At 41.8% G+C, this 62,244-nt stretch overlaps 1 protein-coding gene across 1 annotated transcript; it reads left to right on the top strand.

Annotated features, from left to right (window-relative positions):
- Nucleotides 1-4,789: 4,789 nt before the first annotated feature.
- Nucleotides 4,790-44,168, top strand: LOC128644712 (uncharacterized; the record flags this gene model as incomplete). The annotated part of the gene is made up of 2 exons (XM_053697228.1): nt 4,790-4,895; nt 40,599-44,168. Coding segments are annotated over 2 exons (3,676 nt in total), but the record flags the coding sequence as incomplete, so codon positions are not given.
- Between the last annotated feature and the right edge of the window lie 18,076 nt (nt 44,169-62,244).

Here is a 62,244-nt window from a genome sequence, read left to right as displayed (position 1 = left end):
AGGTCTGGGCTCTGATTGGGCCATTCCAAAACTTTAATCTTCTTCTGGTGAAGCCATTCCTTTGTTGATTTGGATGTATGCTTTGGGGCGTTGTCATGCTGAAAGACGAAGTTCCTCTTCATGTTCAGCTTTCTAGCAGATGCCTGAAGGTTTTGTGCCAATATTGTCATTTATTTGGAACTGTTCATAATTCCCTCTACCTTGACTAAGGCCCCAGTTCCAGCTGAAGAAAAACAGATCCAAAGCATGATGCTGCCACCAAAATGCTTCACTGTGGGTATGGTGTTCTTTTGGTTATATGCAGTGTTGTTTTTGCGCCGAACATATCTTTTGGAATTATGGCCAATAAGTTTAATCTTGGTTTCATCAAACCAGAACACCTTTTGCAACATGCTTTTTGGAGACTTCAGATGTGTTTTTGCAAAATTTAGCTGGGCTTGGATGTTCTTTTTTCGCAAGCAAAGGCTTCCGTCTTGCCACTCTACCCCATAGCCCAGACATATGAAGAATACAGGCGATTGTTGTCACATGTACCACACAGCCAGTACTTGCCAGATATTCCTGCAGCTCCTTTAATGGTGCTGTAGGCCTCTTGGTAGCCTCCCAGACCAGTTTTCTTCTCGTCTTTTCATCAATTTTGGAGGGACGTCCAGTTCTTGGTAATGTCACTGTTGCGCTATATTTTCTTCACTTGATGATGACTGTCTTCACTGTGTTCCATGGTATATCTAATGCCTTGGAAATTCCTTTGTACCCTTCTCCTGACTGATACCTTTTAACAATGAGATCCCTCTGATATTTTGGAAGCTCTCTGCGAACCATGGCTTTTGCTGTAGTATGCGACTAACAAAATGTCAGGAAAGACCGACTAGAACAGCTTGAACTTTATTTGGGGTTAATCAGAGGCACTTTAAATGATGGCAGGTGTGTACTGACTCCTATTTAGCATAATTTTGAATGTGATTGCTCAATTCTAAACACAGCTACATCCCCAGTTATATTATCAGGGATATTTGTGATACTGATGTAATACCACAAATCCCCTATAGGAGGCGCTAATAACTACGGGCAGAGTATAGTACTAGAATGGTAATACAATCAATAAGCCCCTGGTAATACCATATATATGAATAGAATTATAAATCTAAAAATTATAAAGGGCAATAATAATTAAAAAATAATAATAATAATAAAAAATATATATTAAAAAATGGTTAAAATATATATATATACAGACGTATCAAATGGTCAAATGGAAAAGTTCAAATGGAGTCCAAATGAGTCCAGAAATAGATGGATAAGGCAGCTCTCGGTCTTCACCCAAACGATGGTGTATCTTCAAAAAATGGTTAACTGCAAGGAAAACAGAAACAGAGGCGCCACATGTGTAGATCAATCAAAACTGACAAAATCCAAGCAAGATGAGATACAGGATACTCACAAACGTGAAGGCACTCTCTTGTGCCTGTAGGGGCAGGCTGGTATTTTAACAGCAAACCTTGGCTGTACCAAGGGATCCCCGTCAGGATATCCTACAGTTGTGGTGGATCTCACAACAGCAACCCTTAACTAGGTTACTTCCAGCAAAAAAGGAAAATGTGTCCAGAGGGGAGGAAGGCTAAACAGCCTTATGGTTACTGGCAAGGGAAATGCCACACGAACACCAGATTTGTTAAAAAAGTTTCAAGTATTTTATTTTTCAAAAGATAAAAAATACCATCAGTAACAAATTACAGCTGGGTGTGTTATATGGCAAGTCTCCTTGTATATGCAGAGATAATAGCGACGCGTTTCTCAGGGAAGACCCTGTTTCATCAGGCTTGTATACTCTAAAACAGTTTAAATCCCCTTTATATAGGGATCAGTAACCATATGTTTGCAATAAACCCTCCCCTTCCTTAACATCAACCAATAAAACCTTTCCTTTCCAAAAACTCCCACTTGTTGCCTTAATTAGAAGTTTATTATAATGTTTTCTTATGTACTATGTTCACTTGATAAGGAATCCATGAGCAATAACCCTAATGTGGTTGTCTGTGAAATTAAATCTAAATAATGATGTTTCGATTATGAGATCGTTATAAGTGTGTAAATGTAAACAAACTCCGTAGGTAATCGTTCCTTGACCAATTGTAAGCCATCTTAAGGGGGCTTGTGTAATTTGAGGCATCTAATTGGTTTATGTGCTCCTAGTCTGATGACTGCAAGTACCATCATGCCTCTGTGCCGGAACTACAAGGAAAATGTGTCTGCATGATTGCATGTTATTCTCTAACCGGCTAATCTAAATGACTACAAGTACCATCATGCTTCTACATTCTATACCGGAAGTACCCGGATAATGTGTCCGCGTGACTGTTACTTTGTAGTCCTTTTGTTCCTGGAGGGGGCTTGTACTTATTGATCCATTTAATTGGTTAGTGTCACGTTACAATGAACTGTAGCTGCCATCTTGCTCTGATTAACTACAATTACCATCATGCTTCTGTGTGTCATATCAAAAACGCTCTCTGATTGTCTATTGGACATTCACTTAAAGTTTCCCCACGAAAGCGCATTGGGTCAACTTATAATACTTTTGCAGATGAACATATTGCGCTCCCCAATATGATAGTGGGGGCACCAAAAAAGATAATAAATTGTATATATAAACAAAAAAATAGTTACTGTAAAACTCAATATTCTCTCATGTTAATGTGGTGACAAAAAAATAAATAAATGTAAAGTGCTATAGATAACTAAACTATACTATACTCACCCTATATGATTGTAACTAAAAACTCTCACAGATTTATGACATGAATATATAATGTCAGTGCGCATTGATTTGTAATAAGTCACTTCTATTACAAATCAATGCGCACTGACATTATATATTCATGTCATAAATCTGTGAGAGTTTTTAGTTACAATCATATAGGGTGAGTATAGTATAGTTTAGTTATCTATAGCACTTTACATTTATTTATTTTTTTGTCACCACATTAACATGAGAGAATATTGAGTTTTACAGTAACTATTTTTTTGTTTATATATACAATTTATTATCTTTTTTGGTGCCCCCACTATCATATTGGGGAGCGCAATATGTTCATCTGCAAAAGTATTATAAGTTGACCCAATGCGCTTTCGTGGGGAAACTTTAAGTGAATGTCCAATAGACAATCAGAGAGCGTTTTTGATATGACACACAGAAGCATGATGGTAATTGTAGTTAATCAGAGCAAGATGGCAGCTACAGTTCATTGTAACGTGACACTAACCAATTAAATGGATCAATAAGTACAAGCCCCCTCCAGGAACAAAAGGACTACAAAGTAACAGTCACGCGGACACATTATCTGGGTACTTCTGGTATAGAATGTAGAAGCATGATGGTACTTGTAGTCATTTAGATTAGCCGGTTAGAGAATAACATGCAATCATGCAGACACATTTTCCTTGTAGTTCCGGCACAGAGGCATGATGGTACTTGCAGTCATCAGACTAGGAGCACATAAACCAATTAGATGCCTCAAATTACACAAGCCCCCTTAAGATGGCTTACAATTGGTCAAGGAACGATTACCTACGGAGTTTGTTTACATTTACACACTTATAACGATCTCATAATCGACACATCATTATTTAGATTTAATTTCACAGACAACCACATTAGGGTTATTGCTCATGGATTCCTTATCAAGTGAACATAGTACATAAGAAAAAATTATAATAAACTTCTAATTAAGGCAACAAGTGGGAGTTTTTGGAAAGGAAAGGTTTTATTGGTTGATGTTAAGGAAGGGGAGGGTTTATTGCAAACATATGGTTACTGATCCCTATATAAAGGGGATTTAAACTGTTTTAGAGTATACAAGCCTGATGAAACAGGGTCTTCCCTGAGAAACGCGTCGCTATTATCTCTGCATATACAAGGAGACTTGCCATATAACACACCCAGCTGTAATTTGTTACTGATGGTATTTTTTATCTTTTGAAAAATAAAATACTTGAAACTTTTTTAACAAATCTGGTGTTCGTGTGGCATTTCCCTTGCCAGTAACCATAAGGCTGTTTAGCCTTCCTCCCCTCTGGACACATTTTCCTTTTTTGCTGGAAGTAACCTAGTTAAGGGTTGCTGTTGTGAGATCCACCACAACTGTAGGATATCCTGACGGGGATCCCTTGGTACAGCCAGCTGGTTTGCTGTTAAAATACCAGCCTGCCCCTACAGGCACAAGAGAGTGCCTTCACGTTTGTGAGTATCCTGTATCTCATCTTACATCCCCAGTTATAAAAGGGTGTGCACACTTATGCAACCATATTATTTTATTTTATTTTTATTTCCCTTTACCTAGAAGTTTCAGTTTGTTTTTCAATTGAGTTGTACAGTTTATAGATCACATTAAAGGTGGAAAAAGTTCAGAAATTATTTATCTTTGTCTCATTTTTTTACATCACAGAAACCTGACATTTGGGTGTGTAGACTTTTTATATATACTGTACATAAATACATAAACACACATATACAAACACACATACACATACAGTATATATATATATATATATATATACACAGATACACATATTCCCATTCTGTGCACACACACAAAGATACGTACATACACATACATAAATAAATGAGCACACAAACACATGCAAATATGCATGCATATCTACACATGCACAAATGCCAATATAAACACACAAATAACCACAGCCTCTCATTCATATATGTGCCCATTGTTTTTGCTCACTCCTGTAACTCTGTATTGTAAGTTTTTTTTATTTCTGACTATTGTTACAGATCATGGATCTCTCAGCAAGCAAGACGACAATAGAAATGCCGGCACTAGGGCTCCCATTCTCCCTAGGGATGCTGTATGACTGCCGGGATGAAGAACTTATACCAGGTAATAGGTTGATAGGAAATAATAGATTAGTACAATGCACGCACATCCCAGGCCTATAACATCTCTTAATGACAATGATCTATACACGCACCTCTCAGGCCTATAACATCTCTTAATGACAATGATCTATGCACGCACCTCCCAGGTCTATAACATCTGTTAATGACAATGATCTATGCACGCACCTCCAAGGCCTATAACATCTCTTAATGACAATGATCTATGCACGCACCTCCCAGGTCTATAACATCTGTTAATGACAATGATCTATGCACGCACCTCCCAGGTCTATAACATCTGTTAATGACAATGATCTATGCACGCACCTCCAAGGCCTATAACATCTCTTAATGACAATGATCTATGCACGCACCTCCCAGGTCTATAACATCTGTTAATGACAATGATCTATGCACGCACCTCCCAGGCCTATAACATCTCTTAATGACAATGATCTAAGCACACACCTCTCAGGCCTATAACATCTCTTAATGACAATGATCTATGCACGCACCTCCCAGGTCTATAACATCTCTTAATGACAATGATCTATGCACCCACCTCTCAGGCCTATAACATCTCTTAATGACAATGATCTATGCACGCACCTCCCAGGTCTATAACATCTCTTAATGACAATGATCTATGCACACACCTCTCAGGCCTATAACATCTCTTAATGACAATGATCTATGCACGCACCTCCCAGGTCTATAACATCTGTTAATGACAATGATCTATGCACGCACCTCCCAGGTCTATAACATCTCTTAATGACAATGATCTATGCACGCACCTCCCAGGCCTATAACATCTCTTAATGACAATGATCTATGCACACACCTCTCAGGCCTATAACATCTCTTAATGACAATGATCTATGCACGCACCTCCCAGGCCTATAACATCTCTTAATGACAATGATCTATGCACGCACCTCTCAGGCCTATAACATCTCTTAATGACAATGATCTATGCACGCACCTCCCAGGCCTATAAAATATCTTAATGACAATGATTTATGCACGCAATTCTCAGGCCTCTAACATCTCTTAATGACAATGATCTATACACGCACATCTCAGGCCTATAACATCTCTTAATGACAATGATGTATGCACGCACCTCCCAGGTCTATATATGACAATGATCTATGCACGCACCTCCCAGGCCTATAACATCTCTTAATGACAATGATCTATGCACATACCTCCCAGACCTACAACATCTCTTAATGACAATGATCTATGCACGCACCTCCCAGGCCTATAACATCTCTTAATGACAATGATCTATGCACGCACCTCTCAGACCTACAACATCTCTTAATGACAATGATCTATGCACGCACCTCCCAGGCCTATAACATCTCTTAATGACAATGATCTATGCACGCACCTCCCAGGCCTATAACATCTCTTAATGACAATGATCTATGCACGCACCTCCCAGGTCTATAACATCTCTTAATGACAATGATCTATGCACGCACCTCCCAGACCTATAGCATCTCTTAATGACAATGATCTATGCACGCACCTCCCAGACCTATAACATCTCTTAATGACAATGATCTATGGACGCACCTCCCAGGCCTATAACATCTCTTAATGACAATGATCTATGCACGCACCTCCCAGGTCTATAACATCTCTTAAGGACAATGATCTATGCACGCACCTCCCAGGCCTATAACATCTCTTAATGACAATGATCTATGCACGCACCTCCCAGGCCTATAACATCTCTTAATGACAATGATCTATGCATGCACCTCCCAGGTCTATAACATCTCTTAATGACAATGATGTATGCACGCACCTCCTAGGTCTATATATGACAATGATCTATGCACGCACCTCCCAGGCCTATAGCATCTCTTAATGACAATGATCTATGCACACACCTCCCAGTTCTATAGCATCTCTTAATAACAATGATCTATGCATGCACCTCCCAGGCCTATAGCATCTCTTAATGACAATGATCTATGCACGCACCTCCCAGGCCTATAACATCTCTTAATGACAATGATCTATGCACGCACCTCCCAGACCTACAACATCTCTTAATGACAATGATCTATGCACGCATCTCCCAGGCCTATAACATCTCTTAATGACAATGATCTATGCACACACCTCCCAGGCCTATAACATCTCTTAATGACAATGATCAATGCACGCACCTCCCAGGTCTATAACATCTCTTAATGACAATGATCTATGCACGCACCTCCCAGGTCTATAACATCTCTTAATGACAATGATCTATGCAAGCACCTCCCAGGCCTATAACATCTCTTAATGACAATGATCTATGCACGCACCTCCCAGGCCTATAACATCTCTTAATGACAATGATCTATGCATGCACCTCCCAGGTCTATAACATCTCTTAATGACAATGATCTATGCACCCACCTCCCAGGCCTATAACATCTCTTAATGACAATGATCTATGCACGTACCTCCCAGGCCTATAACATCTCTTAATGACAACGATCTATGCATGCACCTCCCAGGCTTATAACATCTCTTAATGACAATAACCTATGCACGCACCTCCCAGGACTATAACATCTATTAATGACAATGATCTATACACGCACCTCCCAGGTCTATAACATCTCTTAATGACAATGATCTATGCACGCACCTCCCAGGCCTATAACACCTCTTAATGACAATGATCTATGCACGCACCTCTCAGGCCTATAGCATCTCTTAATGACAATGATCTATGCACACACCTCTCAGGCCTATAACATCTCTTAATGACAATGATCTATGCACGAACCTCCCAGGTCTAAAACATCTCTTAATGACAATGATCTATGCACGCACCTCCCAGGCCTATAACATCTCTTAATGACAATGATCTGTGTACGCACCTCCCAGGCCTCAAACATATCTTAATGACAATGATCTATGCATGCACCTCCCAGGCCTATAACATCTCTTAATGCCCAATGATCTATGCACTCACCTCCCAGGCCAATAACATCTCTAAATGACAATGATCTATGCACTCACCTCCCAGGCCTATAACATCTATTAATGAGAATGATCTATGCACGCACCTCCCAGGCCTATAACATCTCTTAATGCCCAATGATCTAAGCATGCAACTCCCAGGCCTATAACATCTCTTAATGAGAATGATCTATGCACGCACCTCCCAGGCCTATAACATCTTTTAATGACAATGATCTATGCATGCACCTCCCAGGCCTATAACATCTCTTAATGACAACGATCTATGCACGCACCTCCCAGGCCTATAACATCTCTTAATGACAATGATCTATGCACGCACCTCACAGGCCTATAACATCTATTAATGACAATGATCTATGCACGTACCTCCCAGGCCTATAACATCTCTTAATGACAACGATCTATGCACGCACCTCCCTGGCCTATAACATCTCTTAATGACAACGATCTATGCACACACCTCCCAGGCCTACAACATCTCTTAATGACAATGATCTATGCACGCACCTCCCAGGTCTATAACATCTCTTAATGACAATGATCTATGTACGCACCTCCCAGGTCTATAACATCTCTAAATGACAATGATCTATGCACGCATCTCCCAGGCCTATAACATTTCTTAATGACAATAATCTTTACACGCACCTCCCAGGTCTATAACATCTCTTAATGACAATGATCTATGCACGCACCTCCCAGGTCTATAACATCTCTTAATGACAATGATCTATGCACGCATCTCCCAGGCCTATAACATCTCTTAATGACAATGATCTATGCACGCACCTCCCAGACCTACAACATCTCTTAATGACAATGATCTATGCATGCACCTCCCAGGCCTATAACATCTCTTAATGACAACGATCTATGCACGTACCTCCCAGGCCTATAACATCTCTTAATGACAACGATCTATGCACGCACCTCCCTGGCCTATAACATCTCTTAATGACAACGATCTATGCACACACCTCCCAGGCCTATAACATCTCTAAATGACAATGATCTATGCACGCATCTCCCAGGCCTATAACATTTCTTAATGACAATGATCTTTACACGCACCTCCCAGGTCTATAACATCTCTTAATGACAATGATCTATGCACGCACCTCCCAGGTCTATAACATCTCTTAATGACAATGATCTATGCACGCATCTCCCAGGCCTATAACATTTCTTAATGACAATGATCTTTACACGCACCTCCCAGGTCTATAACATCTCTTAATGACAATGATCTATGCACGCACCTCCCAGGTATATAACATCTCTTAATGACAATGATCTATGCACGCATCTCCCAGGCCTATAACATCTCTTAATGACAATTATCTATGCACGCACCTCCCAGATCTACAACATCTCTTAATGACAATGATCTCTGCACGCACCTCCCATGCCTATAACATCTCTTAATGACAATTATCTATGCATGCACCTCCCAGGCCTATAACATCTCTTAATGACAACTATCTCTGCACGTACCTCCCAGGCCTATAACATCTCTTAATGACAACGATCTATGCACGCACCTCCCAGGCCTATAACATCTATTAATGACAACGATCTATGCACGCACCTCCCAGGCCTATAACTTCTCTTAATGACAACGATCTATGCACGCACCTCCCAGGCCTATAACATCTCTTAATGACAATGATTTGTACACGCACCTCCCAGGTCTATAGCATCTCTTAATGACAATGATCTATGCACGAACCTCCCAGGCCTATAACATCTCTTAATAACAATGATCTATACACGCACCTCCCAGGTCTATAACATCTCTTAATGACAATGATCTATACACGCACCTCCCAGGCCTATAACATATCTTAATGACAATGATCTATGCACGCACCTCCCAGGCCTATAACATCTCTTAATGACAATGATCTATGCACGCACCTCCCAGGCCTATAACATCTCTTAATGACAACGATCTATGCATGCACCTCCCAGGCCTATAACATCTCTTAATGACAATAACCTATGCACGCACCTCCCAGGCCTATAACATCTATTAATGACAATGATCTATGCACTCACCTCTCAGGTCTAAAACATATCTTAATGACAATGATCTATGCATGCACCTCCCAGGCCTATAACATCTCTTAATGACAATGATCCATGCACACACCTCCCAGGCCTTTAACATATCTTAATCACAATGATCTATGCACGCACCTCCCAGGTCTATAACATCTTTTAATGACAATGATCTATGCACGCACCTCCCAGGCCTATAACATCTCTTAATGACAATGATCTATGCATGCACCTCCCAGGCCTATAACATCTCTTAATGACAACGATCTATGCATGCACCTCCCAGGCCTATAACATCTCTTAATGACAATAACCTATGCACGCACCTCCCAGGCCTATAACATCTCTTAATGACAATGATCTATGCACGCACCTCCCAGGTCTATAACATCTCTTAATGACAATGATCTATGCACGCACCTCCCAGATCTATAACATCTCTTAATGACAATAACCTATGCACGCACCTCCGAGACCTATAACATCTCTTAACGACAATGATCTATGCACGCACCTCCCAGGTCTATAGCATCTCTTAATGACAACGATCTATGCACGCACCTCCCAGGTCTATAACATCTCTTAATGACAACAATCTATGCACGGACCTCCCAGGTCTATAACATCTCTTAATGACAATGATCTATGCACGCACCTCCCAGGCCTATAACATCTCTTAATGACAATGATCTATGCACGCACCTCCCAGGCCTATAACACCTCTTAATGACAATGATCTATACACGCACCTCCCAGGTCTATAACATTTCTTAATGACAATGATCTATGCACGCACCTCCCAGGCCTATAACATCTCTTAATGACAATGATCTATGCACACACCTCCCAGGCCTATAACATCTCTTAATGCCCAATGATCTATAGCTCTCTAGGCTTGTTACAGTCTGTAAGAAATCTTGTTAGTACTATAAAGCCCTTTAATTAAATATAAGCAGTTGTTACCTTGAGAACAGTTTTTGTCGTATAGGGGTGTTTGCTGCGTACCTGAAGGCGATGCATACATTACAATAAGGTAGAGTAAAAAATGTGTAAAGAGCACCAAAAGATGTGATGTGTTAAAAAAGGGAATTTTAATAATAAAAACTAATGGTAATAGGTAACTATAAAACCCTAGTTAAGGGAATGGGTACAATAAAAAGCATATATATGAGTAGGTACAATATACAATAAGATAAGTATAAAACAAATGAAAAGTCCACTAAAATATTCAGAACTCTATAAGGTGCACCTCAAGAGCAAAAATAATCGTCTATGGTCCCGTTCAAAAAGTATGAAGTGTACCAGTGGTGAAGTAATCCAAAAGGGGTGGTGATAACAGTCCGAATATAAAAAATATATATAAAATGCAGAAATCCTCCAAAAGTGTAAAAGAGATATTGGAAAACAGAAAAAATATATGCAAAATATAAAAAAATATAAAAAAATATATAAAAATATAAAAATAGTGAAGTGAAAAAATCCCCAAAAACACAAAAATGTCAAAGATGAAAAAATAAAAAAATAGAAAAAGTGAATCAATGGGGAGTTGGGCGATGTCAGAAATAAAGTATTTGTGAGTGTTTTATCCTTAAATAAATCCCTCTGTGAGATAGTGAATTCTTCTTAGGTGGTGAATCGTGCTATCTTGCTAGTGACCTGTAAAACATATAGCAAAATAGTGCAATATAGCTAAAAAACAATAGTCAAAAAATGAAATAAGGCTTACCAAGACTGTTGACGCGTTTCGGCCCTTAATATTGGGCCTTTATCAAGACTGAAGTATTGGTAATGCCTTGTGGCCTTATATAGTGTCTGTGATGATGTATTGAATCTTTACTTCCTGTAGTGTTTAGGCGCCAAAATTTACACCTTCCTGTGTAACGTTAATCTAGTCCCCCTCCTATGGGTTTGTGTTGACTACCGGAAGTGACGTCGTATATCGGCATCGCTTCCATGTATACGTGACAAATTAACAAACCGTTTGGTTTATATATAACTAATGAATGTATAGCTGCTGTTAAATATATTAGATGGTCATTCTCAGAGGAGTACTTCTTCTTTAATTCCTTTTGTTTATACGGAGTATATGGCCCAAGTCCACGTTAATGTTGGAGCAAACTGGAAGTGATTTTTATCTCAACGTCACTTCCGTGTAGATATATCTAATATCGCTGTGCCATAAATAAATCTGTTTCTGCGCAATATTGGTAAATCCAAAATTCAATAAGGCTTTGTGTGTATTAAATATATTGGAGGGTCATTCTCAGAAAAGTACTTCTTTAATTCCGTTTTGTTTATACGGAGTATATGACCCAAATCCACATTAATGTTGGAGCAAACCGGAAGTGATGTTTATCTCAACGTCACTTCCGTGTAGATACATCTAATATCGCTGTGCCATAAATAAATCTGTTTCTGCGCAATATTGGTAAATCCAAAATTCAATAAGGCTTTGTGTATATTAAATATTGTGCTATTTTGTATGTCAGATGGACTTTCCTATTTTGTACGTCCATTTCGTTTATTATTATGTTGCCATAGAAACATGACACACAGTTCTTCATTCGGTTTATGTATGTGTTGCCAGTGATTGAATACCACTATTAACATCTTAAACTCATAAAGGATATAAAAAGAACATATGAATATTCAGTGGTACCTGCTATATATATTGTCACATTTGGTGAAATGGACAAATATAAAGGCTAATATTAAACAACATTTTGAGCTTGTTGGTATCGTTTTGTATTATTCCAATTTTTTAAATTTTAGTTTGCCCCGGGGATATTGGATTTCTCTGGCATATATTTCTTTATTTGCGTACATCATCAAGGGTATGTGTGGTACATAGCATTAAGAACATTAATAACCAAGATTACCATATGTAGATAAGTCTACAACTTATAATATTATCCAAGTCAATAAGTAATATAACTTATTTCTATATAGAATGCACCTGATAATACTTATGGAATCTAGTAGAATTAGTGTGAACACACATATAAAACTAGATATATAGATATAACCATATAGAAAGATGGATATATATGTAGATGAATAAAAGTAAAGACATTAAGATCACATATGATGTTAGTGATGGTTTATCAATAGTGACACCTTCTATAACGCATATTATTTCCTTGGCATGTGCATATCCGAAATTATATAGATTACCTAACTAAAATTACATAATTCATTCCTAAATGAGTGAAGTTTAGGTTATGAATATGTAGTGGTGGAACCTCAAAGAGTTTTATTATATTTCATATGTATATATTATATATACTTGGTCATACAGCTTCGGAGGACTATTTGATTCGATCGATAACTTCCCACATCTTAGAAAATATGTTGTTAGTCTAACACCTTTATTTGGTCGCTGCATGGATTGTCCAGAATTGACGTGTGAAGAGCAAGAAGAGAGATATAGAGAGATATAGACGTTATGTGGTTCAGGTATATGATCTTAGTGGAAACATACATCAAGCCTCAAACAGTGTTATGTTTGTCACTCACTAGTGAGCAGGCGATATGTAAATATAGTGTTTACACTATTGAGGAGGTACAGTGCAAATAGATCTAAAAATAGATCTACCAAAAAGCATGTCTGTCTATGTGTATAGCATTATATACACTTTTAGAATTATGGTTTGCCGTTAATGGTCTTAGTCAGATGTTGATATTTAGAAGGTGTGCTAGATCTTCCTTATGATTTAGACCTTTAGGATAAAGACAGTCTAGATTAAATATCCATTTTGGTTCAGCAACAAGGAGTCTTTTTTCGTGCTCACCTCATCTCCAGTTATTTTTTATTTTCTGTATTCCTAAATACTTGAGACTTTTCACATTGCCTTGGTGTTTAAGTGTGAAGTGCTTATAAAGTGGTGTTTTTACATTGTTTTGTCAATTAGAAGTAGGTTTTTGCCTCAATGTTTGCCCAATGTATTTGTCAGGGTTTTTTCCCTGTTGTGTTTGCCATGTGCTGCTGGCAGCCATTTTACTCACCTCTCTTCCTGACTATGGTGCAGTGTGGGGGATGCTGCTCAATTCCTGCACTTTTATGGCCAGACTGGTGTGCATCATCCATGTGAGACAGGATGCAGTCTCAGAATTGTGATGTCATCACTTATTATTTAAAGGGCCTCTGTTCAGTATGCTTTGCCTTTGCACTGTCTCAGACCTGTTTGTGAGAGCTCCTGTGTATTACCTGGCTGCCTGACATCCTTCCTGGTTCCTGATCCCTGGCTTGTTCCTGACTCTGCTGTTTTCCTTGTTCCTGATTCGGCTCGTCTGACTACCAGCTCTTGTTTTGACTCCTGGCTTGTTATTTGACTTGTGGACTTTTTATTATTTTTTGCTATTAATAAAGGTGTGATTATTTTTGCACTTCTCGTCCCAGTCTGATTCCTGGCACCCTGACATTACGCAAAGGCCATGAATCCTGATGGTGCTAATAATCCACCTTTACCTGCCATCATTTCCAGGATGGATGAACAGGATCCCCACTTGGATCAATTTGCACTAGCCCTGCAAACCCTGCTGACTCGCACTGCACATTTGGACCAAAGTGTTCCGCAAGTTATGGCTGCTCCTGTTTCCGCTGCTGCACCTATGCCTACCAGGAGCATGTCCGGTTCTGCACCTCTACCTCAGCGATATGGAGGCAATCCTATTCAGTGAAGAGGGTTTTTGAACCAGGTGGGCATTTACTTAGAGATGTTACCTCAGGCGTTTCCCTCTGACAGAGCTAAGGTGGGATTTCTAATCTCGTTACTCTCTGACACAGCTCTTGCCTGGGCTAATCCCTTGTGGGAGACTAATAAACCTGTGATTTCAAATTACCCTGAATTTGTGGCCTCCTTTCGAAGGTTATTTGATGTTCCTGCTCGCTCCTCCTCTGCTGCTAAACGACTCGTGTCGTTTCAGCAAGGTACAAGATCTGTTGCTCAGTATGCTATTGAGTTCCGTACACTTGCCGCAGAGGTAGGTTGGAACAATGAAGCCCTTGTTGCCGCCTTCGTTCATGGGCTCTCTGATGCGATTAAAGACGAAGTTGCTGCCAGAGATTTACCAGAGGATCTCGAGGCATTGGTGTCTTTTTTGATCCTAATTGACATCAGACTCAGAGAGAGGCCCTCTTTCAAGGAGCGCTTGCGTAAGCCTCCTGTTACGTTGTCTCCTACGTGTTCGTTCCCACCCATGCCTCCCTCTCCTCCCATGCCTCCTGGTCCCGAGTCACCAGGTACTGCTGAGCCGATGCAGCTGGGATTCACGCGTCTCTCCACGGCGGTGAGGGCCTTTAGGAGGAGTAAGGGGCTCTGCCTCTATTGTGGGTTACAGGGTCACCTTTTGAAGTCTTGTCCTACACGGCCAGGAAACGCTCACACCTAAGGTCCTGTTGGGGGCAGACCTTGGGTGGTTTATCCTCATCCCCGGAACCACTTAAGGAGAAACCTTTGGTCACGGTTGTCCTTTCCTGGGTGGACTCCTCCATAGTTACTCAGGCTCTTGTTGACTCCGGTGCTGCGGGCTATTTCATTGACAGTGCTTTTGTATCAAAGCACTCCATTACTGTTTTGCCTCGGTCCATACCGCTTGCTATTGAGGCCATTGATGGCAGGCCCCTTCAGCCCGCACTCGTTACTCACGAAACTGCTCCATTGTCCATTGCTGTTGGGGCTCTCCATTTTGAATCTCTCCAGTTCCAGGTGATAAACTCTCCGCATTTTCCAGTTGTTCTGGGTTATCCCTGGCTCCAAAAGCACAATCCCAGTCTCGACTGGCGCAGGTCCGAAATGTTGTCGTGGTCCCCGCAATGTATTTCCACTTGTCTTCGGAAACCAGTTAAAGTCTTGTGCACTTCTTCGGTATCTCAATTGCCAGAGGAGTACCGAAAATTCCTAGACGTGTTTGACAAGGTGTGTGCCAGTACGTTGCCTCCTCACCGGTCTTACGATTGTGCCATAGACCTGCAACTCAGAGCCATTCCTCCTCGGGGCCGGGTGCACCCTCTGTCTGTTGCAGAGAATTGTGCTATGGAGGAGTATGTTGCCGATGCTCTGTCGCGGGGGATCATCCACAAATCCTGCTTTCCTGCAGGGGCTGGCTTCTTCTTTGTGAAGAAAAAGGGTGTTAAGACCATGTATCGATTATAGAAGTCTTTATCGTCTTACCATTAAGAATGCTTACCCTATTCCGCTTATTACGGAACTCTTTGACCGCCTCAAGGGAGCTACGGTCTTTACTAAACTTGATTTGAGAGGAGCGTACAATCTCGTTAGGATTAAGGAGGGCCACAAATGGAAAACAGCATTTAACACCAGGAGCGGGCATTATGATTATCTTGTAAGGCCCTTTGGCCTATGTAATGCTCCTGCTGTTTTTCCGGAATTTATTAAATGATGTCCTACGCGATATGTTGCAACAGTGTGTTGTGGTGTACTTAGACGACATCCTCATACACTCACCCACACTTGAGGCTCATCGTTCTGATGTTACACGGGTTCTTCAGAGACTATGTGAGAATGGTCTGTTTTGTAAACTCGAGAAATGTGAGTTCCACCAGACTCAAGTAACCTTCCTAGGTTATGTTATCTACGTTGCAGGGTTCTCCATGGATCCTCCTGACAAGTTATCTGCAGTTCTGCAGTGGCCTCGCCCAGTTGGTCTTCGGTCTATTCAACGTTTTTTGGGGTTCGCCAATTACTATAGTAAGTTTATTAAAAACTTTTCTTCCTTGGTCAAACCTATTACAGACATGACCCGTAAAGAGAATGATCCACTCCATTGGTCATCTACTGCCATTAAGGCCTTTGATAGTCTTAAGACTGCCTTTGCTGCCGCTCCAGTTCTGGCTCATCCTAACCCTGTCCTGCCTTTCATTCTTGTCTCAACGTCCCACGCCTGACAGTTCCTTGCATCCGTGTGGTTTCTTCTCTAAGAAATTGTCTCCAGAGGAGTGCAATTATGAAATTGGCGACAGGGAATTACTGGCCATAATTTTGGCACTTAAGGAATGGAGGCATCTTCTCGAGGGTACTAGCGTGCCAGTGCTCATTCTTACTGACCACAAGAATTTAACTTATCTATCTGAAGCAAAACGTTTGTCGCCCCGACAGGCCAGATGGGCGCTATATTTGTCTCGGTTTAATTTTGTGGTCTCCTACCTGCCTGGTAGTAAGAATGTTAGGGCTGATGCCCTCTCTCGACAATTTTCGCCTCTGTCCAAGGAGGAGTCTGTACCTACTCCTGTTATACCTCCTGACCATATTTTGACTACCATACGTACTAATTTGACTTCTCCCTTGGGGGAGGAGATCCTGGCTGCACAAAACAATGCACCTCCTGAGAAACCTAGTGGTAAGTGTTTTGTTCCTGAGAATCTTCGAACTAAACTTTGCACACTTACCACTATCCTAAAGCCGCAGGTCACCCAGGCAAGAACCAAATGATTTGGTCTGTCACTCGACAATTCTGGTGGCCAGGTCTTCGTTCTGATGTTGCTGCGTATGTTGCCTCCTGCTCAGTTTGTGCACAGAATAAGACTCCTCGACGTCTTCCAGTGGGTCTTCTTCAACATATTGTTAATGGTGAGCGTCCTTGGACACATCTTTCCATGGACTTTATTGTCGAACTCCATGTTTCCAGTGGCAATACTTTTATCCTTATGGTGGTTGACCATTTTTCTAAAATGTCACATTGCATTCCCTTGATGAAGCTGCCTACCGCTCAGGAGCTTGCTTCAATTTTTGCCCGGGAGGTCTTCCGTTTACATAGATTACCCAAGGAGATAGTGTCAGACCGGGGTAGCCAGTTTGTCTCCAGATTTTGGCATTCCTTTTGTGCTCCAATGGGGATCCAGCTTTTCTTCTCCTCAGCATATCACCCTCAATCCAATGGGGCTGTGGAACGGTCTGATCAAACTCTGGAACAGTTCCTCCATTGCTATGTCTCAGATCACCACAATAATTGGTCTGAACTGTTACCTTGGGCAGAGTTTGCTCATAATAGTGCTATTAATGCTTCCTCCAAGTTATCCCCGTTCATGGCGAATTATGGGTTTCAACCATCCTTGTACCCGATTCATTCGTCTCCGGGTATTCCGGCTTTGGAGGAGCATCTCCGGCAACTCCGTTCCACGTGGGTGCAGATTCAGGATTGCCTTCATCGTTCTATGCAGCGACAAAAGTTCCAGGCTGATAGTAGGCGTCTGCCCGCACCTTCCTACCAGGTTGGTGAGAGAGTTTGGCTGTCCTCCCGCAACTTGAACTTCATGTGCCTTCCAATAAATTGGCTCCCTGTTATGTTGGTCCTTTTCGAATACTCCGACGGGTTAATCCTGTGGCCTACGCTCTTGACTTACCTCCTGCTATGAGCATCTCAAATGTTTTTCATGTCTCCCTCTTGAAACCATTGGTTTGTAATCGGTTTACCACTGTGTTGCCTCGTCCCCATTTTATCTTTGTTGACAACCATGAGGTCAGCAGCATTATTGACTCTCGTATGTCCAGGGGCCATGTACAGTATTTGGTTCACTGGACGGGCTACGGTCCGGTGGAGCGTTCTTGGGTTCCCTCCTCTGATGTTCATGCTCCCGCCCTCCTCCGTGCCTTCCATGCCCATTTCCCCAATAAGCCTTTTGTCCTCCCGCGGGGGGGGGGGGGTCGTTGAGGGGAGGGTACTGTCAGGGTTTTTTCCCTGTTGTGTTTGCCATGTGCTGCTGGCAGCCATTTTACTCACCTCTCTTCCTGAATATGGTGCATTGTGGGGGATGCTGCTCACTTCCTGCACTTCCCTTTTATGGCCAGACTGGTATGCATCATCCATGTGAGACAGGATGCAGTCTCAGAATTGTGATGTCATCACTTATTATTTAAAGGGCCTCTGTTCAGTATGCTTTGCCTTTGCGTTGTCTCAGACCTGTTTGTGAGAGTTCCTGTGTATTACCTGGCTGCCTGACATCCTTCCTGGTTCCTGATCCCTGGCTTGTTGCTGACTCTGCTGTTTTCCTTGTTCCTGATTCCGGCTCGTCTGACTATTCGCTTTGGCTCCTGACTCGGCTCGTCTGACTACCAGCTCTGGTTTTGACTCCTGGCTTGTTATTTGACTTGTGGACTTTTTATTATTTTTTGCTATTAATAAAGGTGTGATTATTTTTGCACTTCTCGTCTCAGTCTGATTCCTGGCACCCTGACAGTATTGTAGCTCACATAGGCATTGTATAAGGTATATTACCCCCTTATCTTGACACCTAATAAGATCTTTGATTGCAAATTTAACCTTTGTGTTACTAGAAATAAAGTGACTGACTTTTGTCCCGCACCTACAAGCTTTACAGCTTGGGCACATTTACACATTTTTTACTCGATTATTTCTATTTAAGGTGAGCTAGGACACCTGTGTTTTAGAGCGACATAAGTATTTTCCCTAAGTGCTTCATCTCACAAAATATAAATCACTGCATACATTACAATAAGGCTCACAAAAATCATAATGTACAAATCATAGAAAATGATTAAATGTGATACTAAAATAAAAAAATGTGCAGTAAAAATGCGTATTGCTTAGTCATATTTACCGCTATAGTGAAAATGTTATTTTATGGAAACATTCAAATTTCTATTGAAATAATGCAGAAAAAAACAAAAAATACAAGAAAGTGCACAGGAAGTACACTGCACATCCAAAAAATGATGTGAAATTTGTATTTGTAAAATGTGAAGCGTATTGTCTCCTTTATTGTAAAATGAGTTTCCCTTCTTCTGCAAATGGGCATGAACAAGGACGCTCTATGGAAGTAGCTTAACTCTCTCAACAACATCTGGCGCAATCTTTAAGCGTTTTTCTCTTGCACTTCTCTCTATTTTTCTCAGAAACTAAAAGGAGGAAAAATTCTGTCAAAATGCTTAAAACACTTATTACTTTCATAGAAATGCACATGCATCAATAAATAGAAGTGATTTAACATACATAGCGCTAGATTACAAGTGGCGAATTTGTGCAACCTAAACGGATTTTATCAATTTAACGGCATAGCACCTCATAAAGGGACAAATTAATCACCAGGATACCAAGTATAAAAGGCAATGCCACTTTTAATAGCTGATTTACCAGTGTTGTACAATAACATCAGTAATGTTTAAAGTAAATGTCTAGAGTTTCAAAATCTTTTACTATCAAGCTGCAATACACGGGCAAACTCGACTGCTCTAGTCTTTTACTTTCAAGCTGCAATACACGGGCAAACTCGACTGCTCTAGTCTTTTACTTTCAAGCTGCAATACACGGGCAAACTCGACTGCTCTAGTCTTTTACTTTCCAGCTGCAATACACGGGCAAACTCGACTGCTCTAGTCTATTACTTTCAATCTGCAATACACAGGCAAACTCGACTGCTCTAGTCTTTTACTTTCAATCTGCAATACATGGGCAAACTCGACTGCTCTAGTCTTTTACTTTCAATCTGCAATACACGGGCAAACTCGACTGCTCTAGTCTTTTACTTTCAATCTGCAATACACGGGCAAACTCGACTGCTCTAGTCTTTTACTTTCAAGCTGCAATACACGGGCAAACTCGACTGCTCTAGTCTTTTACTCTCAAGCTGCAATACACGGGCAAACTCGACTGCTCTAGTCTTTTACTCTCAAGCTGCAATACACGGGCAAACTCGACTGCTCTAGTCTTTTACTTTCCAGTTGCAATACACGGGCAAACTCGACTGCTCTAGTCTTTTACTTTCAAGCTGCCATACACGGGCAAACTCGACTGCTCTAGTCTTTTACTTTCCAGTTGCAATACACGGGCAAACTCGACTGCTCTACTCTTTTACTCTCAAGCTGCAATACACGGGCAAACTCGACTGCTCTAGTCTTTTACTCTCAAGCTGCAATACACGGGCAAACTCGACTGCTCTTGTCTTTTACTCTCAAGCTGCAATACACGGGCAAACTCGACTGCTCTAGTCTTCTACTCTCAAGCTGCAATACACGGGCTAACTCGACTGCTCTAGTCTTCTACTTTCCAGCTGCAATACACGGGCAAACTCGACTGCTCTAGTCTTTAACTCTCAAGCTGCAATACACGGGTAAACTCGACTGATCTAGTCTTTTACTTTCCAGCTGCAATACACGGGCAAACTCGACTGCTCTAGTCTTTTACTTTCCAGCTGCAATACACGGGCAAACTCGACTGCTCTAGTCTTTTACTCTCAAGCTGCAATACACGGGCAAACTCGACTGCTCTAGTCTTTTACTTTCAAGCTGCAATACACAGGCAAACTCGACTGCTCTAGTCTTTTACTCTCAAGCTGCAATACACAGGCAAACTCGACTGCTCTAGTCTTTTACTTTCCAGCTGCTATACAAGGGCAAACTTGACTGCTCTAGTCTTTTACTCTCAAGCTGCAATACACGGGCAAACTCGACTGCTCTAGTGTTTTACTCTCAAGCTGCAATACACGGGCAAACTCGACTGCTCTAGTCTTTTACTTTCCAGCTGCAATACACAGGCAAACTCGACTGCTCTAGTCTTTTACTTTTAAGCTGCAATACACGGGCAAACTCGACTGCTCTAGTCTTTTACTTTCCAGCTGCTATATACGGGCAAACTCGACTGCTCTAGTCTTTTACTTTCCAGCTGCTATACACGGGCAAACTCGACTGCTCTAGTCTTTTACTTTCCAGCTGCTATACACGGGCAAACTCGACTGCTCTAGTCTTTTACTTTCCAGCTGCTATACACGTGCAAACTCGACTGCTCTAGTCTTTTACTTTCCAGCTGCTATACACGAGCAAACTCGACTGCTCTAGTCTTTTACTTTCCAGCTGCTATACACGGGCAAACTCGACTGCTCTAGTCTTTTACTCTCAAGCTGCAATACACGGGCAAACTCGACTGCTCTAGTCTTTTACTTTCCAGCAGCAATACACGGGCAAACTCGACTGCTCTAGTCTTTTACTTTCCAGCTGCTATATACGGGCAAACTCGACTGCTCTAGTCTTTTACTTTCCAGCTGCTATATACGGGCAAACTCGACTGCTCTTGTCTTTTACTTTCCAGCTGCTATACACGGGCAAACTCGACTGCTCTAGTCTTTTACTTTCCAGCTGCTATACACGAGCAAACTCGACTGCTCTAGTCTTTTACTTTCCAGCTGCTATACACGGGCAAACTCGACTGCTCTAGTCTTTAACTCTCAAGCTGCAATACACGGGCACACTCACTGCTCTAGTCTTTTACTTTCCAGCTGCAATACACGGGCAAACTCACTGCTCTAGTCTTTAACTTTCCAGCTGCAATACACGGGCAAACTCGACTGCTCTAGTCTTTTACTTTCCAGCTGCAATACACGGGCAAACTCGACTGCTCTAGTCTTTTACTTTCAAGCTGCAATACACGGGCAAACTCAACTGCTCTAGTCTTTTACTTTCAAGCTGCTATACACGGCAAACTCGACTGCTCTAGTCTTTTACTTTCCAGTTGCAATACACGGGCAAACTCGACTGCTCTAGTCTTTTACTTTCCAGCTGCTATACACGAGCAAACTCGACTGCTCTAGTCTTTTACTTTCCAGCTGCTATACACGGGCAAACTCGACTGCTCTAGTCTTTTACTCTCAAGCTGCAATACACGGGCAAACTCGACTGCTCTAGTCTTTTACTTTCCAGCTGCTATATACGGGCAAACTCGACTGCTCTAGTCTTTTACTTTCCAGCTGCTATACACGGGCAAACTCGACTGCTCTAGTCTTTTACTTTCCAGCTGCTATACACGGGCAAACTCGACTGCTCTAGTCTTTTACTTTCCAGCTGCTATACACGGGCAAACTCGACTGCTCTAGTCTTTTACTTTCCAGCTGCTATATACGGGCAAACTCGACTGCTCTAGTCTTTTACTTTCCAGCTGCTATACACGGGCAAACTCGACTGCTCTAGTCTTTTACTTTCCAGCTGCTATACACGGGCAAACTCGACTGCTCTAGTCTTTTACTTTCCAGCTGCTATACACGGACAAACTCGACTGCTCTAGTCTTTTACTCTCAAGCTGCAATACACGGGCACACTCACTGCTCTAGTCTTTTACTTTCCAGCTGCAATACACGGGCAAACTCACTGCTCTAGTCTTTAACTTTCCAGCTGCAATACACGGGCAAACTCACTGCTCTAGTCTTTAACTTTCCAGCTGCAATACACGGGCAAACTCAACTGCTCTAGTCTTTTACTTTCAAGCTGCTATACACGGCAAACTCGACTGCTCTAGTCTTTTACTTTCCAGTTGCAATACACGGGCAAACTTGACTGCTCTAGTCTTTTACTTTCCAGTTGCAATACACGGGCAAACTCGACTGCTCTAGTCTTTTACTTTCAAGCTGCAATACATGGGCAAACTCGACTGCTCTAGTCTTTTACTTTCAAGCTGCAATACACAGGCAAACTCGACTGCTCTAGTCCTTTACTTTCAAGCAGCTATACACGGGCAAACTCGACTGCTCTAGTCTTTTACTTTCCAGCTGCTATACACGGGCAAACTCGACTGCTCTAGTCTTTTACTCTCAAGCTGCAATACACGGCAAACTCGACTGCTCTAGTCTTTTACTTTCAAGCTGCAATACACAGGCAAACTCGACTGCTCTAGTCTTTTACTTTAAAGCTGCAATACACGGGCAAACTCGACTGCTCTAGTCTTTTATTTTCAAGCTGCAATAAACGGGCAAACTCGACTGCTCTAGTCTTTTACTTTCAAGCTGCAATACACGGGCAAACTCGACTGCTCTAATCTTTTATTTTCAAGCTGCAATAAACGGGCAAACTCGAATGCTCTAGTCTTTTACTTTCAAGCTGCAATACACGGGCAAACTCATCTGCTCTAGTCTTTTACTTTCAAGCTGCTATACACGGCAAACTCGACTGCTCTAGTCTTTTACTTTCCAGTTGCAATACACGGGCAAACTTGACTGCTCTAGTCTTTTACTTTCCAGTTGCAATACACGGGCAAACTCGACTGCTCTAGTCTTTTACTTTCAAGCTGCAATACATGGGCAAACTCGACTGCTCTAGTCTTTTACTTTCAAGCTGCAATACACGGGCAAACTCGAATGCTCTAGTCCTTTACTTTCAAGCAGCTATACACGGGCAAACTCGACTGCTCTAGTCTTTTACTTTCCAGCTGCTATACACGGGCAAACTCGACTGCTCTAGTCTTTTACTCTCAAGCTGCAATACACGGCAAACTCGACTGCTCTAGTCTTTTACTTTCAAGCTGCAATACACAGGCAAACTCGACTGCTCTAGTCTTTTACTTTCAAGCTGCAATACACAGGCAAACTCGACTGCTCTAGTCTTTTATTTTCAAGCTGCAATAAACGGGCAAACTCGACTGCTCTAGTCTTTTACTTTCAAGCTGCAATACACGGGCAAACTCGACTGCTCTAATCTTTTATTTTCAAGCTGCAATAAACGGGCAAACTCGAATGCTCTAGTCTTTTACTCTCAAGCTGCAATACACGGGCAAACTCGACTGCTCTAGTCTTTTACTTTCAATCTGCAATACACGGGCAAACTCGACTGCTCTAATCATTTACTTTCAATCTGCAATGCACGGGCAAACTTGCCTGCTCTAGTTTTTTACTTTCAAGCTGCAATACACGGACAAACTCGACTGCTCTAGTCTTTTACTATCAAGCTGCAATAGACGGGCAAACTCGACTGCTCTAATCTTTTACTTTCAAGCTGCAATAAACGGGCAAACTCGACTGCTCTAGTCTTTTACTCTCAAGCTGCAATACACGGGCACACTCACTGCTCTAGTCTTTTACTTTCCAGCTGCAATACACGGGCAAACTCACTGCTCTAGTCTTTAACTTTCCAGCTGCAATACACGGGCAAACTCGACTGCTCTAGTCTTTTACTTTCCAGCTGCAATACACGGGCAAACTCGACTGCTCTAGTCTTTTACTTTCAAGCTGCAATACACGGGCAAACTCAACTGCTCTAGTCTTTTACTTTCAAGCTGCTATACACGGCAAACTCGACTGCTCTAGTCTTTTACTTTCCAGTTGCAATACACAGGCAAACTCGACTGCTCTAGTCTTTTACTTTCCAGTTGCAATACACGGGCAAACTCGACTGCTCTAGTCTTTTACTTTCAAGCTGCAATACATGGGCAAACTCGACTGCTCTAGTCTTTTACTTTCAAGCTGCAATATACGGGCAAACTCGACTGCTCTAGTCCTTTACTTTCAAGCAGCTATACACGGGCAAACTCGACTGCTCTAGTCTTTTACTTTCCAGCTGCTATACACGGGCAAACTCGACTGCTCTAGTCTTTTACTTTCAAGCTGCAATACACGGGCAAACTCGACTGCTCTAGTCTTTTATTTTCAAGCTGCAATAAACGGGCAAACTCGACTGCTCTAGTCTTTTACTTTCAAGCTGCAATACACGGGCAAACTCGACTGCTCTAATCTTTTATTTTCAAGCTGCAATAAACGGGCAAACTCGAATGCTCTAGTCTTTTACTTTCAAGCTGCAATAAACGGGCAAACTCGACTGCTCTAGTCTTTTACTTTCAATCTGCAATACACGGGCAAACTCGACTGCTCTAATCATTTACTTTCAATCTGCAATGCACGGGCAAACTCGCCTGCTCTAGTTTTTTACTTTCAAGCTGCAATACACGGACAAACTCGACTGCTCTAGTCTTTTACTATAAAGCTGCAATACACGGGCAAACTCGACTGCTCTAATCTTTTACTTTCAAGCTGCAATAAACGGGCAAACTCGACTGCTCTAGTCTTTTACTCTCAAGCTGCAATACACGGGCAAACTCGACTGCTATAGTCTTTTACTCTCAAGCTGCAAAACACGGGCAAACTCGACTGCTCTAGTCTTTTACTTTCAAACTGCAATACACGGGCAAACTCGACTGCTCTAGTCTTTTACTTTCAAGCTGCAATACACGGGCAAACTCGACTGCTCTAGTCTTTTACTTTCCAGCTGCAATACACGGGCAAACTCGACTGCTCTAGTCTTTTACTTTCAAGCTGCAATACACGGCAAACTCGACTGCTCTAGTCTTTTACTTTCAAGCTACAATACACGGGCAAACTCGACTGCTCTAGTCTTTTACTTTCAAGCTGCAATACATGGACAAACTCGACTGCTCTAGTCTTTTACTTTCAAGCTGCAATACACAGGCAAACTCGACTGCTCTAGTCTTTTACTTTCCAGGTGCAATACACGGGCAAACTCGACTGCTCTAGTCTTTTACTTTCCAGCTGCAATACACGGGCAAACTCGACTGCTCTAGTCTTTTACTTTCCAGCTGCAATACACGGGCAAACTCGACTGCTCTAGTCTTTTACTTTCAAGCTGCAATACACGGGCAAACTCGACTGCTCTAGTCTTTTACTTTCAAGCTGCAATACACGGGCAAACTCGACTGCTCTAGTCTTTTACTTTCAAGCTGCAATGCACGGGAAAACTCAACTGCTCTAGTCTTTTACTCTCAAGCTGCAATACACGGGCAAACTCGACTGCTCTAGTCTTTTACTTTCAAGCTGCAATACACGGGCAAACTCAACTGCTCTAGTCTTTTACTTTCAAGCTGCAATGCACGGGAAAACTCAACTGCTCTAGTCTTTTACTCTCAAGCTGCAATACACGGGCAAACTCGACTGCTCTAGTCTTTTACTTTCAAGCTGCAATACACGGGCAAACTCGACTGCTCTAGTCTTTTACTCTCAAGCTGCAATACACGGGCAAACTGGAATGCTCTAGTCTTCTACTCTCAAGCTGCAATACACGGGCAAACTGGACTGCTCTAGTCTTTTACTTTCCAGCTGCAATACATGGGCAAACTCGACTGCTCTAGTCTTTTACTTTCCAGTTGCAATACACGGGCAAACTCGACTGCTCTAGTCTTTTACTTTCAAGCTGCAATACACGGGCAAACTCGTCTGCTCTAGTCTTTTACTTTCAAGCTGCAATACACGGGCAAACTCAACTGCTCTAGTCTTTTACTTTTCAGCTGCAATACACGGGCAAACTCGACTGCTCTAGTCTTTTACTTTCCAGCTGCAATACATGGCAAACTCGACTGCTCTAGTCTTTTACTTTCAAGCTGCAATAAACGGGCAAACTCGACTGCTCTAGTCTTTTACTTTCCAGTTGCAATACACAGGCAAACTCGACTGCTCTAGTCTTTAACTTTCCAGCTACAATACATGGGCAAACTCACTGCTCTAGTCTTTTACTTTCAATCTGCAATACACAGGCAAACTCGACTGCTCTAGTCTTTTACTTTCAATCTGCAATACACGGGCAAACTCGACTGCTCTAGTCTTTTACTCTCAAGCTGCAATACACGGGCAAACTCGACTGCTCTAGTCTTTTACTCTCAAGCTGCAATACACGGGCAAACTCGACTGCTCTAGTCTTTAACTTTCAAGCTGCAATACACGGGCAAACTCGACTGCTCTAGTCTTTTACTTTCCAGCTGCAATACACGGGCAAACTCGACTGCTCTAGTCTTTTACTTTCCAGTTGCAATACACGGCCAAACTCGACTGCTCTAGTCTTTTACTTTCAAGCTGCAATACACAGGCAAACTCGACTGCTCTGGTCTTTTACTCTCAAACTACAATACACGGGTAAACTCGACTGCTCTAGTCTTTTACTTTCAAGCTGCAATACATGGGCAAACTCGACTGTTCTAGTCTATTACTTTCCAGCTGCAATACACGGGCAAACTCGACTTCTCTAGTCTTTTACTTTCCAGCTGCAATACACAGGCAAACTCGACTGCTCTATTCTTTTACTTTCCAGCTGCAATACACGGACAAACTCGACTGCTCTAGTCTTTTACTTTCCAGCTGCAATACACGGATAAACTCGACTGCTCTAGTCTTTTAGTTTCCAGCTGCAATACACAGGCAAACTCGACTGCTCTAGTCTTTAACTTTCAAGCTGCATAACACGGGCAAACTCGACTGCTCTAGTCTTTTACTTTCAAGCTGCAATACACGGGCAAACTCGACTGCTCTAGTCTTTTACTTTCAAGCTGCAATACACGGGCAAACTCGACTGCTCTAGTCTTTTACTTTCAAGCTGCAATACACGGGCAAACTCGACTGCTCTAGTCTTTTACTTTCAAGCTGCAATACACGGGCAAACTCGACTGCTCTAGTCTTTTACTTTCAAGCTGCAGTACACGGGCAAACTCGACTGCTCTAGTCTTTTACTTTCCAGCTGCAATACACGGGTAAACTCGACTGCTCTAGTCTTTTACTTTCAAGCTGCAATACACGGGCAAACTCACTGCTCTAGTCTTTTACTTTCAAGCTGCAATACACGGGCAAACTCGACTGCTGTAGTTTTTTACTATCAAGCTGCAATACACGGGCAAACTCGACTGCTCTAGTCTTTTACTCTCAAGCTGCAATACACAGGCAAACTCGACTGCTCTAGTCTTTTACTTTCCAGTTGCAATACACAGGCAAACTCGACTGCTCTAGTCTTTAACTTTCCAGCTACAATACATGGGCAAACTCACTGCTCTAGTCTTTTACTTTCAATCTGCAATACACGGGCAAACTCGACTGCTCTAGTCTTTTACTTTCAATCTGCAATACACAGGCAAACTCGACTGCTCTGGTCTTTTACTCTCAAACTACAATACACGGGTAAACTCGACTGCTCTAGTCTTTTACTTTCAAGCTGCAATACACGGGCAAACTCGACTGCTCTAGTCTTTTACTTTCCAGTTGCAATACACAGGCAAACTCGACTGCTCTAGTCTATAACTTTCCAGCTGCAATACACGGGCAAACTCGACTTCTCTAGTCTTTTACTTTCCAGCTGCAATACACAGGCAAACTCGACTGCTCTATTCTTTTACTTTCCAGCTGCAATACACGGACAAACTCAACTGCTCTAGTCTTTTACTTTCCAGCTGCAATACACGGATAAACTCGACTGCTCTAGTCTTTTACTTTCCAGCTGCAATACACAGGCAAACTCGACTGCTCTAGTCTTTTACTTTCAAGCTGCATTACACAGGCAAACTCGACTGCTCTAGTCTTTTACTTTCAAGCTGCAATACACGGGCAAACTCGACTGCTCTAGTCTTTTACTTTCAAGCTGCAATACACGGGCAAACTCGACTGCTCTAGTCTTTTACTTTCCAGCTGCAATACACGGGCAAACTCGACTGCTCTAGTCTTTTACTTTCAAGCTGCAATACACGGGCAAACTCGACTGCTCTAGTCTTTTACTTTCAAGCTGCAGTACACGGGCAAACTCGACTGCTCTAGTCTTTTACTTTCCAGCTGCAATACACGGGTAAACTCGACTGCTCTAGTCTTTTACTTTCAAGCTGCAATACACGGGCAAACTCACTGCTCTAGTCTTTTACTTTCAAGCTGCAATACATGGGCAAACTCGACTGCTCTATTCTTTTACTTTCAAGCTGCAATACACGGGCAAACTTGACTGCTCTAGTCTATTACTTTCAAGCTGCAATACACGGGCAAACTCGACTCCTCTAGTCTTTTACTCTCAAGCTGCAATACACGGGCAAACTCGACTGCTCTAGTCTTTTACTTTCCAGCTGCAATACATGGACAAACTCGACTGCTCTAGTCTTTTACTTTCCAGCTGCAATACACAGGCAAACTCGACTGCTCTAGTCTTTTACTTTCCAGCTGCAAAACACGGGCAAACTCGACTGCTCTAGTCTTTTACTTTCAAGCTGCAATACACGGGCAAACTCGACTGCTCTAGTCTTTTACTTTCAAGCTGCAATACACGGGCAAACTCGACTGCTCTAGTCTTTTACTTTCAAGCTGCAATACACGGGCAAACTCGACTGCTCTAGTCTTTTACTTTCCAGTTGCAATACACAGGCAAACTCGACTGCTCTAGTCTTTAACTTTCCAGCTACAATACATGGGCAAACTCACTGCTCTAGTCTTTTACTTTCAATCTGCAATACACAGGCAAACTCGACTGCTCTAGTCTTTTACTTTCAATCTGCAATACACGGGCAAACTCGACTGCTCTAGTCTTTTACTCTCAAGCTGCAATACACGGGCAAACTCGACTGCTCTAGTCTTTTACTCTCAAGCTGCAATACACGGCCAAACTCGACTGCTCTAGTCTTTAACTTTCAAGCTGCAATACACGGGCAAACTCGACTGCTCTAGTCTTTTACTTTCCAGCTGCAATACACGGGCAAACTCGACTGCTCTAGTCTTTTACTTTCCAGTTGCAATACACGGCCAAACTCGACTGCTCTAGTCTTTTACTTTCAAGCTGCAATACACGGGCAAACTCGACTGCTCTGGTCTTTTACTCTCAAACTACAATACACGGGTAAACTCGACTGCTCTAGTCTTTTACTTTCAAGCTGCAATACATGGGCAAACTCGACTGTTCTAGTCTATTACTTTCCAGCTCCAATACACGGGCAAACTCGACTTCTCTAGTCTTTTACTTTCCAGCTGCAATACACAGGCAAACTCGACTGCTCTATTCTTTTACTTTCCAGCTGCAATACACGGGCAAACTCGACTGCTCTAGTCTTTTACTTTCCAGCTGCAATACACGGGTAAACTCGACTGCTCTAGTCTTTTACTTTCAAGCTGCAATACACGGGCAAACTCACTGCTCTAGTCTTTTACTTTCAAGCTGCAATACACGGGCAAACTCGACTGCTCTAGTTTTTTACTATCAAGCTGCAATACACGGGCAAACTCGACTGCTCTAGTCTTTTACTCTCAAGCTGCAATACACAGGCAAACTCGACTGCTCTAGTCTTTTACTTTCCAGTTGCAATACACAGGCAAACTCGACTGCTCTAGTCTTTAACTTTCCAGCTACAATACATGGGCAAACTCACTGCTCTAGTCTTTTACTTTCAATCTGCAATACACAGGCAAACTCGACTGCTCTAGTCTTTTACTTTCAATCTGCAATACACAGGCAAACTCGACTGCTCTGGTCTTTTACTCTCAAACTACAATACACGGGTAAACTCGACTGCTCTAGTCTTTTACTTTCAAGCTGCAATACACGGGCAAACTCGACTGCTCTAGTCTTTTACTTTCCAGTTGCAATACACAGGCAAACTCGACTGCTCTAGTCTATAACTTTCCAGCTGCAATACACGGGCAAACTCGACTTCTCTAGTCTTTTACTTTCCAGCTGCAATACACAGGCAAACTCGACTGCTCTATTCTTTTACTTTCCAGCTGCAATACACGGACAAACTCAACTGCTCTAGTCTTTTACTTTCCAGCTGCAATACACGGATAAACTCGACTGCTCTAGTCTTTTACTTTCCAGCTGCAATACACAGGCAAACTCGACTGCTCTAGTCTTTTACTTTCAAGCTGCATTACACGGGCAAACTCGACTGCTCTAGTCTTTTACTTTCAAGCTGCAATACACGGGCAAACTCGACTGCTCTAGTCTTTTACTTTCAAGCTGCAATACACGGGCAAACTCGACTGCTCTAGTCTTTTACTTTCAAGCTGCAATACACGGGCAAACTCGACTGCTCTAGTCTTTTACTTTCAAGCTGCAATACACGGGCAAACTCGACTGCTCTAGTCTTTTACTTTCAAGCTGCAGTACACGGGCAAACTCGACTGCTCTAGTCTTTTACTTTCCAGCTGCAATACACGGGTAAACTCGACTGCTCTAGTCTTTTACTTTCAAGCTGCAATACACGGGCAAACTCACTGCTCTAGTCTTTTACTTTCAAGCTGCAATACATGGGCAAACTCGACTGCTCTATTCTTTTACTTTCAAGCTGCAATACACGGGCAAACTTGACTGCTCTAGTCTATTACTTTCAAGCTGCAATACACGGGCAAACTCGACTCCTCTAGTCTTTTACTCTCAAGCTGCAATACACGGGCAAACTCGACTGCTCTAGTCTTTTACTTTCCAGCTGCAATACATGGACAAACTCGACTGCTCTAGTCTTTTACTTTCCAGCTGCAATACACAGGCAAACTCGACTGCTCTAGTCTTTTACTTTCCAGCTGCAAAACACGGGCAAACTCGACTGCTCTAGTCTTTTACTTTCAAGCTGCAATACACGGGCAAACTCGACTGCTCTAGTCTTTTACTTTCAAGCTGCAATACACGGGCAAACTCGACTGCTCTAGTCTTTTACTTTCAAGCTGCAATACACGGGCAAACTCGACTGCTCTAGTCTTTTACTTTCCAGTTGCAATACACAGGCAAACTCGACTGCTCTAGTCTTTAACTTTCCAGCTACAATACATGGGCAAACTCACTGCTCTAGTCTTTTACTTTCAATCTGCAATACACAGGCAAACTCGACTGCTCTAGTCTTTTACTTTCAATCTGCAATACACGGGCAAACTCGACTGCTCTAGTCTTTTACTCTCAAGCTGCAATACACGGGCAAACTCGACTGCTCTAGTCTTTTACTCTCAAGCTGCAATACACGGCCAAACTCGACTGCTCTAGTCTTTAACTTTCAAGCTGCAATACACGGGCAAACTCGACTGCTCTAGTCTTTTACTTTCCAGCTGCAATACACGGGCAAACTCGACTGCTCTAGTCTTTTACTTTCCAGCTGCAATACACGGGCAAACTCGACTGCTCTAGTCTTTTACTTTCAAGCTGCAATACACGGGCAAACTCGACTGCTCTGGTCTTTTACTCTCAAACTACAATACACGGGTAAACTCGACTGCTCTAGTCTTTTACTTTCAAGCTGCAATACATGGGCAAACTCGACTGTTCTAGTCTATTACTTTCCAGCTGCAATACACGGGCAAACTCGACTTCTCTAGTCTTTTACTTTCCAGCTGCAATACACAGGCAAACTCGACTGCTCTATTCTTTTACTTTCCAGCTGCAATACACGGACAAACTCGACTGCTCTAGTCTTTTACTTTCCAGCTGCAATACACGGATAAACTCGACTGCTCTAGTCTTTTAGTTTCCAGCTGCAATACACAGGCAAACTCGACTGCTCTAGTCTTTAACTTTCAAGCTGCATAACACGGGCAAACTCGACTGCTCTAGTCTTTTACTTTCAAGCTGCAATACACGGGCAAACTCGACTGCTCTAGTCTTTTACTTTCAAGCTGCAATACACGGGCAAACTCGACTGCTCTAGTCTTTTACTTTCAAGCTGCAATACACGGGCAAACTTGACTGCTCTAGTCTTTTACTTTCAAGCTGCAATACACGGGCAAACTCGACTGCTCTAGTCTTTTACTTTCAAGCTGCAGTACACGGGCAAACTCGACTGCTCTAGTCTTTTACTTTCCAGCTGCAATACACGGGTAAACTCGACTGCTCTAGTCTTTTACTTTCAAGCTGCAATACACGGGCAAACTCGCTGCTCTAGTCTTTTACTTTCAAGCTGCAATACACGGGCAAACTCGACTGCTCTAGTTTTTTACTATCAAGCTGCAATACACGGGCAAACTCGACTGCTCTAGTCTTTTACTCTCAAGCTGCAATACACAGGCAAACTCGACTGCTCTAGTCTTTTACTTTCCAGTTGCAATACACAGGCAAACTCGACTGCTCTAGTCTTTAACTTTCCAGCTACAATACATGGGCAAACTCACTGCTCTAGTCTTTTACTTTCAATCTGCAATACACAGGCAAACTCGACTGCTCTAGTCTTTTACTTTCAATCTGCAATACACAGGCAAACTCGACTGCTCTGGTCTTTTACTCTCAAACTACAATACACGGGTAAACTCGACTGCTCTAGTCTTTTACTTTCAAGCTGCAATACACGGGCAAACTCGACTGCTCTAGTCTTTTACTTTCCAGTTGCAATACACAGGCAAACTCGACTGCTCTAGTCTATAACTTTCCAGCTGCAATACACGGGCAAACTCGACTTCTCTAGTCTTTTACTTTCCAGCTGCAATACACAGGCAAACTCGACTGCTCTATTCTTTTACTTTCCAGCTGCAATACACGGACAAACTCAACTGCTCTAGTCTTTTACTTTCCAGCTGCAATACACGGATAAACTCGACTGCTCTAGTCTTTTACTTTCCAGCTGCAATACACAGGCAAACTCGACTGCTCTAGTCTTTTACTTTCAAGCTGCATAACACGGGCAAACTCGACTGCTCTAGTCTTTTACTTTCAAGCTGCAATACACGGGCAAACTCGACTGCTCTAGTCTTTTACTTTCAAGCTGCAATACACGGGCAAACTCGACTGCTCTAGTCTTTTACTTTCAAGCTGCAATACACGGGCAAACTCGACTGATCTAGTCTTTTACTTTCAAGCTGCAATACACGGGCAAACTCGACTGCTCTAGTCTTTTACTTTCAAGCTGCAGTACACGGGCAAACTCGACTGCTCTAGTCTTTTACTTTCCAGCTGCAATACACGGGTAAACTCGACTGCTCTAGTCTTTTACTTTCAAGCTGCAATACACGGGCAAACTCACTGCTCTAGTCTTTTACTTTCAAGCTGCAATACATGGGCAAACTCGACTGCTCTATTCTTTTACTTTCAAGCTGCAATACACGGGCAAACTTGACTGCTCTAGTCTATTACTTTCAAGCTGCAATACACGGGCAAACTCGACTGCTCTAGTCTTTTACTCTCAAGCTGCAATACACGGGCAAACTCGACTGCTCTAGTCTTTTACTTTCCAGCTGCAATACATGGACAAACTCGACTGCTCTAGTCTTTTACTTTCCAGCTGCAATACACAGGCAAACTCGACTGCTCTAGTCTTTTACTTTCCAGCTGCAAAACACGGGCAAACTCGACTGCTCTAGTCTTTTACTTTCAAGCTGCAATACACGGGCAAACTCGACTGCTCTAGTCTTTTACTTTCAAGCTGCAATACACGGGCAAACTCGACTGCTCTAGTCTTTTACTTTCCAGCTGCAATACACGGGCAAATTCGACTGCTCTAGTCTTTTACTTTCAAACTGCAATACACGGCAAACTCGACTGCTCTAGTCTTTTACTTTCAAGCTGCAATACACGGGCAAACTTGATTGCTCTAGTCTTTTACTTTCCAGCTGCAATACACGTGCAAACTCGACTGCTCTAGTCTTTTACTTTCAAGCTGCAATACACAGGCAAACTCGATTGCTCTAGTCTTTTACTTTCAAGCTGCAATACATGGGCAAACTCGACTGCTCTAGTCTTTTACTTTCAAGCTGCAATACACGGGCAAACTCGACTGCTCTAGTCTTCTACTTTCCAGCTGCAATACACGGGCAAACTTACTGCTCTAGTCTTTTACTTTCAAGCTGCAATACACGGGCAAACTCTACTGCTCTAGTCTTTTACTTTCAAGCTGCAATACACAGGCAAACTCGACTGCTCTAGTCTTTTACTTTCAAGCTGCAATACACGGGCAAACTCGACTGCTCTAGTCTTTTACTTTCCAGCTGCAATACACGGGCAAACTCGACTGATCTAGTCTTTTACTCTCAAGCTGCAACACACGGGCAAACTCGACTGCTCTAGTCTTTTACTTTCAAGCTGCAATACACGGGCAAACTCGACTGCTCTAGTCTTTTACTTTCTATCTGCAATACACGGGTAAACTCGACTAATCTAGTCTTTTAATCTCAAGCTGCAATACACGGGCAAACTCAACTGCTCTAGTCTTTTACTTTCAAGCTGCAATACACGGGCAAACTCGACTGCTCTAGTATTTTACTTTCCATCTGCAATACACGGGCAAACTCGACTGCTGTAGTCTTTTACTTTCAAGCTGCAATACACGGGCAAACTCGACTGCTCTAGTCTTTTACTTTCAAGCTACAATACACGGGCAAACTCAACTGCTCTAGTCTTTTACTTTCAAGCTACAATACTCTTGCAAACTCGACTGCTCTAGCATTTTACTTTCCAGCTGCAATACACGGGCAAACTCGACTGCTCTAGTCTTTTACTTTCAAGCTGCAATACACGGGCAAACTGCAATAAACAGGCAAACTCGACTGCTCTAGCATTTTACTTTACAGCTGCAATACACGGGCAAACTCAACTGCTCTAGTCTTTAACTTTCAAGCTGCAATACACGGGCAAACTCGACTGCTCTAGTCTTTTACTTTCAAGCTGCAATACACGGGTAAACTCGACTGCTCTATTCTTTTACTTTCAAGCTGCAATACACAGGCAAACTCGACTGCTCTAGCATTTTACTTTCCAGCTGCAATACACAGGCAAACTCGACTGCTCTAGTCTTTTACTTTCAAGCTGCAATACACAGGCAAACTCGACTGCTCTAGTCTTTTACTTTCCAGCAGCAAAACACAGGCAAATTCGACTGCTCTAGTCTTTTACTTTCCAGCTGCAATACACGGGCAAACTCGACTGCTCTTGTCTTTTACTTTCAAGCTGGAATACACGGGCAAACTCAACTGCTCTAGTCTTTTACTTTCAAGCTGTAATACACGGGCAAACTCGACTGCTCTAGTCTTTCACTTTCAAGCTGCAATACACTGGCAAACTCGACTGCTCTAGTCTTTTACTTTCAAGCTGCAATACACGGACAAACTCGACTGCTCTAGTCTTTTACTTTCAAGCTGCAATACACGGGCAAACTCGACTGCTCTAGTCTTTTACTTTCAAGCTGCAATACACGGGTAAACTCGACTGCTCTAGTCTTTTACTTTTCAGCTGCAATACACAGGCAAACTCTACTGCTCTAGTCTTTTACTTTTCAGCTGCAATACACAGGCAAATTCGACTGCTCTAGTCTTCTACTTTCAAGCTACAATACACGGGCAAACTCGACTACTCTAGTCTTTTACTTTCCAGCTACAATATACGGGCAAACTCGACTGCTCTTGTCGTTTACTTTCAAGCTGCAATACACGGGCAAACTCGACTGCTCTAGTCTTTTACTTTCAAGCTGCAATACACGGGCAAACTTGACTGCTCTAGTCTTTTACTTTCATGCTGCAATACACGGGCAAACTCGACTACTCTAGTCTTTTACTTTGAAGCTGCAATACACGGGCAAACTCGACTGCTCTAGTCTTTTACTTTCCAGCTACAATACACGGGCAAACTCACTGCTCTAGTCTTTTACTTTCCAGCTGCAATACACAGGCAAACTCGACTGCTCTAGTCTTATACTCTTAAGCAGCTATACACGGGAAAACTTGATTGCTCTAGTCTTTTACTTTCAAGCTGCAATACACGGGTAAACTCGACTGCTCTAGTCTTTTACTCTCAAGCTGCAATACACGGGCAAACTTGACTGCTCTAGTCTTTTACTTTCCAGCTGCAATACACAGGCAAACTCGACTGCTCTAGTCTTTTACTCTTAAGCTGCTATACACGGGAAAACTTGATTGCTCTAGTCTTTTACTTTCCAGCTGCAATACACGGGTGAACTCGACTGCTCTAGTCTTTTACTTTCCAGCTGCAATACACGGGTAAACTCGACTGCTCTATTCTTTTACTTTCAAGCTGCAATACACGGGCAAACTCGACTGCTCTAGTCTTTTGCTCTCAAGATGCAATACACGGGCAAACTCGACTGCTCTAGTCTTTTACTTTCCAGCTGCAATACACGGGCAAACTCGACTGCTCTAGTCTTTTACTTTCAAGCTGCAATACACGGGCAAACTCCACTACTCTAGTCTTTTACTTTCCAGCTACAATACACGGGCAAACTCGACTGCTCTTGTCTTTTACTTTCAAGCTGCAATACACGGGCAAACTCGACTGCTCTAGTCTTTTACTTTCCAGCTGCAATACATGGGCAAACTCGACTGCTCTAGTCTTTTACTCTCAAGCTGCAATACACGGGCAAACTCGACTGCTCTAGTCTTTTACTTTCCAGCTGCAATACACAGGCAAACTCGACTGCTCTAGTCTTTTACTTTCAAGCTGCAATACACGGGCAAACTCGACTGCTCTAGTCTTTTACTTTCAAGCTGCAATACACAGGCAAACTCAACTGCTCTAGTCTCTTACTTTCAAGCTGCAATACACGGGCAAACTTGATTGCTCTAGTCTTTTACTTTCCAGCTGCAATACACGGGTGAGCTCGACTGCTCTAGTCTTTTAGTTTCCAGCTGCAATACACGGGTAAACTCGACTCCTCTATTCTTTTACTTTCAAGCTGCAATACACGGGCAAACTCGACTGCTCTAGTCTTTTACTCTCAAGCTGCAATACACGGGCAAACTCGACTGCTCTAGTCTTTTACTTTCCAGCTGCAATACATGGGCAAACTCGACTGCTCTAGTCTTTTACTTTCAAGCTGCAATACACGGGCAAACTTGACTACTCTAGTCTTTTACTTTCCAGCTACAATACACGGGCAAACTCGACTGCTCTTGTCTTTTACTTTCAAGCTGCAATACACGGGCAAACTCGACTGCTCTAGTCTTTTACTTTCCAGCTGCAATACATGGGCAAACTCGACTGCTCTAGTCTTTTACTCTCAAGCTGCAATACACAGGCAAACTCGACTGCTCTAGTCTTTTACTTTCCAGCTGCAATACACGGGCAAACTCGACTGCTCTAGTCTTTTACTTTCCAGCTGCAATACATGGGCAAACTCAACTGCTCTAGTCTTTTACTCTCAAGCTGCAATACACAGGCAAACTCGACTGCTCTAGTCTTTTACTTTCCAGCTGCAATACACAGGCAAACTCGACTGCTCTAGTCTTTTACTTTCAAGCTGCAATACACGGGCAAACTCGACTGCTCTAGTCTTTTACTTTCAAGCTGCAATACACGGGCAAACTCGACTGCTCTAGTCTTTTACTTTCAAGCTGCAATACACGGGCAAACTCAACTGCTCTAGTCTCTTACTTTCAAGCTGCAATACACGGGCAAACTCAACTACTCTAGTCTTTTACTTTCCAGCTACAATACACGGGCAAACTCGACTGCTATTGTCTTTTACTTTCAAGCTGCAATAAACGGGCAAACTCGACTGCTCTAGTCTTTTACTCTTAAGCTGCCATACACGGGCAAACTCGACTGCTCTAGTCTTTTACTTTCCAGCAGCAATACACGGGCACACTCGACTGCTCTAGTCTTTTACTTTCAAGCTGCAATACACAGGCAAACTCGACTGCTCTAGTCTTTTACTTTCCATCTACAATACACGGGCAAACTCACTGCTCTAGTCTTTTACTCTCAAGCTGCAATACACGGGCAAACTCGACTGCTCTAGTCTTTTACTTTCCAGCTGCAATACACAGGCAAACTCGACTGCTCTAGTCTTTTACTCTTAAGCTGCCATACACGGGAAAACTTGACTGCTCTAGTCTTTTACTTTCAAGCTGCAATACACGGGCAAACTCGACTGCTCTAGTCTTTTACTTTGAAGCTGCAATACACGGGCAAACTCGACTGCTCTAGTCTTTTACTTTCAAGTTGCAATACACGGGCAAACTCGACTGCTCTAGTCTTTTACTCTCAAGTTGCAATACACGGGCAAACACGTCTGCTCTAGTCTTTTACTTTCCAGTTGCAATACACGGGCAAACTCGACTGCTCTAGTCTTTTACTTTCAAGCTGCAATACATGGGCAAACTCGACTGCTCTAGTCTTTTACTCTCAAGTTGCAATACACGGGCAAACACGACTGCTCTAGTCTTTTACTTTCAAGCTGCAATACACGGCAAACTCGACTGCTCTAGTCTTTTACTTTCAAGCTGCAATACACGGGCAAACTCGACTGCTTTAGTCTTTTACTTTCAAGCTGCAATACACGGGCAAACTTGATTGCTCTAGTCTTTTACTTTCAAGCTGCAATACACGGGCAAACTTGACTGCTCTAGTCTTTTACTTTCAAACTGCAATACACGGGCAAACTCGACTGCTCTAGTCTTTTACTTTCAAGCTGCAATTAACGAGCAAACTCGAATTTTGCTCTAGTCTTTTACTTTCAAGCTGCAATACACGGGCAAACTTGACTGCTCTAGTCTTTTACTTTCAAACTGCAATACACGGGCAAACTCGACTGCTCTAGTCTTTTACTTTCAAGCTGCAATTAACGGGCAAACTCGACTGCTTTAGTCTTTTACTTTCAAGCTGCAATACACAGGCAAACTCGACTGCTCTAGTCTTTTACTTTCCAGTTGCAATACACGGGCAAACTCGACTGCTCTAGTCTTTTACTCTAAAGCTGCAATACACGGGCAAACTCGACTGCTCTAGTCTTTTACTCTCAAGCTGCAATACACGGGCAAACTCGACTGCTCTAGTCTTTTACTTTCAAGCTGCAATACACGGGCAAACTCGACTGCTCTAGTCTTTTACATTCAAGCTGCAATTCACGGGCAAACTCGACTGCTCTATTTTTTTACATTCAAGCTGCAATACACGGGCAAACTCGACTGCTTTAGTCTTTTACTTTCAAGCTGCAATACACGGCAAACTCGACTGCTCTAGTCTTTTACTTTCCAGCTGCAATACACAGGCAAACTCGACTGCTCTAGTCTTTTACTTAGAGTGCTAGTAGCTTGCAAACAGGGAAAAAAGGAGCACACCACTTGTAATCTGGTCCTTTGTGTGTAATAATCTGTTATATTCCTATTAGTTCTATGCATATCCATTCAATTTCTCAGTTGTTTAATACAGGATCACTGCATATTGACCATGTTCATGTTTTTTTTTGTTTTCAGGTATCACTTTATGGAACCATGAAGCCCTGAGAGAAGATGTGGCATCGAAATCCCAAGAGCAAACATCATTTGAAATCATAACATCTGATACTGTTTCTGACAAATCATCTGCTATGAATATTAATGCATCATTGGAGGCCAGTTTCCTTTGTGGTCTGGTAAAAGTTTCTGGATCAGCTACTTACATGAACAATACAAAGAAATCTAGAAACCAGGCCAGAGTCACTCTAAAATACTCAAGAACCACAAAGTTTGAGCAGCTGACTATGAACCATTTAGGTACCAAGAACATGACTTACCATGATGTTTTTGACAAAGGGACAGCCACTCATGTAGTCACTGGTATATTATATGGTGCACAGGCTTTCTTTATATTTGATCGAGATGTGTCCACATCAGAAAACACTCAGGATATAAAGGGAAATCTACAGATAATGATTAAAAAAATACCTTTAATTTCAGTTGACGGGCAGGGATCTCTGACCATGAATGATCAAGAGAGAGAACAGGTTAGCAAGTTTTCTTGTAAGTTTCATGGTGACTTTGCACTTGACAGGAACCCAGTAACATATGAAGATGCCATTAGAATCTATACCAGCCTCCCAAAGTTACTTGGAGAGAATGGGGAAAAGGCTGTACCTGTGAGAGTCTGGTTGTATCCCCTGAATAAACTGGACAACAAAGCTGCCCAGTTAGTTAGAGATATCAGTAAGAATCTTGTTTTAAAAGCTGAAAGTATTATCCAGCAAATGGCAGACGTGAACATGCAATGTAATGATCTGATGAGACATCCGGCTGCAGAAACCTTCCCAGATATGAAGAAGAAAATCAGACAATTTATGGAGCTGTGTGAACAGTTTACGCTCTTCTTTCAAAAGCAACTTGGATCTGAGGAAGTGGAACTAGTGAATATATTAACTAGTGTAGAACAATCTCCATTTGGAAAGGTCCATAGTGAAGATTTTTTAAGCCGTATAGAACAGGAGCTGAATGTTGTGAAAATGTATATGGAAGCATTACCAAATATCCAAGTTTCATCATCAGAAAGCACCATAAATGAAGTAGTGCTTGATCCAAGAATTCAGCATGTAGTGTGCTACAATTTTTCTTCCTTAAATGAACAGGATCCATATCTAAGTGACTTGTATCATTGGCTCTCACATCAAAAGCAAAAATCAGAAAGTAATGTATATGAACAAAAGAAAGTTATACCTTGGTTCAAGATTACAGATGTATCCAAAAAGGCAAGGAAATATATGAAAGTCTATCAACAATTTGCCAAGGTGAATGCATCTATTGATGACATTAAATTTATTATCTCCTCAGTTCCAGACCAAAGTAACCGCGGAGTCTCTATTTTCCTATATGATAGTGGAGAATTAGTGAGTTCTCAGTTTGAGCCTCCAGCTAAACCTCATCTGCCTACTCTCAAAAGTAAGACCCATGATAGTATGGAACTCACTCTCATGCCAGCAGATTTTGGAAAAAAGTTTATAGAAAGTTACAATATACAATATAGATGTACTGAAAATGAGAGATGGAGCACTGTGAGAACAAAAGATGCTAATGAGACAGTCACAATCAGAGACCTGAAACCTAACTCAATATACAAAATTAGATACTCTGCTGTGTGCATTCCAGGACTTAGTGAAATTAATGATTATCTAAAAGATGAGAAGACCTGTCCAACAAGCCCACCTGCAGCAATAGAAGTTTTTCCTGAATCCTCCACACTTATCTTACATTGGAGGGAACCTACCATCATTGGTGATGGAGTAACAATAACAGAATATATAGTTGAATATAAAAAGGATGTTGACAATGGAAATCAGGGTTGGGTTGAAATAAAAGCAGGAAAGAAAGAAGAGAAATGTACTATTGAAGGACTTAAATCAATGACACCTTACATAATCCGTGTGTCAGCTGTATGTGGGGATGATGGACTCAGCGCTCCAAGTCATGAGATTAAAATTTCAACACAAAACAAAGAGGAATCTAACATTAAATATGAGGTTCTTAAGGAAAGCATTTCACTGTCACAAGGAAAACCTTCAGTATATGTGCTATCAACTGATATAATTGAATCTGGGTATCGGCAATACAGTTTAGGAAAAGTAAACAATGCTATGACAAATAAAGTGATATTGTTAGTAGGAGCCACAGGTACAGGAAAGACAACACTAATCAATGGAATGGCCAACTACATCCTGGGAGTAGATTGGAAAGACAACGTTAGATTTAAACTTGTACATGAGGTAACAAATAAGTCTGAAGCTCATAGCCAAACTTCTCTTGTCACAGCGTATCAGATGAATTATAAGATAGGGTATAAAATTCCCTACAACTTCACTGTGATAGACACTCCAGGTTTTGGAGACACTCGTGGTATAGACCAGGACAAAAAGATCACAGAAGCCATCCATGCATTCTTTACAACTGACAGCAACATTGACCAGATTGATGCAGTGTGCTTTGTAGTTCAAGCTTCTTTGGCTCGTTTAACACACAGCCAAAAATACATTTTTAATTCAGTCTTTTCTATCTTTGGAAAGGATATCAAGGACAATATACTGATTCTTATAAACTTCTCAGATGGAGAGAGACCCCCAGTATTGGAGGCTATAAAAACTGCTGACATCCCCTACTCTCAGGACAGCAATGGAGACCCGGTTCACTTCAAGTTTAATAATTCAGCTCTGTTTGCTAATAATCAGACAAGTAACATGAGTTTTAATCAGATGTTCTGGGACATGGGCACACACAGTATGAAAACATTCTTTAAATCATTAAATCAAATGACAACTAAAAGTCTTAAACTGACTAAGGAAGTTCTTAACGAAAGGAAGGAGCTTGAGGTCACCCTACAGGCTTTACACCCACAGATCAAGGCTGGGCTTGTAAAACTGGATGAAGTCAGGAAAATAAAGGTAGCCTTACAGCAGAACAGAGATCTAATGGAAGCCAATAAGAATTTTGAGTTTGAGGTAACAGTAACTATACCAGTACAGGAAGCCATAAGTGATCATTTTATAACTAACTGCCAGCAATGTCACTTCACCTGTCACTATCCTTGTATGATTGCTGATGACAGCCAGAAACATGGATGTGCAGCTATAACCAATGGGTATTGTACAGTTTGCCCTAATAAATGTGTCTGGTCTGTTCATTACAACCAAAAGTACAAGTGGAAATATGAGGAGAAAAAGGAGAAAAGAAATTATGAAGCCATAAAAAAGAATTATGAAAAAGCTTCTGGAGAGGTCATGACAGCAGAAAATGTATTTAAAGAGCTACATAATGACTATTGTGGTGTGAGACAAGCGGTACTGAATCTGATAGAGAAATCCTCACAGAGTCTGAAAAGACTTCGTGATATTGCTTTAAGACCAGATCCAATGAAAACCACAGAATATATTGACCTGATGATAGAGTCTGAGAAGCAGGAAACTAAACCAGGATATCAGGAGAGGATCAAGTCACTGAGTGATGTCAGAGATACAGCCAAGATAATAGAGAAGATTGAGATGGGTGAATCATTACTACCAGAGGAACAGGAACATCACAATAAAAGTAAATTGCAAGGGGTTGTCAAGTATTGCAAAAAGGCGGTTAATTTTTTTAGCCGTTAGATTACCTGTGATTGCCCCTTGTATGTAAAGGAAGAAACTGACATAATAGAGAACTGACTGCGTATAATAGAGATGTGTATCTGTTTAAACAAAACAAAATCCAAATCAATGCGCAAAGACATTTAATGAAATCATCAGTATTCATTTGTTTCCTTAAGAGTTTAATACTTACCTTAACGTGATCTGAAGAGCGCGCTAACCTGATCCTCTTCTTGTCACAGCACCGGCCGTGCTAACAGGAGGCTTAGCGCGCTCGGCTATTAGTGCAGGTCCTGGGAACCGAGAGCGCTACTCCTGCTGTTAGTGCACCCGGGGCTCTGGCAAGAAGAGGATCGGGTTAGCGTGCTCTCCAGATCACGTTAAGGTAAGTATTGTAGCTACAGGTGAAACAAAAACAATCAAATATCCCTGAATATTCGGAGCGAAATTTTTATTTGAAATGAAAATATCTTGGCTGCACACCTCTAATGAATGAATTACATTTCTAGTAACACACATATTGCAAATATCCTTTGCTTCTTGAAGATAAATATTCTAGTGCTAGTTACTCTATAACGCTACAGCACATTTCTAATCCAACATTTCTAACTTTAATCTCATTAACATGTCTGAAACAGTATAAATTATTTTAAGCTTCATAAAAGCCTCTCTCCCCTCCAATCCATCCTAAATGCATCTGCCAGGCTAAACCACCTCTCTCGATGCTCTGTTTCTGCTGTACCTCTCTGTGAGTCCCTTCACTAGCTCCCCATTCACAACAGAGTTAAATTCTCACCCTGACCTACAAAGCCCTCACCACTGCTGCCCCACCCTACCTGTCCTCACTCATCAACAGATATACTCCTGCCCGTCCCCTAAGATCCAACAACGACCTGCTTCTTGCGTCCTATACCATCACCTCCTCTCATTCTAGACTACAGGACTTCTCTCGTGCGGCACCAACCCTCTGGAACGCACTTCCTCGAGATGTCAGACTTGCCCCTAACCTTTCCTCCTTTAAACGTTCCCTAAAGACCTTTCTGTTCAGGGAAGCTTATCACCCAACTTATCAACAAACTAACTTAACTAACAGTTGCCCTCTATCTCCTCACTAATATCATTCTCACCTCTGCAGTCCCCACCTCCTGTTTCCAATCCTCCCACCCGTCTAGATTGTAAGTTCCCACGGGAATAGGGCCCTCAATTCCCCCTGCATTTGTCTGTAAAATGTTGTGTCTTATCGTATTGTTTCTCCACTGTACTGTTATCCTTGTACTCATGGGCAGCGCTGCGGAATCTGTCAGTGCTTTATAAATAAAGAATAATAATAATAATAATAATAAAAGGACATTTAAAAGGACATGAAAGTCAAAATGTCTCTTTGGTGATACAGTCAGAGCACAGATTATTAAATAAAAGTTTCCAATTTACTTCTACTATCAAATAGAGATACCTAGGTAGGTGTTTGGAGCACTACATTGCAGGATATAGTACTTACACCAACACCCCAGGAATGTGTCTGGATCTGGTGCTTGAGTGTCACCCTGCAGTAATATTAATTTAAATCCCTGAAATAAACTGGCTTCTAGCCACAGATATATTAAATAGCTGGCCAAGAAATAGCTTCACTGGGGACCCAATGTTCAATGTAATCACGGCATTACTATCAATAATACATATAACTAGAAATGAACAACTATATATAAGCAATTTCTATATCTTGGCCTATATCCCTGGGTAATACTGACCAGTGAAGAACCTCTCCCCAAAGGGCGTTGACAGAACCACCACTCCCCTAATTTACAGATAAAGGTAATCCTCAGGCACCTCCCTTTCCTCTTCCTAGAGATGTCCAGTCAAAAAAGGTGGACTAAGAAAAATGGAGTCTGGTAAGTATTACCCAGGGATATAGGCCAAAATATAGAAATGGCTTATATGAGAGTATATAAACAGCGCTGTATACAGCAAATATAAACTAGAAAAAAACACTTTATTTTACTGACAGACTGTTAGGGGTAATATGAACCTGATGGCAGCCATCTTGTTCTTCGCAGCCATCTTGTTCCTCGCAGCCATTTTGTAATGAATAGACTTTTATTATACTGGGTTATTATGTAGTGAGAACTATGTGCATGTTATGATAGTTTCCTTAGCTGTTCGGCCTTGTCAATGTACCCTGGCCCGACGCCCAGAATAAGATGGTTCAGAAACCTTGCTGTCTCCGCAGATGTGAGCCTATTATGACTATGTAATTATTGTTATGAGAAACTCATGTTCCACTTTACCTTGTATTTTGTTCTGTATAACTGTGTAAGATGACGCGGTCCTAACGTGTCATCCCCTTAACCCGGTATACTGTTATAAGAAAGGCTTGCACTGTGCAATAAACAGAATTGGCTTTAGATCATAATGCTGCATGGTCTGAGTCATTCTAAGGGGCCCTTATCAGATAATCTACATATGCCTCAGGTGGTACACTGGGCCCGTGGCTTCGGCCTGACCTGACACTTACCCCCCTGGGGGGACACCTAACAATTTTGGCGTCAGTTTGTGGGATTCGCAGTGAGTAAGTATGAGTGCTTGTACCATGCTTTCCTTCTGTGAATTTGAACCTAAATTTAGTCTGGTAATAGGTGTTGATAATATATGATAAAGGGTTAAAGGGGTTCCTGTGGTTGAAGCACAGGTTTGCGGAGGTTATAGTCCTGCCGGCAGTTGTGATACCCCTCCAGACAGGTAATCAGTCCTGTGCTGGGATACGACAGGTATTGTGAGTCCTGTCTGTGATAAGCGCGCAAGAAATATATGAATGCCAGTTGACGGGAGAATATTTTTAGATAAGCTCCCCCGGAAAAAGGTGGCAGTGAGTGAGTCTCACGTATGTTAAAGTTTCCCATATTAATTCCCATAATAGAGTTTTGTTACCCACCTGAAGCTCATGTTGATATCTGATGCTTGCTTTGCTTTGTTTTGTTTGTGTTTTTGATGCTGTGCGTAGAAAATATTAAGTGGCTGTGCATGTTATTATTGTGGCTATTATTGTGTTGAGAAATGGGATCTGCTTATAGATAAGAATGCACAGAGAAAATCACATGTATAAGGTAAAAGAAAAAAAGAGTTAATAGTTTCTGCAAAAGACAGAAATATTTTTAAAACACTGTCAGTGAGTACTGCTGTGTGATAAATAGAGAAATCTCTGTGTTAAAAAATGTAGCAGGCAAAGAAGGGGGGCCACCACTGAGCGCGCACATAGGTCAGAAGAAAAAAAAAAAGAGAAAAGAAACCTGTTACAGCAGCTCCGTTTGTAAGACTTTTTTTTGTTTGCTTGCAGTAACAAAAATGAAATTTTGTATATTGAGATGCATAATATGTGATGGTCTGTCAGTTCTCACTGTGGTATGCGTGTAACAGATTTACTTTAAACCAAAAACAGAATGTATTATTTGAAAATGATTGTCCCAAGCCGTGCAAAAATGGCCATTTTGCGAGGTTTCGGAAAAAAATACATTTTGGACGTGGTGAAAAGTTAATCTAGTGTTTTTTATATATATATATATATATATATATATATATATATATATATATATATATATGTATGTCGTACGCTATGAAATAGATGTTTTTCTGAGAAAGGAAAAAAGGGAGTGAATCTCTGGTATGCGAGATGAAATGAGCTTGTCTGTATCGCTGTACAAATGTAAAACTGTTTCTTTCTGTTTCTCTGCTGGGAAATCAGACGTTTTTAGAAGATATTCGGTAATGTTATTTTATATACCTGTATTTTAAAGTCACCAGCATGTTTTAAGTATGTGGTATTCATATGCAGTTTTAGTTTTAAGTGATAATTGTTTTTCGGCATGTAAAGATATGATATTGTTTTTGCAAGTGAAGTAACGGCTTTGAAAGTGGCTTTGAAAGTGCGATGGTGTGTGTGATTTTTTGTCACGCTCTGGTAAATATGAAACTGTTTCTGGTATGATTAATGGGTTAACATATGTTGTATTTGTAAGGTCTGTGCACGGAGTTAGTGCACCTAATGAGATATAGTTGTAGGCTGTAGTTGAAAATTTATCTAAAAGTGCGTCCGTTTTTGTTGCAAGTAAATTAATCTGCAGGTCATGCTACAGTACAGAGGTGAAATTTGTGTGGTAAATCATACAAGCAGCCTAAATTATGGTTGGGATATACATATGTAATTTACATGATGAATGGTTAGTCCTTAAAGGGACAGTTCACTGTAACAAGGTGTTGCTATTAATGTATTGTCCATGACTTGTTATACAAGCTGCATAGTATAAAATATAGGAGAAATTGCATTTGCAAGTTTATTTGTATATATATGAAGTAGCTGGCTTTATGCTTTCAAAACACAGTTGATTGCAATGGGTTGAATTTTAGATAATAAGAATATCTCATTATCTTATATTTGTCTGTAAAATCAGAGCTCAGTGCGTAGACGGAGCAATAGAAAATTGTCATTTTATTATTTAAAGGACCAGTGCAATAACACTGTATTAGTAGTTTGCAAAATGTATTTTAAGAGACCTTTCTTTGTATATATTTATTTTAAATCTGCCGTTTAGATAGCAGATATTTCTTTTTGCAGCATAACTTAATTCTCTCTGTAATGCAAACTGAAGTGATAAGTTGTCTACAATTTTAGTGTAGGGATCCGTGATACTAGCGGACAGAAAAACCCCCGAAAAAAACAGGAGTGAAAATATTTAAAGGGATACAGTCAAACTGATATAACATCTGAGAATTTAAGGGAATATTTACATAAAAGACAATGAGGTTTACTGTAAGCCTAACACTAGTATATTTCACTGTGTTAACAGTTTCAATTAAAGATTATTTTGGCGTTTGGGTAAAATGTCCCTTTAGCTAGCCTGCATCCCGCTGTGAGTGCGTTCTTATGCTGCTTATGCTTATTTAGGCTATTTAATGAACGTCAGTATACATTTTTTATTATAAGGATCATTGGGAATAATTTAAAGGGGAAATTGTATTAGTATTCTTTTGTAGAAAGCTTATTTTTTGTGTTATATGCGGTTGTTATATTTGGCTGGAGAGCTGCAGAATGGTGAATATCAAATTATATACAACGTTAAATCCAATCATTTTGTTGTGGTTAAACTAATTAGCATTTATCAAGTTTTAGTGTGAATTTTATATTTTTAAGCAGTAAACAGTGTTTCTCCTGTAAGTAAAAATGAAACTTTGAGCTTGCCTTACTATCTTTGAGAGGAATGATAACACTGTGCATGTTTTGCTTTTCTTTAAAAAAAAAAAAATTCTCTCTTGTGTTTGGCTTTGTTGCAGAGAGAACGATTTGCACTTTACATTTAAAGCGGCAGTACTGGTGTTCTATGTTATAAAAAATGATAACTATAAATTGCTCACTACAAAGAAACAAGTATTTATATTATATTCTGTCACAGAATATAGCTTAAAAATGATAATTTTATTTCTGTGGCTGTCAAACTGTATCTCACAGATATTTCAGAACTCTTTGTTATTTAAAATAACCCCCACTGCGTTCAATAAATAAATGAGATATTATTTAATGAAGTGATTTCAGTGACACTTTAAAATATATATAGTTATTTGGTTATTAACTAGTCTACCACTATTATTGCAATGACTTTGATTGCTGCTTAACAGCTAAGCCGTGGGCTATAATGTGTCTACAATAAACACCCCTACTTAAGGCGATACGGGACGGCAAACAAATGATGCACAATTTCTCTGATTCTACTGCATTTATATAACTGGCTGATTTATCTGATCACAGTTTTGGTTTTATTTATATGGCTTACGTGTATTTTGTCTCTTGGTGTTGTAATGAGATTTATACAGCCTGTGATAAGAGGCAGCCCTCAAAGGCTTAAAAATTAGCATATGAGCCTACCTATGTTTGGTTTAAATCTAGGAAGGTTGGTTAAAATTAAAAGTCCTATCTGAATAATGAAATTTTCATTTATCCTACAATGTCCCTTTAACAGTGGCTACCGTGGTTATCTGATCGTTCCCAAATAAGCGCAATTTTATTTGTGCAATCTGCAACTGAAGTTTCTTGGGCATCTGCTGTGATTGTTTTCTTTGTACATAGTGGATGTTTTTAATTGTTTGTAGTGTTCTGAGAGTGTTGCATTTCAGTCACTGTCAGAATATGTGTTGAATTTTAGGTTACTTGTGGTTGTTTGAAATTTGTGTCAGCAGCTAATGTTTTCTTTTGTGAAAAACAAGAACGATTGGTTTTCACTGTTTGTCTGTTATGTTTTTCTCTTTTGTGACTACGTGTGGAAGCGTGCTGTATGGACAGCATATTGAATTGTGAAGTGTATTTCATTTTGCTTGCTATTGAGAATTGTCTCTGCATGAGTAGAGTGCATGATTTGTCGTTTAGTTTCTTGTTATCTTGGGTTTGCGTGTCACATGAGATGTTTCACGCAAACATGGGGGAAGTATTGATGAGTATTGATGAATATCTTTATGTAATGGAGGTGATTATTTTTAGGAGGTGAACCTAAAACGTTTTGAATCTCCTCGTACAATGTTATTGTCTAACCACCAGCTGTGCCCTAAATTTCCTTGTCTTACCCCTATGCAGGATGCACTACGTTCCTAGGATTGTCTAGAACTTTCCTTCATTGGGAAACTGGCCACGGAAATGCATCTACCTTGATGGCTACCCCGGTCGTAGCCTGTACACCCACACCCCACTCCTTTTTTTTCCCTCCCTGGTGGATTAGATCTTTTTATTGTCTTTCTGTGTTAATTTCAGATGCCTAAAATGTTTTATTTTTCTATTTGGTTCTTAACACTATATTTGTATTTGCAGGATGAGAGTATGCTGTCTTCAGAGATTGAAAGACACAAAGGCCTAGATTTGGAGTTCGGCGGTAGCCGTCAAAACCAGCGTTAGAGGCTCCTAACGCTGGTTTTGGCCGCCCGCTGGTATTTGGAGTCAGTAATTAAAGGGTCTAACGCTCACTTTTCAGCCGCGACTTTTCCATACCACAGATCCCCTTACGTCAATTGCGTATCCTATCTTTTCAATGGGATCTTTCTAACGCCGGTATTTAGAGTCGTTTCTGAAGTGAGCGTTAGAGCTCTAACGACAAAATTCTAGCCGCCTGAAAATAGCAGGAGTTAAGAGCTTTCTGGCTAACGCCGGTTCATAAAGCTCTTAACTACTGTACCCTAAAGTACACTAACACCCATAAACTACCTATGTACCCCTAAACCGAGCTCCCCCCACATCGCCGCCACTCGATTAAAATTTTTAACCCCTAATCTGCCGACCGCCACCTACGTTATACTTATGTACCCCTAATCTGCTGCCCCTAACCCCGCCGACCCCTATATTACATTTATTAACCCCTAACCTGCCCCCCACAACATCGCCGCCAGCTACTTAAAATAATTAACCCCTAATCTGCCGCTCCGTAAACCGCCGCAACCTACGTTATCCCTATGTACCCCTAATCTGCTGCCCTAACATCGCCGACCCCTATATTATATTTATTAACCCCTAATCTGCCGCTCCCAACATCGCCGCCACCTACCTACACTTATTAACTCCTAATCTGCCGAGCGGACCTGAGCGCTACTATAATAAAGTTATTAACCCCTAATCCGCCTCACTAACCCTATCATAAATAGTATTAACCCCTAATCTGCCCTCCCTAACATCGCCGACACCTAACTTCAATTATTAACCAGTAGAGAGAGAACAGCACTCCATGAGATAGAACAGAAGCTGGAATAACTTCCATGCATGTTCATTTTTATTGAATTCCTCAGGGTGCCAGTTCTTTTTGCACACTATGCCCCTTCACAGAGAAAAAATATCCTGAAGCATATCAGTCTGACCCTGCCCAAAGACAGTCCAGCGCCGAAATACCAGGCAATTCCTCTCTGAACAAGGGAAGCAACAACCCCAGACGATCGTTTCGGCCTTCTATGGGCCTCGTCAGTGAGGTGCAGTTGTATCTCTCTAAGGGCAAGTGTGCATGGAGTCCACGTCTGGTTTCCCCATTACTCTTAGGGTGACCCAAGAGAAATTTGCATAAAAATCAGTAGAGAGAGAACAGCACTCCATGAGATAGAACAGAAGCTGGAATAACTTCCATGCATGTTCATTTTTATTGAATTCCTCAGGGTGCCAGTTCTTTTTGCACACTATGCCCCTTCACAGAGAAAAAATATCCTGAAGCATATCAGTCTGACCCTGCCCAAAGACAGTCCAGCGCCGAAATACCAGGCAATTCCTCTCTGAACAAGGGAAGCAACAACCCCAGACGATCGTTTCGGCCTTCTATGGGCCTCGTCAGTGAGGTGCAGTTGTATCTCTCTAAGGGCAAGTGTGCATGGAGTCCACGTCTGGTTTCCCCATTACTCTTAGGGTGACCCAAGAGAAACTTGCATAAAAATCAGTAGAGAGAGAACAGCACTCCATGAGATAGAACAGAAGCTGGAATAACTTCCATGCATGTTCATTTTTATTGAATTCCTCAGGGTGCCAGTTCTTTTTGCACACTATGCCCCTTCACAGAGAAAAAATATCCTGAAGCATATCAGTCTGACCCTGCCAAAAGACAGTCCAGCGCCGAAATACCAGGCAATTCCTCTCTGAACAAGGGAAGCAACAACCCCAGACGATCGTTTCGGCCTTCTATGGGCCTCGTCAGTGAGGTGCAGTTGTATCTCTCTAAGGGCAAGTGTGCATGGAGTCCACGTCTGGTTTCCCCATTACTCTTAGGGTGACCCAAGAGAAATTTGCATAAAAATCAGTAGAGAGAGAACAGCACTCCATGAGATAGAACAGAAGCTGGAATAACTTCCATGCATGTTCATTTTTATTGAATTCCTCAGGGTGCCAGTTCTTTTTGCACACTATGCCCCTTCACAGAGAAAAAATATCCTGAAGCATATCAGTCTGACCCTGCCCAAAGACAGTCCAGCGCCGAAATACCAGGCAATTCCTCTCTGAACAAGGGAAGCAACAACCCCAGACGATCGTTTCGGCCTTCTATGGGCCTCGTCAGTGAGGTGCAGTTGTATCTCTCTAAGGGCAAGTGTGCATGGAGTCCACGTCTGGTTTCCCCATTACTCTTAGGGTGACCCAAGAGAAATTTGCATAAAAATCAGTAGAGAGAGAACAGCACTCCATGAGATAGAACAGAAGCTGGAATAACTTCCATGCATGTTCATTTTTATTGAATTCCTCAGGGTGCCAGTTCTTTTTGCACACTATGCCCCTTCACAGAGAAAAAATATATCCTGAAGCATATCAGTCTGACCCTGCCCAAAGACAGTCCAGCGCCGAAATACCAGGCAATTCCTCTCTGAACAAGGGAAGCAACAACCCCAGACGATCGTTTCGGCCTTCTATGGGCCTCGTCAGTGAGGTGCAGTTGTATCTCTCTAAGGGCAAGTGTGCATGGAGTCCACGTCTGGTTTCCCCATTACTCTTAGGGTGACCCAAGAGAAATTTGCATAAAAATCAGTAGAGAGAGAACAGCACTCCATGAGATAGAACAGAAGCTGGAATAACTTCCATGCATGTTCATTTTTATTGAATTCCTCAGGGTGCCAGTTCTTTTTGCACACTATGCCCCTTCACAGAGAAAAAATATCCTGAAGCATATCAGTCTGACCCTGCCCAAAGACAGTCCAGCGCCGAAATACCAGGCAATTCCTCTCTGAACAAGGGAAGCAACAACCCCAGACGATCGTTTCGGCCTTCTATGGGCCTCGTCAGTGAGGTGCAGTTGTATCTCTCTAAGGGCAAGTGTGCATGGAGTCCACGTCTGGTTTCCCCATTACTCTTAGGGTGACCCAAGAGAAATTTGCATAAAAATCAGTAGAGAGAGAACAGCACTCCATGAGATAGAACAGAAGCTGGAATAACTTCCATGCATGTTCATTTTTATTGAATTCCTAAGGGTGCCAGTTCTTTTTGCACACTATGCCCCTTCACAGAGAAAAAATATCCTGAAGCATATCAGTCTGACCCTGCCCAAAGACAGTCCAGCGCCGAAATACCAGGCAATTCCTCTCTGAACAAGGGAAGCAACAACCCCAGACGATCGTTTCGGCCTTCTATGGGCCTCGTCAGTGAGGTGCAGTTGTATCTCTCTAAGGGCAAGTGTGCATGGAGTCCACGTCTGGTTTCCCCATTACTCTTAGGGTGACCCAAGAGAAATTTGCATAAAAATCAGTAGAGAGAGAACAGCACTCCATGAGATAGAACAGAAGCTGGAATAACTTCCATGCATGTTCATTTTTATTGAATTCCTCAGGGTGCCAGTTCTTTTTGCACACTATGCCCCTTCACAGAGAAAAAATATCCTGAAGCATATCAGTCTGACCCTGCCCAAAGACAGTCCAGCGCCAAAATACCAGGCAATTCCTCTCTGAACAAGGGAAGCAACAACCCCAGACGATCGTTTCGGCCTTCTATGGGCCTCGTCAGTGAGGTGCAGTTGTATCTCTCTAAGGGCAAGTGTGCATGGAGTCCACGTCTGGTTTCCCCATTACTCTTAGGGTGACCCAAGAGAAATTTGCATAAAAATCAGTAGAGAGAGAACAGCACTCCATGAGATAGAACAGAAGCTGGAATAACTTCCATGCATGTTCATTTTTATTGAATTCCTCAGGGTGCCAGTTCTTTTTGCACACTATGCCCCTTCACAGAGAAAAAATATCCTGAAGCATATCAGTCTGACCCTGCCCAAAGACAGTCCAGCGCCAAAATACCAGGCAATTCCTCTCTGAACAAGGGAAGCAACAACCCCAGACGATCGTTTCGGCCTTCTATGGGCCTCGTTAGTGAGGTGCAGTTGTATCTCTCTAAGGGCAAGTGTGCATGGAGTCCACGTCTGGTTTCCCCATTACTCTTAGGGTGACCCAAGAGAAATTTGCATAAAAATCAGTAGAGAGAGAACAGCACTCCATGAGATAGAACAGAAGCTGGAATAACTTCCATGCATGTTCATTTTTATTGAATTCCTCAGGGTGCCAGTTCTTTTTGCACACTATGCCCCTTCACAGAGAAAAAATATCCTGAAGCATATCAGTCTGACCCTGCCCAAAGACAGTCCAGCGCCGAAATACCAGGCAATTCCTCTCTGAACAAGGGAAGCAACAACCCCAGACGATCGTTTCGGCCTTCTATGGGCCTCGTCAGTGAGGTGCAGTTGTATCTCTCTAAGGGCAAGTGTGCATGGAGTCCACGTCTGGTTTCCCCATTACTCTTAGGGTAACCCAAGAGAAATTTGCATAAAAATCAGTAGAGAGAGAACAGCACTCCATGAGATAGAACAGAAGCTGGAATAACTTCCATGCATGTTCATTTTTATTGAATTCCTCAGGGTGCCAGTTCTTTTTGCACACTATGCCCCTTCACAGAGAAAAAATATCCTGAAGCATATCAGTCTGACCCTGCCCAAAGACAGTCCAGCGCCGAAATACCAGGCAATTCCTCTCTGAACAAGGGAAGCAACAACCCCAGACGATCGTTTCGGCCTTCTATGGGCCTCGTCAGTGAGGTGCAGTTGTATCCATGCACACTTGCCCTTAGAGAGATACAACTGCACCTCACTGACGAGGCCCATAGGAGGCCGAAACGATCGTCTGGGGTTGTTGCTTCCCTTGTTCAGAGAAGAATTGCCTGGTATTTCGGCGCTGGACTGTCATTGGGCAGGGTCAGACTGATATGCTTCAGGATATTTTTTCTCTGTGAAGGGGCGTAGTGTGCAAAAAGAACTGGCACCCTGAGGAATTCAATAAAAAATGAACATGCATGGAAGTTATTCCAGCTTCTGTTCTATCTCATGGAGTGCTGTTCTCTCTCTTTGACTTTTTATGCAAATTATTCTTGGGTCACCCTAAGAGTAATGGGGAAACCAGACGTGGACTCCATGCACACTTGCCCTTAGAGAGATACAACTGCACCTCACTGACGAGGCCCATAGGAGGCCGAAACGATCGTCTGGGGTTGTTGCTTCCCTTGTTCAGAGAAGAATTGCCTGGTATTTCGGCGCTGGACTGTCATTGGGCAGGGTCAGACTGATATGCTTCAGGATATTTTTTCTCTGTGAAGGGGCGTAGTGTGCAAAAAGAACTGGCACCCTGAGGAATTCAATAAAAATGAACATGCATGGAAGTTATTCCAGCTTCTGTTCTATCTCATGGAGTGCTGTTCTCTCTCTTTGACTTTTTATGCAAATTATTCTTGGGTCACCCTAAGAGTAATGGGGAAACCAGACGTGGACTCCATGCACACTTGCCCTTAGAGAGATACAACTGCACCTCACTGACGAGGCCCATAGGAGGCCGAAACGATCGTCTGGGGTTGTTGCTTCCCTTGTTCAGAGAAGAATTGCCTGGTATTTCGGCGCTGGACTGTCATTGGGCAGGGTCAGACTGATATGCTTCAGGATATTTTTTCTCTGTGAAGGGGCGTAGTGTGCAAAAAGAACTGGCACCCTGAGGAATTCAATAAAAATGAACATGCATGGAAGTTATTCCAGCTTCTGTTCTATCTCATGGAGTGCTGTTCTCTCTCTTTGACTTTTTATGCAAATTATTCTTGGGTCACCCTAAGAGTAATGGGGAAACCAGACGTGGACTCCATGCACACTTGCCCTTAGAGAGATACAACTGCACTCACTGACGAGGCCCATAGGAGGCCGAAACGATCGTCTGGGGTTGTTGCTTCCCTTGTTCAGAGAAGAATTGCCTGGTATTTCGGCGCTGGACTGTCATTGGGCAGGGTCAGACTGATATGCTTCAGGATATTTTTTCTCTGTGAAGGGGCGTAGTGTGCAAAAAGAACTGGCACCCTGAGGAATTCAATAAAAATGAACATGCATGGAAGTTATTCCAGCTTCTGTTCTATCTCATGGAGTGCTGTTCTCTCTCTTTGACTTTTTATGCAAATTATTCTTGGGTCACCCTAAGAGTAATATGGAAACCAGACGTGGACTCCATGCACACTTGCCCTTAGAGAGATACAACTGCACCTCACTGACGAGGCCCATAGGAGGCCGAAACGATCGTCTGGGTTTGTTGCTTCCCTTGTTCAGAGAAGAATTGCCTGGTATTTCGGCGCTGGACTGTCATTGGGCAGGGTCAGACTGATATGCTTCAGGATATTTTTTCTCTGTGAAGGGGCGTAGTGTGCAAAAAGAACTGGCACCCTGAGGAATTCAATAAAAATGAACATGCATGGAAGTTATTCCAGCTTCTGTTCTATCTCATGGAGTGCTGTTCTCTCTCTTTGACTTTTTATGCAAATTATTCTTGGGTCACCCTAAGAGTAATGGGGAAACCAGACGTGGACTCCATGCACACTTGCCCTTAGAGAGATACAACTGCACCTCACTGACGAGGCCCATAGGAGGCCGAAACGATCGTCTGGGGTTGTTGCTTCCCTTGTTCAGAGAAGAATTGCCTGGTATTTCGGCGCTGGACTGTCATTGGGCAGGGTCAGACTGATATGCTTCAGGATATTTTTTCTCTGTGAAGGGGCGTAGTGTGCAAAAAGAACTGGCACCCTGAGGAATTCAATAAAAATGAACATGCATGGAAGTTATTCCAGCTTCTGTTCTATCTCATGGAGTGCTGTTCTCTCTCTTTGACTTTTTATGCAAATTATTCTTGGGTCACCCTAAGAGTAATGGGGAAACCAGACGTGGACTCCATGCACACTTGCCCTTAGAGAGATACAACTGCACCTCACTGACGAGGCCCATAGGAGGCCGAAACGATCGTCTGGGGTTGTTGCTTCCCTTGTTCAGAGAAGAATTGCCTGGTATTTCGGCGCTGGACTGTCATTGGGCAGGGTCAGACTGATATGCTTCAGGATATTTTTTCTCTGTGAAGGGGCGTAGTGTGCAAAAAGAACTGGCACCCTGAGGAATTCAATAAAAATGAACATGCATGGAAGTTATTCCAGCTTCTGTTCTATCTCATGGAGTGCTGTTCTCTCTCTTTGACTTTTTATGCAAATTATTCTTGGGTCACCCTAAGAGTAATGGGGAAACCAGACGTGGACTCCATGCACACTTGCCCTTAGAGAGATACAACTGCACCTCACTGACGAGGCCCATAGGAGGCCGAAACGATCGTCTGGGGTTGTTGCTTCCCTTGTTCAGAGAAGAATTGCCTGGTATTTCGGCGCTGGACTGTCATTGGGCAGGGTCAGACTGATATGCTTCAGGATATTTTTTCTCTGTGAAGGGGCGTAGTGTGCAAAAAGAACTGGCACCCTGAGGAATTCAATAAAAATGAACATGCATGGAAGTTATTCCAGCTTCTGTTCTATCTCATGGAGTGCTGTTCTCTCTCTTTGACTTTTTATGCAAATTATTCTTGGGTCACCCTAAGAGTAATGGGGAAACCAGACGTGGACTCCATGCACACTTGCCCTTAGAGAGATACAACTGCACCTCACTGACGAGGCCCATAGGAGGCCGAAACGATCGTCTGGGGTTGTTGCTTCCCTTGTTCAGAGAAGAATTGCCTGGTATTTCGGCGCTGGACTGTCATTGGGCAGGGTCAGACTGATATGCTTCAGGATATTTTTTCTCTGTGAAGGGGCGTAGTGTGCAAAAAGAACTGGCACCCTGAGGAATTCAATAAAAATGAACATGCATGGAAGTTATTCCAGCTTCTGTTCTATCTCATGGAGTGCTGTTCTCTCTCTTTGACTTTTTATTCAATTATTAACCCCTAATCTTCCGATCGGAGCTCACCGCTATTCTAATAAATGTATTAACCCCTAACGCTAAGTCTAACCCTAACCCTAACACCCCCATAAGTTAAATATAATTTACATCTAACTAAATAAATTAACTCTTATTAAATAAATTATTCCTATTTAAAGCTAAATACTTACCTGTAAAATAAATCCTAATATAGCTACAATATAAATTATAATTACATTGTAGCTATTTTAGGATTAATATTTATTTTACAGGCAACTTTGTAATTATTTTAACCAGGTACAATAGCTATTAAATAGTTAAGAAATATTTAATAGTTACCTAGTTAAAATAATAACAAATTTACCTGTAAAATAAATCCTAACCTAAGATATAATTAAACCTAACACTACACTATCAATAAAAAAATTAAATAAACTACCTACAATTACCTACAATTAACCTAACACTACACTATCAATAAATTAATTAAACACAATTGCTACAAATAAATACAATTAAATAAACTATCTAAAGTACCAAAAATAAAAAGAACTAAGTTACAAAAAATAAAAAAATATTTACAAACATAAGAAAAATATTACAACAATTTTAAACTAATTACACCTACTCTAAGCCCCCTAATAAAATAACAAAGCCCCCCAAAATAAAAAATTCCCTACCCTATTCTAAATTAAAAAAGTTACAAGCTCTTTTACCTTACCAGCCCTGAACAGGGCCCTTTGCGGGGCATGCCCCAAGAAGTTCAGCTCTTTTGCCCGTAAAAAAAGAAATACAACCCCCCCCCCCAACATTACAACCCACCACCCACATACCCCTAATCTAACCCCAACCCCCCTTAAATAAACCTAACACTAAGCCCCTGAAGATCTTCCTACCTTGTCTCCACCATCCAGGTATCACCGATCCGTCCTGGCTCCAACATCTTCATCCAACCCAAGCGGGGGTTGGCGATCCATAATCCGGTGCTGAAGAGGTCCAGAAGAGGCTCCAAAGTCTTCCTCCTATCCGGCAAGAAGAGGACATCCGGACCGGCAAACATCTTCTCCAAGCGGCATCTTCGATCTTCTTCCATCCGGAGCGAAGCGGCAGGATCCTGAAGACCTCCAGCGCGGAACATCCATCCGGACCGACGACTGAACGACGAATGACTGTTCCTTTAAGGGACGTCATCCAAGATGGCGTCCCTCGAATTCCGATTGGCTGATAGGATTCTATCAGCCAATCGGAATTAAGGTAGGAATTTTCTGATTGGCTGATGGAATCAGCCAATCAGAATCTAGTTCAATCCGATTAGCCGATCCCATCAGCCAATCAGATTGAGCTCGCATTCTATTGGCTGATCGGAACAGCCAATAGAATGCGAGCTCTATCTGATTGGCTGATTGGATCAGCCAATCGGATTGAACTTGATTCTGATTGGCTGATTCCATCAGCCAATCAGAAAATTCCTACCTTAATTCCGATTGGCTGATAGAATCCTATCAGCCAATCGGAAATTCGAGGGACGCCATCTTGGATGACGTCCCTTAAAGGAACAGTCATTCGTCGTTCAGTCGTCGGTCCGGATGGATGTTCCGCGCTGGAGGTCTTCAGGATCCTGCCGCTTCGCTCCGGATGGAAGAAGATCGAAGATGCCGCTTGGAGAAGATGTTTGCCGGTCCGGATGTCCTCTTCTTGCCGGATAGGAGGAAGACTTTGGAGCCTCTTCTGGACCTCTTCAGCACCGGATTATGGATCGCCAACCCCCGCTTGGGTTGGATGAAGATGTTGGAGCCAGGACGGATCGGTGATACCTGGATGGTGAAGACAAGGTAGGAAGATCTTCAGGGGCTTAGTGTTAGGTTTATTTAAGGGGGGTTTGGGTTAGATTAGGGGTATGTGGGTGGTGGGTTGTAATGTTGGGGGGGGGGTATTGTATTTATTCTTTTACAGGCAAAAGAGCTGAACTTCTTGGGGCATGCCCCGCAAAGGGCCCTGTTCAGGGCTGGTAAGGTAAAAGAGCTTGTAACTTTTTTAATTTAGAATAGGGTAGGGAATTTTTTATTTTGGGGGGCTTTGTTATTTTATTAGGGGGCTTAGAGTAGGTGTAATTAGTTTAAAATTGTTGTAATATTTTTCTTATGTTTGTAAATATTTTTTTATTTTTTGTAACTTAGTTCTTTTTTATTTTTGGTACTTTAGATAGTTTATTTAATTGTATTTATTTGTAGCAATTGTGTTTAATTAATTTATTGATAGTGTAGTGTTAGGTTAATTGTAGGTAATTGTAGGTAGTTTATTTAATTTTTTTATTGATAGTGTAGTGTTAGGTTTAATTATATCTTAGGTTAGGATTTATTTTACAGGTAAATTTGTTATTATTTTAACTAGGTAACTATTAAATATTTCTTAACTATTTAATAGCTATTGTACCTGGTTAAAATAATTACAAAGTTGCCTGTAAAATAAATATTAATCCTAAAATAGCTACAATGTAATTATAATTTATATTGTAGCTATATTAGGGTTTATTTTACAGGTAAGTATTTAGCTTTAAATAGGAATAATTTATTTAATAAGAGTTAATTTATTTAGTTAGATGTAAATTATATTTAACTTATGGGGGTGTTAGGGTTAGGGTTAGACTTAGCGTTAGGGGTTAATACATTTATTAGAATAGCGGTGAGCTCCGATCGGAAGATTAGGGGTTAATAATTGAAGTTAGGTGTCGGCGATGTTAGGGAGGGCAGATTAGGGGTTAATACTATTTATGAGAGGGTTAGTGAGGCGGATTAGGGGTTAATAACTTTATTATAGTAGCGCTCAGGTCCGCTCGGCAGATTAGGAGTTAATAAGTGTAGGTAGGTGGCGGCGATGTTGGGAGCGGCAGATTAGGGGGTTAATAAATATAATATAGGGGTCGGCGATGTTAGGGCAGCAGATTAGGGGTACATAGGGATAACGTAGGTTGCGGCGGTTTACGGAGCGGCAGATTAGGGGTTAAAAAAAATATGCAGGGGGTCAGCGATAGCGGGGAGCGGCAGATTAGGGGTTAATAAGTGTAAGGTTAGGGGTGTTTAGACTCGGGGTACATGTTAGAGTGTTAGGTGCAGACGTAGGAAGTGTTTCCCCATAGGAAACAATGGGGCTGCGTTAGGAGCTGAACGCTGCTTTTTTTTCAGGTGTTAGGTTTTTTTTCAGCTCAAACAGCCCCCATTGTTTCCTATGGGAGAATCGTGCACGAGCACGTTTTTGAGGCCGGCCGCGTCCGTAAGCAACTCTGGTATCGAGAGTTTGCATTTGCGGTAAAAATGCTCT

The sequence above is a fragment of the Bombina bombina genome, unplaced genomic scaffold (assembly GCF_027579735.1).
Source record: "Bombina bombina isolate aBomBom1 unplaced genomic scaffold, aBomBom1.pri scaffold_1213, whole genome shotgun sequence".
In the NCBI taxonomy this organism is placed as follows: Eukaryota; Metazoa; Chordata; class Amphibia; order Anura; family Bombinatoridae; genus Bombina; species Bombina bombina.
Note: the sequence above shows the minus strand (reverse complement) of the source record. Positions and strands in the feature narration are given on the sequence as shown.